Consider the following 67,200-nt stretch of genomic DNA (forward strand, 5'->3'; position numbering starts at 1 on the left):
TGGGTTCACAAGACCCCAGACAGGTGATCGTCCAACCTCCTCTTGAATTTGCCCAAGGTAGGGGCAAGGACCACTTCCCTCGGAAGTTGGTTCCCGATTTTGGCCACCCTAACTGTAAAATATTGCCTTCTGATCTCTAACCTAAACCTATTCTCCATCAGCTTATGACCATTGTTCCTTATCACCCCAGGTGGTGCTGGGGAGAAAAGGGCTCTCCCTATTTGTTGTTGATCTCCCCTGATGAGTTTGTAGGCAGCCATCAGGTCCCCCCTCAGCCTCCTCTTGCTGAGGCTGAACAGATTCAGGTCCCTCAGTCTCTCCTTGTCCTGCTGCCCTCTCACCAAGCAGGTGGCCCTCCTCTGGACCCTCTCCAGGCTGGCCACATCCCTTTTGAAGTGCAGCACCCAGTACTGAATGCAGTACTCCAACTGTGGTCTGACCAAAGTCGCATAGAGGGGGAGTATCACCTCTCTGGATAGGCTTGAGAGGCATCTTTGGATGCATGACAAGGTATGGCTGGCCTTGCTGGCTACGGTCTGGCATTGGCAGCTCATGTTCATCTTGGAGTCAATAATGACTCCACAATCCCTTTCTGCCTCTGTGCTTTCAAGAAGGGAACTCCCCAGCCTGTATGTACGCTATGGATTCTTCTCCCAAGGAGCAGCACCCTGCATTTGTCTATGTTGAACCTCATCCTATTCTCATCTGCCCACTTTTGTAGTCTGTCTAAATCTATTTGCAGCCTCTCTCTCCCTTCAAGTGTGTCCACCTCGCCCCACATCTTAGTGTCATCAGCAAACTTGGACAGCGTGCTTTCCACCCCCTCATCCAAGTTGCTGATGAAGATGTTAAACAGTGCGGGCCTGAGGACCGAGCCCTGGGGTACCCCACTGCTCATATCTCGCCAGGTTGAGTACAACCCGTCCACCACTACTCTCTGGGTGTGCCCCATCAGCCAATTTTTTACCCATCCAACTGTGCAGGCATCAATGCCACAGTCACTTAATTTATTGATGAGGATGGGGTGAGAGACAGTGTCAAAGGCCTTCTTAAAGTCTAGAAAGACTATGTCCACGGCGACACCATCATCCAAGGATTTAGTTACTTGGTCATAAAAGAAAACAAGGCTGGCAATTTCATAGTTCCAAGTCGGGCAATCAGGTTGGTCTGGCAGGACCTGCCTTTGGTGAACCCATGCTGATAGCCCCTGAGCATGATCTCCCCTGCAGGCCCCCCACATATGTGCTCCTTGATGATTCTCTCCAAGATCTTCCCGAGCATCAAGGTGAGGCTTACGGGCCTATAGTTACTTGGATCTTCCTTCCTCCCTTTCTTGAAAATTGGGACCACATTAGCCAGTTTCCAATCCCCCAGCACCTGGCCAGCTGACAGTGAATGCTCATACAGCCAGGCCAAAGGCTCTGCGATGACCCTGTCAGCTCCCTCAATGGCCTTGGGTTGAGGGCATCTGGACCTGCAGATTTAAAAATGTCTAGCCCTTCCAGAAGATCCCTAACTACATCTGCGCTGACTGAAGGCCTGATACAGCTAGCCCCAAGATTGTCCCTACCTTTGGCAGGTGGGATATCCCAGTCCCTGTTCAAGAAAACAGAGGCAAAGAAACTGTTAAAAATATCAGCTTTCTTGTCTGGCATAGCCACAAGATTACCATTTGCGTCTTGCAGGGGCCCTATATTGCCTGGCGCCCTCTTCTTGCTCCCAATGTACTTGAAAAAGTACAATTAATCATTGTCCCCTTTATAAAAATCTCTTGCCTACTGGAAAATGTATTGTGTCCTTTAACAGGGAGAAAGGGGTTGCTGGGGATGGGGGCAGCAGGATACAGGGTTCCACGTGCCCCCATGGTGAGGGAAGGAGTGGGGCCGGTGTGGGGCTGAGGCTGGGGGCTCTGCCTAGCTGGGGCGGTGCCTGGTGCCAGGGTGGGAATGCATGGCTACAGGGCCCAGCTGGGGAAGCAGGACAGAACCACAGGTGGCTCATCCTGGGGGGAGGGGGGGCGCCAGCTTCCCACCACTGCACACACACCCGGGGAAGGGAGTGTGGGGGCGCATGTCCTCCCCACAGATTTGTGTATGGGGCGAGGGAGGATGTGGGCTGCCCTCCTCCTCCCAGGGGCCTCCAGAGCCCAGCAAGCAAGACTCAGCATGGGAGGGTGAAGAGGCTTCGTACTGCCACTACTGGCACCGCCACCAGGAGCCCTGTGTTAGCCACACCATCATGGTAAGGTGTCCCCTGCCTGCCCAGGGACCACCACTCCCACTGCTGATGGGTGGGCAGGGGATGCTTCACCATGGCAGCACAGCTGGTGCGGGGATCCCGGCAATGGCGATAGCAGTACCAAACCTCTCCATCCATCCACACTGGGTCCCTTCTGCTGGGCTGTGGAGGCCCCAAGGGAGAAGACAGGAGGGTGGGATCCCCAAGCCCTTAGCAGGCAGCCCAGATGCTCCCCATCCCCCCTGCCCACCATCTGCACCCTGGTCCCATAGTCCTGGCAGCTGGGGCCCCCTCCAGCAGGGCTGGAGGAGCCAGGGGGCTGTGGGCTGAGAGTGAGGGGCACCGGCAGGGACAGGAGGCTACAGATCGAGAATGAGGGACATCAGCAAGGCTGGGGAGACTAGCTTGGGAGTGAGATGCAACAGCATGGGCAGGGGCAGGGTACCAGCATATCAGAGTGGCTCAGTACCACAAAGCAGCTGGACCCACATCCTGGTGAGTGCAGGGAATAGGGGGAGCTCTGATTTTCTGTGATAAAAAACCAAAAATCAAACACCAAATTATATAGGTTTTTAGAATTTATTTTATTATAATGATTGAGGCACAGGCAGGCTTCTAAAGTGCTTTAAAATTGTAAATATATCCATAAAACATTGTGTTCAACTGATATATATATATATAGTGGCATTTCACTTTAATCATGGAAAAGTGCAGTTTTGGAGGGTTTAAATCAGAGAATTTGGGATTTTTTATCAGCGAATGTGGGGTTTTTAAACAGAAAAAAACCCTGGCAATAAGCAGCCAGAGGCAGCTGACTAGTGACTACAGAGGAGCTAGCTGTATGGCAGTAGGACAGTAGGGCAAAAACCCTGGGCTAGTAGTAGAGAAGCTAATGTAGCCCAGCTAAGCAAGCAACAGCAGACAAAAGCAGACAGCCCAGGAAGCCAAGGAGGCACACCTGTGGCAGATCAGGAAGGCACCTGACCAAGGAGGAGTGGAGCCCAGGGGTAAAAACCCTGGCTCCCAATGCAGCAATAGCAGAAGGGTTCAGAGTTTGGGGGAGAGAAGAGTGTTTGCTTCTGTGCTGTGAGGAAAAAGAAAACGTAGGCTGAGGTCTCCTAAAGGCTGCGAGGTGGCTAGAACATTGGGATAAAACTTTTGTAGTCACTTAAGGGCTGAGACTGATGGTTTAGGCATTTTTAGTTGACAGTAGTTTACTGATGTTTGTGTCTAATCTAATTGGATGATGGGATAGTGGCTACAGGGATGTTTTAGAGGCTACACAATAGGGTGCCTGGAGCACTTTGTGTTTTGAGTCTTGCACGGAAAGGCTGAAGCCTTGGAGGAGCTGACACCTAGGAGGGGCTAGGGGCCCAGAAATAGACTAGGGCTGAGAGGGCCAAAAGTTTGAGTAGGGGCTGAGACTGAGGAGCTGAGGTCTGAGATGGGGTGGGTGGGGCAGAGGTATCTACACATGTGCTTTAATGCACAGTAGCCTATTTTGCTGTGCATTAAAGCATCATGTAAAAAAACATGTAAGTACACTAATGCACAGTAAAATAGGCTACTGCATATTAAGCATTACTTTAAAAACGTGTGCACACTTGTTACTGCACATTAAGGCAGCCTAATATGCATTTCTTAAGTACCTCATATTGCAGGTGTGCGGGCCAGGCCCCGATCCCGCCGCCAAGTGTGAGTCAGGAGGGGCGATCCGTGGCCCGCCTTTGCGCACGCGGGCTGTGGCCAGCAGCCTGGGCACGCGGGGTCGGAGAAAACCGGTGGCGAGCTAGAATTAGTCACAAACGCGTAGTGGTTGATTGAAAAGATTGTTTACTTACACCCAAAGATGGTAGTGGTGTAGGCTGGACAGGTTTCCAGGCGCAGCTCCGCTTAAATCCTCGCTAGAGGACTACGACAAATTCGGTTGCTCCCACGGAGTTGTTTAGGCTCCGTGGGTTCGGAAATTGGGTTTACAGGAAAGGGATACGTCTTGGATTGCGATTGGTGACGGGGAGAGGCTAGAAACGAAAGCTCCGCGGGTTTGGTTATTAAGCTTAAGAGAGGCGCGTTGGGTCCGCAAGGGTCCGCAGCGCTTGGAGATCTTCACACAGCACGAAGTCTCCTCCTCCTGGCGAGTTCTGTCTCTCTCCAGTTCCCGTTCCCGTTCCCGTTCCCGTTCTCGTTCTCGTTCTCGTTCTCGTTCTCGTTCTCGTTCTCCAACTTGGGCGGAAACTACCCAAGCCTTTTGTACGGCTAGCAAGCCAATAGCTAGCTTCCACGTGTGCCTACATTTGGAACTGGCCAATAATGTGGCGCGAATCCAAATACAAATGGCAGGAACTCCTTTGCAACGTGCATCACTAGTATACAAAGAAATGCACCCTGCAAAGAAGCTGTAATTTGGCGGGAAATCCCCCGTTGCACCAGAGTTCTCTCCTGCAGCAGAGAACTCTTTCGTGCAAAGAAAGCTACAATCGGCGGGAAAATAATTTAGCAGTGCCAAAGCGCACACAAACAAAAAAACCCACAACTTTGGGTTGTGACAGCAGGTACTAAATTTAATGTATTTATGCATGGAGGTTTGCTGTGCAATGAATGAGCCCATACAGGGGCCCAAAATTCTGCAACTGAATAGCACAGTGTGAGGGCAGATGAACATAACATGAAGGCATTGGGACCTCAAGTGGAGCCTGCAGATTTGGCAAGTAGGTTATTCCTTGTTTTGATTTTTTTTAAAGTGGTCTTCTGGAGATGTGATTTATAAGTTAAAGTCCAGTCAAGGCTGACTCCAAGATGATAAAACTGGGTGGGTTTTGAATTTGAGAGGCTGACTGTTTAAGGTGATGGTGAGATCACGATTACCACTGGCACTATGCAGATGGAAAACACTAGAGAAAGTCTGAGGTATTTGGTTTAAGGCACCATTTTAGGCAGTACTCTGACATCAGTCTCGTGGCGCTGTCAAGTGTTAGTTCCATATTTGAAAAGGCATGGGCTTGGGTAGCAAAGGCAATGTCATCAGCATAAACAAATTTTTGTGAGCTGGTCATAGGCAGGTCATTAATGTATAGGTTGAAATGAAGAGGTGCCAGTACTGGTCCCTGAGGGAGGCCATTGGTTTGAAGTCTCCAAGAGCTAGTTTGGGCCGCTCATCTAGTCAAACTATTACTACATGGCCAACCGATGTGGCAGAATTCCTGATATTTTCACCAGAAGACTGGTATGCCAGACAGTATTGTATGCTGCTGTTAAATTAAGGAATGTAACACTAGTTTACAGGCTTTTCTGAAAGCCATTTTCAATTAAGGTGGCTAAGGCTAGAACTTGATTGCAAGTGCTCTGGCCACAGCAGAATCCAGCTTGGCCTGGGTGGAGGGCAGAATCAATTAATGGAGAAATAAATATATTGCAAAACTCTGGAGTAAACCTACCCTGGGCAGGCATCTACACATGTGGGGATTTGGAAGCACATTTGCTGCTCCTGGCAGCAGTCTGCTCCCACCCTCTCTGGCCATGCACCCACCCCCTGCAGCAGTCAGGGGGAGCTGGAGCTTGTGGCTGCAGCTGCCTGCAGCCAGCAGCCAACTTGAAAAGGCAGCCCTACTCCCTGCTCCATGGTCACCTGCCTTCCCAGCCCAGAGCAGCCTGCAGAGCACTATGCCTGCACACTGCAGTTCTGTTGAGGAACCTCTGCCCACCATGCCATGGCTGCTCCACCCCCAGGAGCAACGTTCAGTGCCCTGGGCTCTGGCTGGACACCCTGGTTGCCCTGTTTTGCCGCTGCAACAATTGCTACCTGGCCCAGGTCAGTCTTAGCCCTGGTAGTCCCCCTATGCAGTGCAGCCTCCTGGCCTAGCATCTCCAGCCCTGTGGCACCATGCTGCTGCCGCCTGGGCCCCATGTTGCCACATGGATGCCGGCAGGGATGCTGATCACGTGTACCTGGACACCACCACCAGTGCCATCCAAGCACTTATGGGGCTCAAGCTCTGCCACTTGTGCGCCTGCCCAGTTGGTACAGTACACTGCACTACATCTCATCATCACTGGCTACTACAGGTACGTTCTACCTGTCATCTCCTTTTTACACTGGCTTCCCCTCAAACTGAGTCGATGCTCAGTAGCTTGGTGGTGCCATCCCAATGCTCAGTAGCTTGGGGGCAGCATAATGAAAAAGTTGTTGTCAGCTCTGGGCTGAAGACTGAGGTAGATAATTCTGCTCCTCTGGTACAACAAAACCTTCTGGTTTAAGCAAAAGGTGCAGGAGATGGTTTCATAGTTTCATAGTAGCTAGGGTCAGGAGGGACCTGAACAGATCATCTAGCCTGACCCCCTGCCACAGGCAGGAAAGAATGCTGGGTTCACAAGACCCCAGACAGGTGATTGTCCAACCTCCTCTTGAATTTGCCCAAGGTAGGGGCGAGGACCACTTCCCTGGGAAGTTGGTTCCAGATGTTGGCCACACTAACTATAAAATATTGCCTTCTGATCTCTAACCTAAACCTAAATGGTGTTTTCTCAAGGCTCAGCCCAACATAAACTTAAGACTACCACAGTCCTCATTGCTGTCTGCTCCATGTTGGAGGTGCTCAGACTGCTTTCTCCAACATAAAAATGCTGTGGGACCTACCTGTGACCTCCCGCCCCCTCTCACACCATATCCCCACAAGGGACACTGGACTGCAGACACAATTCTCCCCTTTGGGAAGGCATGAGATGAAATGAAGCACACAGGGCAGGGCTGCCATTAGTCTTGTCACTTCATGCTGTTGGAAAGTATTTGAAGACCATGGAGGTGCCCTCCCTTGTAAATTAATCCAAGAATCTGCAGAGAACTAAACAGCACAGTCATAGTGTTTGTACAGCACATTGCCTGATTCAAACCCATAGTTTCCATATGAACTTAAAATGCATACTCTTTCTTCATCCACAGCATCTCAGAATGGTAATAAGGAGCTGTAGACCCTTTCTGTATGTGCAGCCAGTGTGGAGTAACTTTTAATTCTTCTGATCATTGAAACAAGAGAATGAATAGGCCTCATCACAGTCTCAGACCCTTGTGATTTTTCCTGCAAACAGCCATGAAGACACACCTGAAACCTAGAAATCTTGTCTACAGTGTCCATAACACATCTACAGGGATGCTTGCTTTGCTGGGACAGAGTAGTAGTTAGGAACCAACAAAGCATTTAAAATTAATTATCCAGCACAATCCATATCCAATCCAAACCAAACCTATGCTGGAATTTGTGCATGTCCATTTCAACAACAGCTGCCTGTGAGCAGGAGAAGACATGGAAGTCCCCTAGCACAAGAATCATACAATCATAGAAGTCGGGTCGGAAGGGACCTTGTAGATCTTCAGGTCCGACCCCCTGACTGGGCAAGAGGAAAACTGGGCTCAAATGACCCCAGCCAGGTAGGCATCAATCCTCTTCTTAAAGACCCCCAGGGTAGGAGCCAGCACCACTTCCCTTGGAAGTTGGTTCCAGATCCTAGCCACTCTAACTGTGAAGTAGTTCTTATGGATGTCTAATCTAAACCTACTCTCCAACAACTTGTGGTCGTTATTCCTTGTTATCCCGGGAGGTGCTAGGGGAAACAAGGTCTCCCCCAAACCTTTCTGGTCCCCCCTAGTGAGTTTATAGACAGTCACCAGGTCCCCCCTCAGCCTTCTCTTGTGAAGGCTGAAGAGGTTCAGGTCCCGTAGCCTCTCACTGTAGGGTCTGCCCTGCTGTCCCCTGATCATGCGGGTGGCCCTCCTCTGGACCCTCTCAATGTTGTCCACATCCCTCTTGAAGTGGGGTGCCCAGAACTGGACACAGTACTCCAGCTGTGGCCTGACCAGTGTTGCATAGAGGGGGAGGATCACCTCCTTGGCCCTACTTGAGATGCACCTGTGGATGCACAATAAGGTCCGGTTAGCCCTGTTGACTGTGACCTCGCATTGTCGGCCCATGTTCATCTTGGAGTCAGTGATGACTCCAAGATCCCGTTCTGCATCCGTGCTCTCAAGAAGGGAGTTTCCCATCTTATAAGTGTGCTGCTGGTTACTACTGCCCAAGTGCAGCCCCCTGCACTTGTCAGTATTGAAACGCATCCTGTTTTTGTTAGCCCACCCCTGCAACCTATCCAGGTCTTGCTGCAGTCTTTCCCTCCCTACTAGTGTGCCCATCTCACCCCAAATTTTGGTATCATCAGCAAATTTAAACAGGTTGCTTTTCACCCTGTCGTCCAAATCGCTGATAAAGAAATTGAACAGTGCAGGTCCAAGGACGGAGCCCTGGGGGACTCCGTTGCCCGCTACCCACTGCCCAAGAAGAAAGTCTGTTCTTGGAGTCATATCTGCTTCCATCTCCAGCAAGACACTGAGTCAGACCCTATTCATCCTGGCACTTCAATGTCTCTTCCACCCAGCTCAAGTATCTGAAAATCACTAAGGTGCCTACTCATGTAAGGCACATTCATGTTAGCTGTAAGACAAAAAATAGTGAGGAGGACCCACCCACTTTTTGTGCTAATGGGGTTTCAGGGACTCAAATAAGGTGGATTAAAGTCCTTAGATGTCCAAGTATAACTTTGATGCCTAATAGCTGGAATAGGATCTCATCAGTAGGCATCTTAATTTTACTTAGATATCAAAAAATGTAGTAGAAACTGGCCCATGATGTATTTCTTATGTAGAGTGGACCAGATTTGCAATTTACTTTTAGTACCAACTGGTTCATGCAGTTGGGAACTAATCCAGATCCCTTGGGTACTTATTACATGTGAACCAAACCACCAGTCCTCTTTAGGCTCATCTGTCAATAACCACTTCAGTAGATAAACTTGCAGTAGACAGTTAACAAAGGGTATTGACTTGTTGTAACAATCCTTTTATTTAAGCTAAATAGATCGACACATGTAACATTCATTGAAGCATGTTTCTCAGATGATCTGAGAGCAGGAATAATAAGATACTCACCTTGCTAGCAAGGGATTAGACATAAGCAGTATATATTTAATTAGACTTTAAAGAGCTTATTTCAATGTTTGGAGTGGGGGGAGTTCTGTTTCTGGTGCTCAATATCATCTTTTCAGCCAGAAGGATACATCTTCACTGACTGTCAAGAAAAAGCACAGGGGATTTAAATATCCTAGGACTTCACTTTTGTTACCCCATCAAGATAAGGGAGGAGAAAATGGACTTGCAGCTTTAGCGCAAGTTATCTAATCTGTTTGCTTGAGAAAATCTGTCCTCCCACGGACTCACCTTCAATGCTCTTAAGGAATACTTTCTTGATGACAATCACTCTGCTCACCGTTGGCTCACTCCTGGCCATCCCAGAAGCAGCGCTTTAGAGCACCAGATTGCATAGTATGAATCTTTAGGGACCGTATCAACGGAAGAACAATCCTTGGACAGAGCATTCCTGGGATATCACATAGCACGGGACCTAAGAGGGACATCCACCATGAGTCTGAGCGAGGATGAGGTGGAGAAGTTTCTTGATAGTAACCCTAGTTTTGCCCAGCAGTACTTTGATAAAAACATGAAAACAAGTGAAAATGAAAGTGATATCCTGTTTGAATTAATCCAAGACATGCAGGAAAGCATCAACATGGAGAAGGTGGTTTTCAAGACCCTGAGAAGAATCAGCTCTCTCATCCATGCAGACCGCTGCAGTCTTTTTATGTACAGGCAGAGAAATGGCATAGCAGAGTTGGCTACCAGGCTTTTTAATGTACAAGAAGGAAGCACACTGGAGGAATGCTTCGTGACTCCAGACTGTGAAATTGTCTATCCTTTGGACATAGGTGTGGTGGGGCATGTGGCTCAAACCAAGAAAACAGTGAACCTCAAGAGTATGCATGAGGTAGGTTTTCCATTGGTTTGCTCAGTTAAAGGAAGATTCTATGAATGTTTGTAGAGTTGAGGAAAATGATAAACAGGTGTAAACCGTACAAATCTCATTTACTCTAATGACTTTATGGCAGAAACCAAAGAAATGTTTGTCATTCTTAGTTAAAATACCAAGAACCTATTTATACTATTGCATTGAAATATTTCACTAATATACACTAAAGATGTGTATTAATTATGCCAGACTGTTAAAACAATGTTTTGTAGTTCAGTTTATTGCATCAAAATGGGAAAAAAGAAAAGGTTACTTCTCCTTATGTAGTAGTCTGGCATAACAAAAAAGAGCAGGTGCTGCATTCAATCCTGCCTCAATATACATGGACTAATTGGCAGAGAAACCAGAAGCCCTTACATTAAAAAAAGTGCAGAAATAGTCTTCTACCAGGGGATGGTTTTCTATTTCTGCAACTGGAGCAAGCAGAAGCAGTCCCATTCAAAGGTATTTTCATGAGTCAAAAAGAAAAGGTACCCTTGGTGTGTGAGTGTAAACATATATAGATAGTTTGACAGTTTCCTTCGCATATTCACACACCTCCATCTAAAACAGAAATATGAACCATGTCCAAATATTCACCACAAAAATTATGCACTGTATTGTTGAATAGAAACTTCTGTTACCAAGGAGTTTTAATTGTATAGCCTTTTATAGTCCTGAATGTATTCAGCAACTGTGCGCGCTAGTTGACTCACCCCTACTAAATCTAAACTACAGCAATTACAATCCGCTTGCTCTAATCTGAGTTATAAATCTAAAATCCATGTGACCCAAATATGATATCTGGGATTATTTCATCTATAGTTCTCTTGAAAAAAGTGAGACCATCTGTCTATTCGTTCATTCTATCCTCAGCACCGCAGTAACCAGGTGCCTAAACAAAACTTCCCTACTTTACAGGGTCCATGTTAAATGTTGGTTTTGTTTTGTAATCATTATTGTGCAAAAGCTTCATCAGAAGCAGGTTATATTTTGCAAGTCACATTTTGTCATCACTCACAGTCTAGCAAATAAGTTTCAAAGTAGTGATCCTGATATGAAGAAAGCTCCTGGTTCTAGCTTTTCCAGTTGTTACTGTTATCTGGGGTCATTCCTTGCAAGCAGTAAGTATTCATGATAGGTCCTGGTCACAGATGGTGAAGAAGAGCCCTTCTGGTCACTAAGTATCATTGAGAACTTGAAAGATCCAGGTTCCCATATCTCATTTGATGTAGTGTCGCATAGAAAGTCAGTGGTGAGCTTGATGTGCTGCAGTAGTACATTTGTGAATCACAACTGGTTTAGATGCAGCATATTGAACTAGTCAGAGCTTGACAGCTCCTGTTTTTGGTCCCAGGTACACTGCATTGCAGTTTATGGGCTCACCTATCAAGGAAAGGGGGATTTTAGGTCAGCCAAAGGGTATGGCAGTTTCCAAAAGGCAGAAAGGTCATCTGGGTATGCAGTAGAAAAGGTGAGACCAGGAGGGGATTATTTAGATGATATGCTCTCAAGCAGCTCTTTTGAATCCTTTCTCTTCTCTGTCTCGTTTTATTTAGGATCTAGGAAGCAATAGCATCCTCAAAGGGTATTACCAGGCCTCTCTCTTTTACTTCAAATGCCCAGGATCCTTTGGTTGCTCTAGCAGTCAAGCACAGGGAACGCACAGCTGCCCTGGAAGGGCAAAAGAAGATACCCCTAGTGTAGTAGAAACCCTGGGTGGTCCCTCACCAGCTCAGTGTTACCCTTTCCTAGCAACCCTACTAACCAACAAGAGAGGGAGCAGATGTGTCATTGGTAGAGGTTGGCAAAGAGCTCTAGAGATCCCTGGCTGTCTGTACAAACACAAGTCTTGGCATACATAGTCTTGCCCCACAGTAATATAGTTTAGTCCCAGGACCAAAACCACAATTCCTCTTCCTGGTTCCCAGAGGTACTAATTCAAGCCTGCCTTAGAACAGTGACAGATTATTTCCCCTTCTACATAAGTTCAGTTTTTCCAGCTAGTACACTGTAGAGAGAAACATGGTTCAGTTCATCCCCCACCCATGCACCTCAGCTTTCAGTGATAAGAGCATAGTACCTCAAATCCCCTCTGTTCCTAAACCCTAAGTCCAAAGTTTCCCACACAAGGATGCAGAGGGCCTGCCTCAGGAACATATCTCAACGTCAGTCTAACTCACGGGGAACTCCATGGGAGTTGTAGTGCATGACAGAGAAGAGAATATTGAAGTCAAAGGACCTTACAGTGATTGCATCTTAGAAGGATATTCTTGGATATTCTTGGAAAGGTGTTACAGGTTCCAGCAGCCTTTACCTTTGTCATATGTCAGGAATCTCTCTCACACTGGTGAGATCATTAGAAACAACAGAGAGAAGTGGAGGGAAATGCATATTAGTGCATTCCAGATGATTCCATGTTTCACCATGTTTTGCTTTCTTCATAGACCAATATTATTTCCTTAGCTCATCCAAAAGTATGTGGTCAGCAGTTTTTCTTGCCTCGTTTTCTTGCTTGCTAATAATTTGAATGGTGCTTCATTTGGAAATTCTTTTTTGAACAGTGTGCGCAATTCAGTACATTTGTTGATGAACTCACAGAATTTACTACAAAGTGCATCCTTGCAACACCCATCATGAATGGCAAAGATGTAGTTGCTGTGATCATGGCTGTCAATAAAACAGATGACACAAACTTCTCTGATGCTGATGAAGCAGTAAGTGTAAAAAGACTAAGTGTGGTCAGTTTCTGTAATGCACTTGCCTCTAACTACATACTGTAGACTTCTCTACACTGGGGATATTTGCACTTGTGTACGCACGTTAGTGCCATTTGCCCACTAGGAAACATTGCCCTGTTGCAAAACAGGCTTATCTGAGTCAAACTTCAAGGCAAGTCACAGTGGCATCAGCCTCATCTTACCCCAGTGGAAGGCAACATATCATATTTTGTTGCATACAACATTCCCTGGAATAAAATACACACCAACTTTTTGAAAGTCAGAATAAAGAAAAAGATTTTTCCAGAGTTATGGTTGTGTAGAACAGGGACAGAGCCTAATCTTTACATGACTCTCTCTCCCTTTCCTGCTTAACTAAAATCTGAAACCCTCACTGCTGCTGAAGACTAGTCTCCATTGGTGGATCTGTGATTTTGAAAAGAGCTAAAGAAACTCCAGGGCTGTGAAAATAGAAGAGAGACCAGAAGCAGCTAGCAGACAGCAAAATTGCCTTAAGAAAGGTTAGCTTGATTAGTGGAACATCAATACCATTAAAAGGGAGAGACAACTCTTAACACCTGTGGAGTGAATAACAATGAGCCATTAAATTAATTCACTCCCTCAGCTGCCTGTGATGCCACTGCTGCTGCACTGTGGATCAAGATTCAAAAAATACTTCTATTCAGGGCAAAAATTAGTTTCTCTACTTAAAACACACCCCCCAATTTTGGGGGCTGATTTTTTGGGAAAAGATTGGTGTGGGATGTGAGCAAATACAGTATTTACACTAGTTGTATACTGGATTGTAGCTGCCTGGGGTGCTAGAAAAAAATCTCTCACACACACATGGCCATAGACATGTTTAACACAATGCTTATGGTTTACTTTTGCAGCTTTTCCTGAAGTATCTGAATTTTGCCTCCCTAAACCTGAAAATTTATCATTTGAGTTACCTTCACAATTGTGAGACACGAAGAGGCCAGGTAAGAAAACAGGACAAAGTCCAATAATTGCTTCCTCTTCCCATTTCAGGGCTGCATCTCCCACAGGTTTGCAGTTTAGATTCTTAGCCAGTCTATTTTAGTGACATGTATCTGTGACATATGCCTTCCACTTCTAGTATTCTGGTACTTGGTGAATAACTGTTCCCAGTTAATTTTGGCCACATCTTTCATGATCTTATAGACCTCTGTCACGTGCCCTCTCTGCCTCTTCCTTTCCAGTCTGGAGAGTTCCAGACTTTTCAGTCTTTTCTGGTATAAAAGCTGCTCCATACTCCTGATAATCTTTCTTGTCCTTTTGTATTTCTTTTTTAAATCCATTACAGCCTTTTTGAGACATGGAGACCAAAATTGCTGGAGCAGAGTTCAGCCGTGTTTGTTTTGTTGGGTTTGGTCTGGTGGTTTAGCGGTCAAGCATGAAATGCCTCTTGGGGCAGCCTACCAATAGAAATGGGACCAAAAAACCCTACCCAAAGGCATCTACACACACTGTTAGGGTGCATGAATGAATTCCAGAGCTTATTGCGCTGGAGTTTATTGCTCCCAGGTGCCGCATCAGCACATGCACCCAGGAGTGCAGCACATTGAGCTGGGTGGCAGCAGCCCCAGTTGGCAGAGGGCCCAGGGGATCAGCCTGCCACCCCAGGTCTGCTCCTCCTGGCTCAACATGCTGTGGAGGGGCTAGCTGGGGCATAAGGGTGCTTCAGCACAGGGCCAGCTAGCAGGCAGCCCCTGCACTGAAGCACTCTCGCGTTCCAGTCAGCCAGGGCAGCGTCTACATGTGCGCTGCTAAGGAGGTTTCACTCAGCAGCAGGATAGTACTTGTATTTACAGGAACTATCCTGCTGTGGAGTAAATGAATCTACTCTGGCCTAGTAGGGGAGTACGTGTATGCATGTGATCTTTACTGTACAGCTAATTAGTCAACTGCACAATAAATGTCTCATATATATGCACCCCTCACTTCTAACACAGAGCTCAATAGGTTTATGTAAGGGATTATGCAACGTGTTCCCTGCCATAGTAAGAGTCGGGACACAGGAGATCTCTTTTATACTTCTGCCTACATGCTTTGGAGTTGCAGCCTCTGCACAGCTGTGACTACACCGCTTCCAAGAGCCAGGCTAGTGGGAGAGTGAAGTGTAGACACACCCCTAATGCCAGAAGGACAACTTGTGTGCTTCAAGTTAAGTACCTTAATCTTGGCTATACTGGTGTGTTTTAGATGCTGATCCCTCATTCCCTTCATTAATGTAAGATAGACAGCTGACTAGAACTGCTGGAGCATTTTTCCTCAAAGTGTCTTCTTGTTGGAATGCCGTGGTTCAATGAAACCACACTTTTTTGCAGGAAAGTATGAACTAGCTTTGACAAAGGTAGAGCTTCCACTCAAGAGCAGAAAGCAATGAATCCATCCTCATCTAGGGCCAAGGTTCAAGCCCCTGCTATGTCCCATTCAGAGAAAGGATTTGAATCTCATTCTCTTGTATTCCAGACAAGTGCCCTAACTACAGGACTACCAGCATTCAGTTATTCTGGGGTTAAAATCTTCCTGATCATAGAATCATAGGGACCTTGTAGATCTTCAAGTCTGACCCCTGCCTGGGCAGGAGGAAAACTGGGCTCAAATGACCCCAGCCAGGTAGGCATCAAGCCTCTTCTTAAAGACCCCCAGGGTAGGAGCCAGCACCACTTCCCTTGGAAGTCGGTTCCAGATCCTAGCCGCCCTAACTGTGAAGTAGTTCTTACAGATATCTGATCTAAACCTACTCTCCAACAACTTGTGGCCGTTATTCCTTGTTATCATGGGGGGTGCGAGGGGAAACATGGGCTCCCCCAAACCCTTCTGGTCCCCCCTAGTGAGTTTATAGATGGTCACCAGGTACCCTGATGTTCTTTTAACTTTTTTTTAATGAGATATGTCACTGCAAGTTACTTACAGAACAGATGCTTGCTCTCCTCAGCTTAATTTTAACCAGGTAACTTCTGTGTTTAAGATTATAGAACTATTGCATTATGCAGTGTAAGGAGGGATTTTACAAAGTACTTAGAGCTGGTCTGGCTCTGCTCCTAATGAGGTCAGTGAAATATTCTGCCCTGGTAATAGAGCTTAAGTCAGCAACGTTTTCAGGCTCTTTGGACAAGTAAACCCTTTTATTTCAAAGTTGGTGATATCAGAGTATTATTTACTTATTTTTCCAAGTACAGTGAGTTTCCCAGGGAACACTATCTTCAGGTTTCATTTTTATTCTGTAGGTGCTGTTGTGGTCAGCTAACAAGGTGTTTGAGGAACTGACAGATATTGAGAGACAGTTCCACAAAGCCTTTTACACAGTGAGAGCCTATTTGAACTGTGACAGATACTCTGTGGGCCTCCTGGATATGACCAAAAAGAAGGTAAGCATTCACATGTTATATTAATACAGTCGGTTTCTCTGGGCTGCTGCTGAACAGAGGTGGGGCAATCTCTGGGACTAAGTTTGCCTTAGTAGTAGTGATACAAATCAGTTCTGCATAGAGGTATAACTAGGGAATTTGGTGCCCTGGGCTAGAAGGGGCAGAAGGGAGCCTTTCAAGTGCTTACCTCTTTGCACAGGGGCTGCTGCAGGTGCTTGGCAGTGCAGACTGCTCCTGTTGCAGCACAGGCTTCCCAGAGGCTGCCACTCTAGTGCCCCTTTTAAATTGGCATCTGAGCTGATGCCCTGCTCACCTAGTTAGGTTACCAACTAGGGAAGCAACAGGATTATTAGTCCTGTTTGCATGAAGCCAAAAAAACAAAATGCGAAAGGCATGCTAAGAACATGGGGAGAGAGAAAGAAGAGAAACTTGTACTGGGTTCTAGTGAAGGGGTAGGGATCCAAGAGAGCAGGGACTGGAACTGGCTGGGCAAGGAGAATGTTTTTGTAACATAGTTTACATTTAACTTAAAGAGCACCGAAGAGGTGGAAGACCAATGGAAAATCATTGGGTGTTTGGTGGTCTGATGCAGGGAACACTCTTTTTCCTGCACTAAAATTGTTATTTTTTAATAAACAGGAATTTTTCGATTTGTGGCCAGTTCTATTAGGTGAAGTTCCAGCTTATACAGGACCCCGGACTCCTGATGGCAGAGTAAGTAGTTGACTAGAAACCCACTCCCCGCTGATTGTTTATTCTCTCTTTAGGAACTTTAACCACTATTTTTTTCATTTATAGGAAATAATATTTTACAAGGTCATTGATTATATCTTACATGGAAAGGAAGACATCAAAGTTATCCCGTGAGTAGATTAAACTTTGGTATGCTGTACCTATGGCTATTTCTATCACTTCTGTATTCTGACCAATTTTTACTTGACAGAACAAGTGTCCACTGAATAGCAGGGCTGAGCATGTGTCAGTATTTAGATTAGAAGCACTTTGGGACATGGTCCATCTTTTTGTCCTGTTCTTGCACAGCATCTGACACAAAAAGATCCTCACAGGGAGCATCTACACGTCATTAATGCACAGCAATAAACTGCAGAGCTTATTGCTTATTGCTCTGCAGTTTATTGCTCTGGGGAAGCTCCTGAGCATGTAGTTTACACATGTGCCTGTATGGCAGCACATTGAGCCAGGTTGCAGCAGCTGGCAGAGGCTCTGGGGGTCAGCCTGCCAGCCCAGGGATGCTCCAACTGGGTTCAGTGTGCTGTGGAGGGGCTGGCTGGGGCACAAGGGTGCTTCAGCACAGGGTTAGCCGGCAGGTAACCCCCTCACTGAAGCACCCTTGTGTCCCAGCCAGCCCCTCCACAGCTGTCTCTATGTACTCTGCTGCACACAAAAGAACTTTGCAGCAGAGTAATACTTGTATTTACAAGTATTACCCTATTGCAGAGTTTATTAGTTTTGTGCACCCTAATAGGGACACGTATGTAGACGCTGAGATGTTTACTGCCCAGTTAATTAGGCAACTGCACAGTAAACATCTCGTGTAGATGTGCCCACCTATCACTAGGGCTCTTTTAATCCATTTATTTAATCCATTTTTATCCCATTTATGACCATGTTTTGTAAAGCAGCATGCAAAGCCTAGCCTGAGCAAGGCATGCAGACTTAGGTCTATCATGTTTGCCTTCTTGCTCTTTTATCTGTGTATACTTAAGTTGAGAGACACCAGCCACATTCCCAGTCCAGTGTCATATGTCATTATGCTTTTTTACATAAAACAGAATAATTAGAAATTGCAATATTCTATGAATTGTCCTTTATGGAATCCTTGGTTTGAATCTTCTAGTTCATCTATTGCCATGTTTGTTGGTAGTGAAAGGCTAATCTGGTAAGCTTTTGGTTGCGTGAGTCAGTCCTTGCTCACATAAAGAAAGACTTGGAAAACAACAGAACTAACTGCATGTCTAAAAATTAGCCATGCCAGTGTCTGCTGCATGATTAGTTAGATACATTTCACCTCCACAAAAATTTCTGCAACCTATACATAAATGTACATTCAGAATCTTCCTTCCACCTTTTTGTTTCATGCAGAAGTCCCACAGCAGATCACTGGGCTCTTGTTACTGGACTCCCAACATATGTAGCTGAAAGTGGTTATGTAAGTATTTAACTCAAATTACATAAACAGTTTCAGAAGTGAAGCTGAGTTAATGCTTGCTTTGTAGAATTGAAGCTTTAACTGCTTGAACTAAACCACCAAGCAGAACAGGTTAATTATTTTAACTCAAGTTTGAAAATGTTTTTGTCATCTTCTAGATCTGCAACATTATGAATGCTGCTGCGGATGAAATGTTTAAATTTCAGGTACTGTAAAATCTCTCATACTTATTAAGAATTCCTCAGTGCTTCCAAACATATAATTGAAATTCAGTATTATACATGCAATGCCCTTTGATTTGTAACAATAGTGAATGTGCTTTAAAATAAAAAAAAGATTTTATGCATTAAAAATACAATTTGTGTGTTCAACATTTTTCTGCTTGCTGTTGCTTCAAGGAAGGTCCTCTAGATGAATCGGGATGGACTATCAAAAATGTTCTATCCATGCCAATAGTTAACAAAAAAGAAGAAATTGTTGGTGTTGTCACATTTTACAACAGAAAAGATGGGAAGCCATTTGATGAACAAGATGAAACTCTCATGGAGGTATAATTATTCTCTGACATTGAAAGCAATTTATGCCCAATGGTCATTGCCTAAATGACAATTAACTATTGTTGAAAGCATGCACAGTAGCATGTGTGGCCTATGACATTTTGCAACTGTGTAGTATTTTGTAGGTATGTGTTAGTTAGATGTGAAAATTCAAAGAATCATTTTCTTAGGTCCAAGTGGATCTATGTAATCTCGGCTTTAAGGGCACCTATACACATGCCAGATGTCTGCTCTAACATGGGCTAATTAGCATCCCTGCATTTCAGAATGAGCTCCTCAAATGAGCTTTAGGTAAAGTGCCCCTGCCACCATTTTGAAGCGTGGAACGGTGTTGAAGCCTCTCTAATTAAAGTGCCACCCTCCCCTCCCCCACCTCCGGAGCATGTATAAAGATGCCCTAATAGTCTATTTTGCTTCTAAAAACATTGGCACCACCATCTAGCTCCTGTACACTCAAACATTTTAGTGAAGTCATTTGGAACCTTACTATCTAACCCATCCCAGTAACAGAAACAATTTTCAGAAAATAAAATTGGACAGACATTCCAGAATACATTGACACTATTGTAAGAATATGTGTTTCATGCCCAGCTATTAGGCATGAGGTGTTTATAGCATCTAATTCTGGCATTCTTCTGTCCAGCAGCAAACACTCAGGTGCCATTTCCACTATGTGAGTGAGAGTAAAAGAGTAAGAATGAAGTTGTAGGGGGTTGGAGGATACTTCAAGTATGATTCATAAAATGGCCTAAATTCAGACCTAGCAAAAACAAAACTGCTGAAGTCAGCAACTGAACCTTCCTACAACAGTGGAAAGCCCACAGGTTGAACACCACTGACCTAAAGCATTGGCGCTAAGAAATATCAGAGAACATTAAAGACTCATTGGCTCCAAATGCTAAAAATAAAATTAGTTTTACTAGAATAAGGACCGCTGGAGAGGAGGTAGGGACCAGATTCTATTCCGCTTATGGGGCATTTAAAGTCAATTTAGGCACTTAAGTGAGTTTCTATTCCACCCTCCTCAAGTTCCTGAAAACTGATTAATACATCTACTTTTGTAATCCATTATCAGCTAAACTTCAAGATTGAATCACAAAAAAACCAATAAGGATGAAGAGGACCCTCTGGTACTTGGGGAGGGTGGTATAGAATTTCATAACTTTCTGTGACTATTGCAACTTTGTTGACCCTGCATACCCAGCTCATTTGAAAAGGCTGGAAGCACACTGAGGACAGATCTTGTTTTTACACTCACCATTACAGGTTTTTGTAACATATAAATAAGAGAAATGTTATGGTTCTCAAGTATGTTCTCCTTAGCCCCTGGAAGATGCTACATTTATCACACAGTTAACATGTTAATCATGCAATAAATGGTAAAATACCACAAGTTCAACCAATTTATTTTGCCATAAAATGGCAAAACCGCTACAAAGATGTTCTACATTTAATGTCTGGGCTTCCTGGCATATGGGTTTAGGAGTTCTACCCATTCCAACAAGGTGAAGCACTGTGCCAGCATTTGTGTGATTGGGATTTGACAAATTTTATCCCTGATCCCAAAAACTTAATGTTCTACCATGTGCATGTGGGATCAGATCCCATAGTGCCATTACATTAGTATCTAACTGTTGCCTAGAAATATGGCAGTAGCAGTAATTGAGATGTCCAATAGCATAACAATGGCGGTGGGGAGAGGCAGAGCCCCTGGTGCAGAGAATAGGGATCAGCAATACAAAAATAGAAGAGTCTGCATTTCTGGACCAGCTACTGGGTGCACTGCCACGCCTGTGTGTCACTGTCACCCAGGGAGTTTAGCCATCATGTTACATCTCTGGAGATATCTTTATGCTTTTGAGGGCAGTGGGAGGGAAGGAAGAAGTTCAGCTACTTCATTGTTTCCTTTTTTCTCTCCTTTTTAAGTCCTTGACGCAGTTCCTGGGCTGGTCTGTACTTAACACTGACACATATGACAAGATGAACAAGCTGGAGAACCGAAAAGACATTGCTCAAGACATGGTGCTCTACCATGTGAAATGCAGCAAGGATGAAATTCAGGAAATCTTGGTATTGAAGCTAAGCTTAATGGTTTACTGTTGAAGTCTAAACTTATCCCAGTCCAACAGTATATCCCATCCGCAAAAACTGCTCCACATAGCTCTTTTCATCCCAGGAATGTTTTATTTTACCACATGCATTTCTAAAGCACCCACCAAATCTGAGCTTGCATTCTGAAGTAACTTAACAGTCTTCCTTGGAATGGGCCATATTCCCTTCTGCCTTGAGGTGCATGGCTTTCAAGAGGGGGCAAACTCCAGTAACTTTTCCCTGAGAGCTTTCAGGACTTCTGCACAGAGAGAAGGGTCTTGCTGTGTAGCAGTTATTGCCTGCACATAGTTTTCCCTTTGACACTATGTTGCAAACAGCTCCAAGGAGGGAAGGCAGCTGTCAAGGGTGTAGAAAGGTGAGAATGTAAACCAAAACTTTGTTAATGCTTAATGTTAGTCACTTGCATTTCAGTGTTAGACTATCTAGAGATTCATCCTAGGTTTGGAGTGTTAAACTGGGTTCTTTCCATTCTGTGTATCATCAAAAAGATCCCTTCAGGGCTAATACAGTCCTTAAAACACTGCTGCAGCCCATTAGTAACAGAAGAGTTTACAGAGATATTACCAAGAAAATAATCTAATGACAATGGGGTGGTTATAAGTTTTAGTTTATCCTGCCAAACCCCTGTGGCTTGGGATGACACGTGGGAGAGAGAACCCAGCTTGGTCAGGGTGAGTGTGGAAGACTAACAGTCTTTCCATTTGCAAACTATGCAAAATTACATGTGGAGGTGATAAAAAAAGACAGTAAGTATAGGCATCAATGCCACTTTTGGAGCTATTTTATAATGGAGAATTGCCCTTTAAAGACAGTAATGGAAGCAAGGCTCAGAAAAGAAAATGGATTTGGAAGTTAAAAGCTGCTCACAACTGAATTTCCTAATGCCATGTAGCCTTCACAGCGATTAGAGTCAACAGTGAGAATAACATATATGTCATCTTTGTAGCCAACACAAGAGATACTTGGGAAAGAACCAAATGAGTGTGAAGAAGAAGAACTGGCAGAAATACTGGTAAGAGTCATACATTGTTGACTAGACAACAAAGGTAGATAAGTATTTGCTGGACAGAAGTGGGAAAGAGTTGTCATCTTGTACTGGGGCCCATCAGTGAAGCATCTCAACATCTCCTAAGAGTAGGAACAACATCCCTCTCTCCTTCCCCTGCCACACAGACACCTGGAGTATCATATCTTAGAATAGTATGTTGTGGCATGGTATGACCCATCTTCCAGAGGCAGTGCCTCCAGAACTTCTGGAGAGGGGCTGCTTTGCATTCCCCCAAGTACCAGGAAACACTTAAAGTTTTGTGCCTCTGCAGAGAAGCAGCTGTGGTCCACTTGGATCCTCCACACAGTTTGCTACCCCAAGCAAATACAGAGCAAGATCTAGAGCCAACTGGCTTTGTAAGACCCTGGAGCCAAGTTTGATCCTTGAAGGCTGGTGTGTCAGATCTACCAGGATACTGTTTAAACAACAAAAGAGCAAGCAAAATATATGACAGCTTGTGTATATGGTGACCTGTAACACCAATCAACCCAAGTCTCATTATGCTAAGGGGGCAGGTCTAAAGCAGCAATATGATAGTGGGAATGCTGAGAGGGAGAGCTATGCTGCTTGCAACTATGTCTGTGAATGGCACAAGGAACACAAAAACTAGCCCATCTATTCCTTTTCCAGCGTGATCAACTCCCAGACCCTGGTGAATCTGAAATCTACGAGTTCAGGTTCTCTGATTTTGAGTGCTCTGAGCTTGACCTCGTGCGGTGTGGAGTTCAGATGTACTATGAGCTTGGAGTGGTGAAAAAATTCCAGATTCCACAAGAGGTAGGTGACAGTTGTTGGCAAGCTGTTACAGAGAATTGTCTGTGGACTTCCACCTCAACTTGGTAGCTCTGGACGGTAGACCCAGAGCCCAGCGCCCAGAAACCTAACAGGCATAGTCACAGGTTATGCTGATGTTAGCGGCATCATCACAAAGGCACAGTAGCTCTCTGTGCTGCACTCAGGAGGTCTGACAGAAGCATGTAAAGCTTTAACTCTAGCTGGCATGGATGCCATCACCCACAAAGCAAAAGCTGTGTGCTCCAGTGGTGATGGTATATGCCCACCAAAAATACCGAGTGCTTACTTCTGTTGCTAGCCTATTATGAAGCCTGTCCCCTTGAAGCCTGGTTGCTATTGACAGTCAATCCAACTAGATTAAAGCTAGTAGCTAGACAATGCTAAATACCAAGGTAAACTACATTAAAGCTCCCTGGAAAATGCCTACATAGGCTGCGCTCAGTTTCCCAATGGAAGTGCAGACAGACTCACAGGCAGAATTTTTTAGTCACCAGTGAAGTCTGTTGCCACCTACTGGAAGCTGGATGTACACACACAGTAAGTGAAAGCAAAGCAAGCCCACTATAAAGCAAAAAAAGGGAGGAAGGAGGACCCAGGAAACTATAGGCCAGTTAGTCTTACCTTGATCCTGGGTAAGCTTTTTGAGAGAATTATCCTGGCACATGTCTGCGAGGGACCAGCAGGGGAGGTTATGCTTAGGGGCAACCAACATGGGTTCATTAGAAGCAGGTCCTGTCAGACCAACCTGGTGGCCTTCTATGACCAGGTCACAAAATCCTTAGACACAGATGTAGTATTTCTGGACTTTAGGAAGGCCTTTGACACTGTTTCTCATCCCATTCTCATTAAAAAACTAGGGGACTGTGGCGTTAACACCTACACAGTCAGACTGGTCACTACCTGGCTGGAGGGCCGCACCCAGAGGGTGGTGGTGGACAGGTCATATTCGACCTGGAGGGATGTGGGCAGTGGGGTTCCACAGGGCTTGGTCCTTGGGCCTGCACTATTCAACAACTTCATCAGCAACTTGGACGAGGGGGTAAAAAGCACCCTGTTCAAATTCGCAAATGACACTAAGATGTGGGGGGAAGTGGGCACACTAGAAGGGAGGAAAAGGCTACAATCGGACCTAGACAGGTTCCAGGGGTAGGTGGATGAGAACAGGATGGGTTTCAACACTGACAAGTGCAAGGTAATGCACCTGAGGATGAAGAACCAGCAGCATACCTACAGGCTGGACAACTCCCTTCTCATCAGTGCAGAGGCAGAAAAGGATCTTGGAGTCATTATTGATGCCAAAATGAACATGGGTCGACAGTGTGGGGATGCGGTCAGGAAGGCCAACCGTACTTTGTCATGCATCCACAGATGCATCTCAAGCAGGTCCAAGGAGGTGATCCTCCCCCTCTATGCGACACTGGTCAGGCCGCAGTTGGAGTACTGCATTCAGTTCTGGACGCCGCACTTCAGGAGGGATGTGGACAACATGGAGAGGACCCAGAGGAGGGCCACTCGCATGATCAGGGGGCAGCAGGGCAGACCCTACGAGGAGAGGCTATGGGACCTGAACCTGTTCAGCCTCCACAAGAGAAGGCTATTAGGCATCAAAGTTATACTTAGACATCTAAGGACTTTAATCCACAACTTAATATTGTGGGACTTTAATCCACTACTTAATATTTTGGCCCCCTACTTACCGGCACAGAGCCTGGGTTCAGCTCCTTGCAGCAGTAAGCAGGTACTGCCCAAATCACCAAATTTTCCTCCAAATTTTTTCCAAATTGATTTGGAGGCTTCAAATCAATTTGGACCTTTTTATTGATTTCTTGATTCAATTTGGAGATTCGGCCGCTGAATTGGGCTGAATCTCCTCCGAATCGACTCAGCACTTGAAGCTTCACACAGGCCAAAGCACAATTTGAGTTGCAGCTAGCAACGGAGGTGAAGGGTATTAAGAAGGGTTTCTACAAATATGTCAGCAACAAGAGGAAGATCAGGGAAAATGTGGGTCCTTTACTAAACGGGGGAGGCAACCTAGTGACAGATGAGGTGGAAAAGGCTGAAGTACTCATTGCCTTTTTCAACTCAGTCTTCACAGGCAAGGTCAGTTCCCAGACTACTGCACACCTAGCAGCACAGTTTGGGAAAGAGGTGAGCAGCCAACAGTAGCAAAAGAATGGGTTAGGGACTATTTAGAAAAGCTGGACATATAAAAGTCCTTGGTGCCTGATGTGATATACTCAAGGATGCTGAGGGAGTTGGCTGATATGATTGCAGAGCCACTGGCCATCATCTTTAAAAACTCATGGCAATCGGGAGAGATCCTGGATGATTGGAAAAAGGCAAATATAGTGCCCATCTTTAAGAAAGGGAAGAAGGAGGATCCAGGGAACTACAGACTGGTCAGCCTCACCTCAGCCTCTGGAAAAAGCATGGAGCCAGGTCCTCAAGCAATCCATTTCTAAGTACTTGGAAGAGGAAAAGGTGATTAGGAACAGTTAGCCTGGATTCCCCAAGGGCAAGTTATGCCTGACCAACCTGACTGCCTTCTATGATAAAATAACTGACTGTGGATGTGGGGAGAACAGTGGACATGATACACCTTGACTTTAGCAGGGATTTTGATATGGTCTCCCACAATATTCTCTCTAGCAAGCTAAGGAAGTCTGGGTTGGATAAATGGGCTGTAAGGTGGATAGAAAACTGGATGGATCAATGGGCTTAGAGGGTAGAAGTCAATAGCGAAATGTCTAGTTGGCAGCCAGTGTCAAGTGGAGTGCCTCAGGCATTGGTCCTGGGGCCAGTTTTGTTCAATATCTTTATCAATAACCTGAAAGATGGGATGGAGTGTACCCTCGGCAAGTATGCAGATGACACCAAACTGTGGGGAGTAGTGGATATGCTGGAGGGTAGGACTAGATTCAGAGAGACCCAGACAAATTGGAGGATTGGGCCAAAAGAAATCTCATGAGGTTCAATAAGGACAAGTGCAAAGTCCTACACTTAGTGTGGAACAGTCCCATACAGCGGTACAGGCTGGGGACCAATTGGCTAAACAGCAGCTTTGCAGAAAAGGACCTGGGGGTTACAATGGACAGTAAGATGAATATGTGCCAACAGTGTGCCCTTGTTGTCAAGAAGGCTAATGGCATACTGGGCTGCATTAGGAGGAGCATTGCCAGCAGATCAAGGGAAGTGATTCTTCCCCTCTATTCGGCACTCATGTGGTCACATCTGGAGTCCCATGTCCAGTTTTTGGCCCCCCCACTACAGAAAGGATGTGGACAAATTGGAGAGGGTGCAGTGGAAGGCAGTGAAAATGGTTAGGGGACTGAGGCACATGACTTCTGAGGAGAGGCTGAGGAAACTCAGCTTATTCAGTCTGGAGAAGAGAAGACTGGGGGAAAATTTAATAGCAGTCTTCAACTACATGAAGGGTGGTTCCAAAGAGGATGAAACTAGACTTTTCTCAGTGGTGGCAAATAACAAGAGCAAGAAGCAATGGGCTCAAGCTGAAGCAAGGGAAATTTAGGCTAGATATTAGGAAGAACTTTCCTACTAGGAGGGTAGTAAAGCACTGGAACAGGCTACCCAGAGAGGTGGTGGAATCTCCATCCTTGGAGGGTTTTAAGACCCAGCTAGACAAAACTTTGGCTGGGATGCTGCTGCTGTGAGCAGGGAGTTGGACTAGATGATTTCATGAGGTTCCTTGCAACTCTCATTTTCTATGATTCTATTGTACTTGAGGCTCCTTCCTAACGCAGTGAGAACTTGCTCAGTTATAGGCTATAAAAAGAATATAAATAACTCAATAGTATTAACTGATTTTTATTTTTCAACAGCTGTATTTTCAACCACTTGTTCCCAGCATTAAAAGAATTTGTTTCCATTGGAGATGTACTAATACCCTTTTCCAACTTTCCAATTTGCAGGTACTGGTAAGATTTGTGTACTCTGTCAGCAAGGGTTACAGGAAGATTACTTACCACAACTGGCGCCATGGCTTCAATGTTGCACAAACCATGTTCACGCTTTTAATGGTATTCTACTACTGCTCCTATGTTTTTCTCTTAGTTTTATGGTATCATTTTGTTTACACTGTGTCTTATGTAATTAATAGAAGTATCTCTTAGATGTCCATAAAAATATCTACAAGCATTCCTTTGTCTTTGTAAAAGCCTTATTCCAGTAATAGTATAAAACATATCCATCTCTAGTACAGTTAATGCTAAGGAAGTGAATCTTGGTCTCCACTGAGGCACTGGAGGGGAGCAAAACTGTTCTCTCTTAGCAGGTCCTAGGGATGGAACTACTCCAAAGACAAATGGAAAAGCAGGACCAACACACATTGGTTGGTCCCAGGCAAAGCACTTGCTCCTGAGGCAGCAGAGCTGGCCCCCTCCTTAGGCATGATACAGAAAAGATTATGAATCATGCTTCTCCCTTGGGGTGACAAAGCTTCATATGGACCCATGCCCAAAGAAACTTGGAGCATCTTTGCCTGAGTTTTGTGCTCTGACTCTAATTAAATCCTTGTCTTCTTGTTCTGAAGTAATGTTAACAAGATAGCCCGATGCTATCTTAGGCTAAGTAACTTTAGAAGACCTACAAAGGAGGATGCATGAGATACATGTAGTACCCACACACACCTGCTCTAATTTTGAAACACCTGTTCTGGTTTCCCCTGTACCTTTTCCAAGTTCTTGCTAACTCCAGTGCACTGTATATTTGGCTTCATTAAAATGTCACATTTTAGTTCTTCATGTTTAATATAATACATTTCAAACAGAGCAACCACACTCTGATGTATTTTTCCTTTGGTGATACTAACAAAACTCTGCAATTCTCTTCTTCTAGACTGGCAAATTGAAGCGTTACTATACAGACCTTGAAGCCCTTGCTATGGTAACTGCAGGTTTATGCCATGACATTGATCACAGAGGAACCAACAACCTTTATCAGATGAAGTAGGCACTTTTCTATTGTTTTCAATAATTATATCCAATGTTTGCATGCAGGGTGGGGGGTGGTTGCAGAGGGATCAAAGTAGGTTCAGAACAGCTCCTGATTCAGGGTGAAGGCAGAGAACAGCATCCATTGTAAGCTGTCACAGTCTGATGTGATTTAAATGGTGAGGAAAGCTGTAGTTCTCTTGTGCTCTTTAGGCTACTGGAGGCCACCAGTAATAGGAGTTTGGCTCAAGCTGTCTGTCAAGACAGATCTTTGAGCCATGGAGACATTCTCCCAAAATGCATGGTCCCAAGCACAAGAGCACATTTCTGCCCACTAAGTTGGCCCACATGATATGACATCACTGGTTAGCCAGGCCTCTTTTAAATGATTAATGTACTCTCAGGTCAGGACACCTGCTCTCAGCTGCTTGCTGGTTGTGCTACCCAGCTGTTCTCATATACCCAAGAGATCTCGGTGGTTAATGAAACAGCATGTGGATGCTGCTTGGGGAGCTGGTGGTTGTTTTTTTCCCCTCATACACATGCACACACCTTTTGTACAACAGCAAAGACTCTCTTAGGATTTAGCTGCCTTAGGATGTGAATGACAGATCTTAACACTAGGACTGCACAGATGTTCAGTTACAGCCTAGGAAAATGGGCAAGAGCTGATGCTTTTTTGACACATCTTTTTGAAATCACTTAAGTGAAAAATAAAACCAAAAGACCCTAACTGTGCTGTGTTATAAGGGTTCGCTTGTAAATGAGTTTATAAGTAGTTAATAAAAATGTTAAAAGATAAGCCTGTTCATTATTAGAAAAAATTAAGATTGTTATTAAAACATTACTCATTCCACCTCTACAAACTAAGCTGAACCTGAATACAAAGTGCAACTTACCTAAATAAGACACTGCTGCAACACTTCCTTGCTCTTTAGTGTTGTACTAATTATGTTTTTCACTTATATAACCAGATCTCAACATCCTTTAGCAAAACTTCATGGATCATCAATTCTGGAGAGACACCACTTGGAATTTGGAAAGTTCTTGCTGGCGGAAGAGGTTTGTAACACATACGAACATAGGGATCCATCCAATTTGCTCTCAATTCCATTTGAAGCAAGATAATATTGAGCTGCAGGGGCTTGGCCCAGTATTTTTCTTTGGTTTGGATTTTGTGGGTGGGAGAGATTTCACTCACATCATAGTTTTCTCAGCTTTCGATTTAAATGAACCCAAAAGTCAAAGTAAGGTTTGGTTAAAATGGCAGAGTTTCTTTTGCCTGTGTGCTGAAGCCAAGTAGAAATAAAAATTACATCTGCTTGCCTTATAAAGAACTGTCCTATATTCGATGCCTTTTCAGTGCCCAGTACAGTGAATCCTTTTCATGTTCTACAATAATCTGCAGCAAAGTGGCCCTGACTTGCAATGATTTCTTTATGAGTCTTCTCCATCAACCTAGCCCAACACTCATGTAGTTTATCTGCCTACTACTTTCCATCATTAGAAAAACTTTCTATGTACATGGCATTCTCATAATCCCACTGTGACCCTTCAGGCAGGCACATAGTCCCATTGTGAGGCAGCCAATTGCAGTTCCAGTTACTCAGTTTGTGCATGGAGGACGGTGTGGGGGAAGAAGTGGAGAAGTTACATGACTTGCCCAAAATGTAAGGGGGGGTCTGACAAAATGAATGAAGAACTCTGGTAGCCAAAATTTTCTCAGAACCGATGGATCTCACTGATCAGATTTAATCTTAAAGCCATCCTTCCCCCTGCTGTAGGCAAAATTCTGACAAATTTACTCTATTAATCTTTTACTTCAGATAAACTCCTATTAGTGCTAGTAGGTACCCAAGTTGATTTCAGGTAGTATAGACAACTCAATGCCCTCTGTAAGAAATGGTGATCTTCCACAGACTTACTAGACATTGGACTGAGCTCTTTTCCCTTCCCTATACAACATCACCTGAAATTGTTGAACAGAAACACACATTCTGAGAAATGTAATGTCCAGTAGCATGCAGCAAAGCATCACTGATTTTTGTGAGCTTTATTTTCTTTTAGTCGCTGAATATTTACCAGAATCTCAACAGGAGACAGTATGAGCATGTGCTTAACTTGATGGATATCGCTATCATAGCAACTGACTTGGCACTGTACTTCAAGTAAGTGAGTCCAAATATGAATATGACAGGAACCTTGTCTTAGTATAAAGTGTTATAATGTTCTGCTGCTCCTCAGTATGCAAGACTCCTCTCAAGGGATTCTATGTCTTCTGGAGACCCATGCAGACCATCAAATGACTATCTGAAAGCAGGTGGATAAAACTTTCTTAAGTAATGAATTTTAAATAATTCCTACTGTTCATATTTATATGGTGCTGAGCTGGGTTTTCTATAATGCTAACAAGCTGGTTTCACCATTTCCTTCATGTTGACAGGGTGAGATTACTTGGACGTTTTACTACTGAGATATTTCAAGCTAATCTATATATATTTATTAATGATTATGATCAATCCAGGGCTTTATTAATATTCTTGAGACAAACAGCACAACTTCAAAACAAGATAAGAATAAGCAAATAGTTTATAGTAGCTTAACCACCAATATTCTTCATATATTTAAATTTCCATCAGTAAAAAGTTGACCATTTTTTGCAGTAAGTGAGATTTGTACTTCTAAGTCACTGAGGTACTTGTGGTAAATACTGTCATTAACTTACGTTTCTAATTTTCTAAAAACGGCCTGCATAGCAAAATGTTCACAATACATTGATGAATATGCAGGAAGACTAAGTCATTTTCTTGTCATCACTGAAACAAGTTCCTTTAGAAACAATGGTTTTATACTGGTAAAATATAAAATACAGTTTTAGTTGTGGCTAAAAGTATTTATGCAAATACTAGGGCACATGAGTAGGACACTGAAATGAGGCTGTTTGCGTAAGTGAACATACGTATTTGTGTAAGCAACTGAAGGGTTAGAGCCAATATTTTGGAGTTTTGCCTTTGGCATTTTGGTAGAATTCAATTGCATTTCTAATTTCTAATTTAGTTCACAATAAATCTTAATCTGACATTGCATTTCTTTGTTGAGCCAAAGTACAAGTTTGCAAGTTAGAATCACTGGAGTGTTACACTGATTTAAATAGTATTTAAAAATTCCAAGGGTTTATGTTAAAAGATTCTAGAGTTTAATGGCCAAACCCTGAGTATGCCAAATATGCAGCTCCCTGGGAGTGGCATAACCTGGTTTGCTCAACCAGCAGAGCAGCAGCTGCTCTGTGAGCAACAGAAGACTTCTCCTGCTGCCCTTCACCGCTCCCCTTCCCCCCGTCCAACCAATAGTTGACAGAAAGCACATATAGATACACCTATGCTTTTAGCTTTGACCTGGAGCTCCTTTAGCAGCTGGAGCATCCCAAGGAGGACTGCACCCAGGCTGGCAGACCTGCCATTATGGAGCTATGTGGGGTGGTTAGATGGAGCCGTGTGGAGGGGTAGGCAAAATATGGCCCATGCGCCAGATCCAGCCCACCAAGGGATTTTGTTTGGCCCGCACCAGGTCCCTCAGCCCCGCATGGACCAGGCATGGGGGCAGCTTGGGCCTTGGCACGTGCAGCCAGTAGGGCTTTGAGAAGCTTCAGTCGCTGATTCAATTCAGTGGAGATTCGACGGCTGAATCTCCGAATCTGAATCAAATCAGGAGACCCTTTAATCTCTGAATCGAATCGGAACCCTCTGAATCAATTCGGAGAGATTCAATGATTCAAAAATAGACACAGCTTTAAATGTTTTTTCTACATACCTCAAGGTACCAGGCGGCTTGTGAACGCTGAGATGCTGGGATGGATGGAGCATCCCACGGGAGCACAGGGGGGTCCCTAGCGCACTTGGTGGCAGACCCAGAAGTGGACCAGAAGCACTTCTGGTTCACTTCTGGGTCCACCGGGGAGTGTGTGGGAGAGCCCCCGGCTCAGCAACTGGTGCCTCCTGGGTCTGGAGGGGGGCACCTGGGGTCCCCCCCATGGCCAATCACTGAGCCAGGGGGCTCCCCTGTGTGCTTGGTGGCAGGCCCAGAAGTGACCCAGAAGTATTTCCGGTCTACTGCCAACCATGCAGGCCCCCCCCGATGCTCCGAATCAGCATTGAATCTTCAGATTTGGATTCGGCTGAATTGAATTGGGACAGTGATCTGAATCAAAGAATTGAATCACTGTCCCCAATTTGGACTCAATCCGAATCCTAAGCGAATACGGCCCATTTTGCACACCCCTAGCAGCCAGTCCCATCACCCTCAGGCATGCAGCAGGACTGGAGTGGGGCAAAGGCCAGACTCACTTCCTGGCAGCCCTGGCAGTGGCAGCTCCTTGCAACTGTTGCTGCCAGTCTCCATTGCCACTGCCAGATCTGGCCCTGCTGCCCAGGCACTGTGGCCCAGGCTGTGGTACCAGACAGAGTGGGTGGACAGGGTCTCTACAGAGCCCATCTGGGACCCACACAGGCAGAGTCCTCAGCTGGGCAGATGGAACTGAGCTGTGGGCCGGCAGGGAGCAGCATCTGGTAGCGGAATGGGTGGGACCAGGGCTGGAATTGGGATCCTGGGGCAGTGACAGCATGGGGCCAGGGCTCAGGGCAGAGCCATGATCCGCTTCCTGCATGTCCCTGCAACAGGCTCTGGTTCTGCAGGCAGGGGCATGCAGGGAGCAGATTGCAGCTCTGCCTCAGGCCCCGGCCTTGCACTGTCATGGCCCCTGTGATCCCGATCCCAGTCCTGCCCTATCCTGTCCATCCCACTCCTGGACGCCGCTCCCTGTCCACCCACAGCCCCATCCCATCTGCCTGGTCAAGTCCCTGTTTGCACAGGTCCCTGCCAGTCTCCGTGGAGACCCCGAGACCTCTGGGCAGTGACAGCATGGGGCCAGGGCCTGAGAGAGAGCTGCAATCCGCTCCCTACACACCCCTTCTGGCAGAACCGGCACCTGTCACAGGGGCATGCGGAGAGCAGATTGCAGCTCTGCCCCAAGCCCTGGTCCCACACCATCATTGCCCAGCAATTTGGATCCTAACCCTGGCCCCAGCCCTGCCCACCTGTCCCACTCCCAGATCCTAGTTCCTGCCCCTATATAGCCCCATCCCATCCATCCATCCGGCTGAGCACAGGGCAGGGCCACTTAGGGAGTTTTGGTGAGCTGTTGCAGGTGGTTGGGGGGGGGGGGGGCACATAATTGCCCACCCATGGGTTAGAAGCTGCTAGAATCTAGAAGCTGGGTGTGGCTGCGTGGGATGGGGGGGAGGCAGGTGACACGAAGCCCTTGGGATATGTACATGCAGTGGAGCTGCCTTTGGTGAACCAAACACAGTGACCACAGCTGTTCAACCAAGGGTCTGTCCTGTGAAATGTTTTTGAAGGATCTTCAAATGAGATCTGTTGATTCCCTATTTAACACACCATTTCCCTGTTATTTTTTAAGAAAGAGAACAATGTTTCAGAAGATTGTTGATGAGTCGGAGAAATATGAGGACAAAAAGGCATGGACTGATTATTTGTCTCTGGAGACTACCAAAAAAGAGGTTGTCATGTAAGTAAAGACAGCCCCTCCTTGATGGGTAAATGGTACAAAAGTGGCCACTATATGTAACAAACAAGCTCCTAAGGGGATCAGACAGGAAGACATAATACACAATACATGTTACCTAGTGAGGTATATTAAGCTCACATTTCACTTATTAATGGATCTGGGAGCCAGATTGCAGTGGCTTTGTATTCCAGAAAGCTGTTTGAATGGGTATTAAAATGAAATTCCAGCTATCTGTTTAAGATGTGTACATCAGCAAGTAATTAAATAAAAATATGCCAGTATCCAGCTTTTAAATGAAGCAAATAAGATAAAAGTCACTATAGAAAAATTTCATATAAATGTCATGTCTGTGTGCTGCCATTGCACCTCAGAGCATTTGCCATACATCAGAACCCAAATAGCTCTAAGGCAGTGGTGCTCACCCTTCTGGCCTCATGGGCCAGATAAGTGGTGTGGGACGAGTCTGTGGGCCAGATCCAGTATGAGGAACCCTGGTGTGCAGGGCTGATCCACAGGTGCAATCTGGCACACCAGCCTAGTCCTGCTTACTAGATCTGGCTGCAGAGCAACCTTGTACACCAGCCCAACCCCACAAGCCAGATTTAGCTGCAGAATAACCCCATGGGCCAGAGCAATCCACCATGTGGGGCCCTGTCATCCAGCCTGCGGGGTTCCCCCACAGGTCCAGAAATGTTGGTGGCAGAGGAGTGGTGGCAGTGTTCATTGACCCAGCTCTAGAAGCCACAACAATTAATGCTGCAACCACTCCCCTACTGCCAAATTTCTGGACCCGTGGAGAGCCCCATGGGCCAGATGACAGCTCCATGAGCTGAATTTGGCCCACGGGCAGAGACTGAGCACTACTGCACTTAGGAGACAAGCAAATACAGGACAAAAAGAGGCTTCCTATCTCAGACACCTCATAATCTAAATAGAAAAGAAGAGAAAATGTGTGGGGGGAATACGGAGAGAAGATACAGATGAGAACACAAAGATACAATGCAAGGTCTCATGGTAGACCATGGTTATTATTCCACTGCAAGCTTCAGTCTAATTGAGTTTTTGTAAACATTACAACAAATGGGACAGTTTTATGTGGAGTAGCTTGCCAGAAGGAGCGCCAGTATGGCAAGGTTTGTATGGCAGTTCCATGTTACTGTGAGTGCCATTCTGTGCTGGCATTTAAGGCATCTTTTTTAACCCAATCCATGGGATTTGAAACAGACTTTTCACTAAAAAATGGAAAAACAGAGGTTACTACAAACCCTGAAAAGAAAACCAGAAAGCCCAGAGAGTACTAGAAAGGAAAGAGAGAGAACACCAAGTTTATTTTTAAATGCTGTTATTTTACATCAACATGCCCACAAGTGGCTTTTACATAAAACTTTTACTAATTTTTAGATTAAAATTGTTTTAGGGCTATAATGCCCCTGCTTAAAATTCCACTATTATAAAAGCCTTCGTCTGTCTGTCTGTAACGCTTTATTCACACTCTGATTGGTTGTCTGAAACAACCGATCAGAGTGTGAGTGCTTGGACAGGAGCTGGTGGCCGCACCGGCCCCTGAGCCACTGGGGGACTTAGTGCTCTCTCCTTCCTTAATGTTTCACTATAGTCTCTGCTGTGTAATTTATGCTCAAAAGTGGCTCAAGTGTCCTAGGACTAGCAAGAATGAAAAAGCTGTATGCAAACCAGTTTCATCATAGGAAATTATACAGGTTGCAAACCTGGAGCAGAAGCTGGCAGTACACTCAGATGAATTGTATTAAGCCAGTCTGGCTCTCCTTCATTTTTAACATGAGGCAGGGGGGAAGGATATAAAGCAGGAGGTAGCAAAAAGCTGTAGACTGAACACTGATTCCTTTCTGGCTCCATTCTCCAGGGCCATGATGATGACCGCCTGTGATTTGTCTGCTATCACTAAACCCTGGGAAGTCCAGAGTCAGGTCAGTGACCACAAAAATTGCTTGCTCCATATAGATGTAATACACTTCAGTGGGTGCATCTACATAAGATGCTACATCACCATAGCTTGTTGCTACAGCGACATAATGCTGCCGGGCATGAACCATGATGTCGACTTTTCTGCACAGTAGCAACAAGCTATTGCGCAGTAGCTCATTGCTACTGCAAAGTTTCTTCTAAAAACAGCTGTGCGGCATCAAGACTGCGCAGTAAGTCTGCTTAAGTAAGTATTAAATGACTGTGCAGTAACAACTGTGAAGTCCACCGCTCATGTAGAAGCAGCCAGTATATTACAACTTGCTGCATTGCCAGCAGTCAGCACTAAGATTTTTCCCTGTCACAATTTCCAGCAATACTGGTAGATAATTATTTGCAGATTGACAAACTACTGGTAAATCCTTCTGGCTGTAATATATTTTCACAAGTTGTGGCGTTGTCAAATCCACAACCCTATGTTACAACGTAAGAGAATGTATTTTTTAAAAGATTTTGATGTCTAAGACTTCAGTAACCAGCTGGATGCTTATTTGCACTTAACACTATAATTTATTTGCAGTGATGGCTGCTTTGCTTGGTTTGGTCAGTTATTTGATTTTTTTCTTAAAGTGTATGTACCTGACTGAGTCCTAAGAAGTACACAACCTAGTCAAAATTTAAAGTAAAGTGTGTAAGAACAAATGAAAGGGGAGACTGCATCCCAGTGCTCTTGCTCCCTAGAACATATTCAGTGCTATGAATGGGAAGCAAGTAAAAAAGTGTTGCCAACTGGCCTAGTTTCACTGGGAAACATCTACACATGCAATTTAATGTCCAGTAGCCTATTTTACTGTGCATTAAAGCATTGTGTAAAAAAACCTGTGCAATTACACTATTGTGCAGTAAAATAGGCTACTGTGCATTAAGCCTCACTTAAAAACCATGCATGTTTGTTACTGAGCATTAAGGCAGCCTAATGCACAGTTCTTTAGTACCTCATATTGGAGGCACTAAATTTAGTGTGCATTAGAAAAAGTACCTTAATGCACATATAGATGCACCCACTGGGCACGTCTACACAAGACGCTTTACTTGAAATTGGAACAAATTGCTGTGCAGTAAGCATCACCGTCTACACATGCAGATGCTTACTATGCAGTAATTTGCTCAAATTGTCAGTAAATTTGCTATCTGTAAATACAAGTAGCAAATTTATTCACGATTGGTTCTGCCCCATATGGCACATATAGATGTCCAACAGGGAGAAAACTTGCTCCTGTTCAGCTGGGCAGCAGGGGGCAAGAGATTGCTCTCCTACCCCCGAGAGCTGCCTGCTGCTGGGGCAGGTTCTGCCACTGGAGCCAAGGTGGGGACAATGTCCTTGTGCCCTGGCAGCAGGGAGCTCACAGCCCCTGCTCCCCGATTGCAGAGCTAGGGATGGGAGCTTATTCCCAGCCCCTGCTCCACAATTGCAGGCTGTGGGCTGGGAACAGTTTCCCAGCCTGTTCCCTGCCCCTGCTCTGCAATTGCAGAGCTGGGGATGGAAACAAGCTCCCCATCCCCCACCCCACCATCGTGAAGCAGGGCCTGGGAACAAGCTTCTCAGCCCCAGCCCCGTGATCACAATTATGATCGCAGAGTGGGGGCTGGGAGCTCCCTGCATGGGGAGAACTCCCTACCCAGCCTGGAGCTGGATGGGACCTACCCCTGACTTGGACAGTTCCTGGCCAGCTCTGGGCTGTGTGGTGAAGTCTGCGTGTGCAGCGTGGAGGTGGCTGGGACTGTACTATTTCCCCTCCCCTGCAGCTCTTTCCAGGCCCCCTGCCCTCAGTCAGGGAGCCAGGGCCAGGAGCTATACAACTGTGAGATGCTTGGCTTTCACTTTAGAAAGTTTCTAGTGGTCATGCTTATAGGTCAATTTTAACTTACAAATTCTCAAGGTTCTGAAACCGTAAGATGAATAAAACCCAACATTCGTATTTTAAAACTTCAGTTTTGAAGGGGCAGGGTATTAGGACAATTCTCAAGAGCTTCAGGGTGGCAAAGGGCAAGTATTTCTATGGAGAAGACCAAAGGAATAACTATTGCCTTAATTTTGCCTTATATAAAGAGCCCTAATAAGAAGCAAGTTCCTGCAGAGAAACGCAGCCAGCACTTGAATGACTGACAGGGGAGTGCACCAATGAGCTATCTTGCCAGAGATAGACTTCAACTCTCCATTTTGTTATAGCAGAGCAACTCCATCCATTTCACCAGTGCTGTCCGGTGGATATTTGGTAAAAGAGCAGAGAATTAAAGGCAAATTGAAAAAAAGTATTAGACTGGACAAGATTATGAGGAAAGGAGCAGAGAGGCACTCTTTCTGCTGGTGAAGACATGAGCTGTTTTGTATTTTAAAGCCTGAAGACTAACAGTGGCTGTTCTTTTTTTAATGCAGGTAGCTTTGCTAGTAGCAGCTGAGTTTTGGGAACAAGGAGACCTGGAAATAAGTGTACTTCAGCAACAACCTATTGTAAGTATCCCACAAGAAGCAGGAAACTTGGTCACACCTCTTAACAGAGAGCATGCTGTGAGAGCAGGAGAGCCCTCCTTAATCACATATTATTCAAATAAGAGGGAATTTTTGGCTCTGCAGTAGCTGCCTTTGCGGCAGGCACTGGGAAAAAAAGAGAAACTATTACGGATGATGCCATAGAACTTTTAGGCCAAGAATGATGCCATAATGAGTTGTGGAGTGGAAACATGGGGCTTTTATGACTTGTTCTCCAAAGGAATCCATGTTCTTTTCCAGCCCATGATGGACAGAAGAAAGGCTGCTGAGCTACCAAAGCTTCAAGTTGGTTTCATTGACTTTGTGTGCACATTTGTATATAAGGTAAGCAATTAGCACTGTGAAGAACAATCAGTATCTTCCAAACTCAGCAATAATGTGGTTTTTAAAAATATATATTTACCCTGCAACAACCTTCCTCCTGATCCAGGAGATACAGTGAGTGCTTACAATGTTTTTATCATGGCCTTGGCTATGGGATGCAATAACTTGAAAACCAGGATAAGCATAGAATGTTTGCAGGGAACTGGCATACAAGGTTCCTTGGGTGAATCTGATATCTTTTATTAGACCAACCCAAGTAGTTGGAGAATAGTTATTAAGCAAGCTTTTGGGTTCAAAAACCCTTCGTTAGGCTAAGGAAGTGCAGGGAACTGGCACACTTTACAGTACCAGCATGCAACAGATATGTCTGATCCAGCATTACCCACAGACTACATATCACTGCTGATCAGCTATTAAATTAAGCTTATGTTTTGAAATGCAGGACCTCATCCTCAGCCCTGTTCTCACAACCTTTCACCACCCATCAGTGCAAAGCAGCTTAAAACCCATCTTAAATGACACCGAACACCCCAAGTCTGCCATGCCCAGTGTTTTTCATCTGCTGAAACAGCCCTTTGGGCAGCTGGTGTAACCCAGAACAGTCCCTTGAATTGATTGATCAGTTGTATGGAAATCCATTTGTATCTCTATGCCAGTGGTTCTCAAACTCTTTAAACTCAAGGCACCCCTTCAGAACTTTTCAAAATGCACTACATTAAAAAAATAAAATATATCAGGGATATTATAACATAAACACTATAATCCTACTATTAATGAATGTGTTAGAAATATGATATATGATATATTTCACCCCACAGCCACCACTGCTGAGTCTAGGTGCCATGCGCCTCCATGCCACATGCCTCCTGTACAGTCAGAGTGGGAAGCAGCTGTAGCAGGAGCATGTGCTTTTAGAATCATAGAATCATAGAAAATTAGGGTTGGAAAGGACCTCAGGAGGTCAGCTAGTCCAACCCCCTGATCAAAGCAGGACCATCTCCAACTATATCATCCCAGCCAAGGCTTTGTCTAGCCGGGTCTTAAAAACCTCCAAGGATGGAGAGTCCACCACCTCTCTGGGTAACCTGTTGCTTTACTACCCTCCTGGTGAGAACGTTTTTTCTGATATCTAACCTACAATTCTTGCTACAGCCCTTCCTGTTCCAACTTTGCAAGGTGCCCCCCAGAAACGGGGGCAGATGTCACTGTCCCACTAGCTATTTTCAGGAGGCACGTTGAGGCTGAACTGGGAAGAGTTGCAGCAGAAGCAGTGCACCTGCCTGCATAATGTAATGCAGGCAAGCCGCTTGTCAGTGTGTCTCCAAGGTGCCTCTTGAATAGAGAGGTATGTGGGGCAATTTCACCGCATGGTATGGAACCTCTAGCAGGCTCTTGCAGCACCCTGGGGTGCAGTTGAGAACCACTGCTCTATACTAGTTGTGAACTGCACCAGGTCCAGAATAACCAGACCCTCAGCTTCAACCTATACAGCGGAATGACCTATGTAGCAGAATAAGTAATGGGATGCTACTGAAGTCTAACACTGTAGAAATACTATAACCCTGAAAGTGAGTCCAGGTTTATCCAAAAACAAAACCCAGAGAACCCAGGTTAATGACCTGAAGTATAAATTTGTGTCAAAAGAAACGAGTAAAGCTCAAGGCTGTGGAATGAACTTCTATGAGGAGCAAGAAGTATCGAACATCACAATCTCTTGCACTAATGGCAAAATGGCAAGGCACGTTTCATTGGTGCCTCTCTTCACACACACGTTAAATAAAAAACTTTGTAGAGCAAGTTATGCTCCAATCTCCTCCTGGCAAGAGAAAGTGAGCACCAAGGACAGTTACTCATGTTGCTTACTGTATTACTATTAGGTGCTCAGATACCACTGTAATGAATTTAGTATGGGAACCTGTATAGCATCATAGGATGACACCAGAATATCTAGATTAAGTTACTAAATAATGAATTTGCCTTAAGAATACAACAGTTCTGACACCTGCTCACAATCAATAAGGGCTTCACACTTGTATTACTTTGCCTTTTGTGAAATAGAGAATATGGTGATGATTTGAGGGCAAGGGCAGAAATCTCACCAATGTTGGAGGGGCATATCAGCTTCTTCCCTCCAATCCTCATCTCACTGGAACCCTGGGCACAGCTGGGGAAAAGAACTGGAAGCCCTCACTCTTTCCACAAATTCGCAAATCGCAAATATTGTCACTTGTTTGGACACAGTTGGCTCCTGACCTCGCTCCTGGCCAAGAGTGCTCTTTCCCTCCACCACTCTTCCAATATTACCCACTTCTTGATTTATAAAATAAGAAAGGGATGTTCCCAGAGAGGAGCAAGGTTTTGACTGGGGGGGATTGGAGAAAGAGAAGCTGAAGTCTCTTTTCCTTTCCCCTTCCTGTCCCATTCTAATCACTACCACCATCACTTTTCAGCTCAAACACCATTCCTTGAAACCCCCTCTATTTCATTCTGCAACTCCAGCGCATTCTCAAGGACTCTTCAGTTCACACATCTTCCCCCTCCTCCTGCCCATTATTCTGTACTACCCCTATCCCAATATCTCTTTACAGGATGTACATCAGTCATAGACTTTGCCTGGGCCATTTGCCTTTCTGGCTCCTACTACTCTCTTTGAAGCAAAACAGTATTAGGATTACCTGACATGAGGTCTTAGAGTTTTGTGGTATTTGGGGCTTCTTCCTTGGGGAACCAACCCATCCTTCAGCACAGGATGCAGCTGCAGCAGTAGTGCTGTGCTGCACCCTGGAAGGTAGAAAATGGAAATACATCCAAGCACATGGGGTTCTCATCAGAGTTTCCCACAACTTGGAGTTGGCAGGTCTGCAAAGAAACAAAACCCTCCTCCAACCTGGTCAGACTATTTCTTCTTTTTTCTAATCTGTTTTGAACCCAAGTGTAAACGTTCCTTCTAAGTAACTTCCTACCCAGGCAGTGGTAAGATATCTGGCTGCTTCCCTAATCACACATGCTTAAACTTGCATAAAATGATATAACGTTCATGTATGAGCAGACAGGGCTAAGTACACATTGAATTATTTTGTGCATATGTTTGGTCCAGGAATTTTCTCGTTTCCACCCGGAAATCCAGCCAATGCTGGATGGGTTGCTGAACAACAGAAAGGAATGGAAGAGCCGTGCTGATGAGTATGATGCAAAAATGAAAGCAATTGAAGAAGAGAAGAAAAAGGCAGCAGAAAAAGCAGCTGAAAAGAAAGGTGAGAAATTTTGTGATATTCTCATATCTTGGTTAAATCTACTTGCAAACATATTTTTTTTCCAGATAAAACCCTGGGTAAATCACCTTTCACCTATTTGTAATTCTGAACCAGTTGCATCTGTAAAAAGCTGCATAATAGGCCAAGCTAAAGGAAATGCAATTTACTCCCTAAAATAAGAATTGCAATGTAGTAGTTTCTTTCATGCCAAGACTTTGCTGAAAATAAGACAATTTCATATGTGTGCAGTTTAGTTTGTTTTAATCTGTGCTTCTTTCTGGACCCAGTCCAGCTCCCTGCAACCTTTCCATTGGCTTCAACAGGAGCCTAACCAGAGCCTTAGTAAATTTTGGGGGTTTATAGGACTGGAAGCATAGACGCATCATCTTCTCCAGCTGCCTCTCTCCAGAAGTCAGACTGAGAATTAGGAAAACCTCAAAGTGGTTAGTTCATGGAAAATCCCACCATTTCAAAATGTCTTTTTTGCCCCAAACTAGAAACAAAAAAATAAATATCCCCAGAGAGAAATTAAAAAAAAAAGTTCTGTAAATAAGACTGATCTTATCTAAACATTTAATTCCTACTTTTTTATAAATCAGAATAAAACAAATACTTTGATAAGCTTTATTTTCCTATGGGAAATGGATACGTTTTGTCAAATCGGCATTTTTTAACAAAAACTACATCAGAAAGTTTTCACTGGACCTCAGAGAAGTATTCAAAAGCATTTTGGAGCACAGACTATTTTGTATAACAAATATCTAGACTATCTAGGAATTCATAACATGTTTGTCACTATCTTAAACTTTTAAAAGTAAAATGACTTTCCATTGATAAGTATTTCAAATTACAGTGGTGTTGGAACATTTGTGGATGCATATCTAAATACTTGTCTTTTTTCTCACAGGAGCGGCATTAGCTTGCAATGGAGGAACAGCTCCCACATCTAAAACCTGCTGTATAATTTAAAGCTCAGAAAGATGGTGTTTGAATGACCCAAACTGAGAAACATCTTGTAAAACAAAATCATGGTGTACCAATATAAATTCTGGTTTTACCATTCTACTACCTAAATTAGACGTATCAGCAGCCATGGAAGGGCCAAATCTTGTTTGCCTTACTCATATGAGTACTCTTACTGAAGGTAAAGAGCCAAATTCTGCCCTGTCTCACTCCACACAATGCCATTCAAGTCACTGGGGTTACACAGAGGTTAAGTCAGGGCAGCATTTGGCGGTCTGAATCTACTTGCATGACTAATGGAAGTAGGATATGACCTGAAGTCTGAACATGCCCCTTACATGCACACACTTACCTGGAAAAATGTTGAAATGATCATGTGCCCAATTCAACCCTAGTTGTGTGGTGGGTAAACTGTGGTAGAGTCAACTCCTATGCATCTCACAGGACCAGGTGTAAAAGCCAGCAATATGCAAACAGGAAACGCAAAGACTGACCCCTCAGGTTGCTTGGCTTCTCAGAGTGATAAAAATAGACTTTATCCAACAACTGATGCCTAGATTCTGATCTCAGGAATGCTAGAATAGACATGGAGATGGGATGACACCCTGGTAACTGAATTCAGAACCTGAATTCAGAATCTGGACTTTAATGAGTACCAGCATTGGGGAAATTAAAGTACAGGCATTAGCTGTAGAACTAATATATTGTTTTTATTTTGCTGATATTAGTAAACCTTATTTTGTGGAGAAACTGGGCCAAATTCAGGACTGTTCTAAAAGATTGCAACTCCACTGAAGCCAAAGAAATGCACAATGACAATAATACTGTATTCAGTAGAGTTAGATGGGTGTGCTGTAAATACATGGACCATGCATTTGAGGGTAAGGATAAACCTATAGCTGCTCATTCTGTGAGCAATATGTACTATCAGGGGTCCTGAAGAAACAAACATATAAATACTATATTATAAAGGTGCCAAATTAAGGTTGTCCTTGCAACCTTAATTGTGGCATTTCCTAGCTATAGTTTGTAACATTAATGTCCTTTCAGCGTAGTTTGAGTACTAGAGAGTTTGCATGACCAAAGAGTAAGCCATTTTTGACCAGTGATGAGAGATGAGTATTGTGAGTTTTGTATGGATACTACAATTGGACACTTCTTTTGTTTCAAATTACATTTCTTAATACCATTGATGTGCTAGATTGGGATTTGTTTAATACACAACAAAAAGTTTCACAAATGCCTACTTACAGGAATGCTCAGAGAAACTAGGGTGGGTACAGGGAGATCTTTCTCCACTCTCTTATTTTAGGGTCTTTTTCACCTCTAAGCCACAGTTTTATAAGTGTTTTGGTATATGCTTGAGTTTTATATTAAAAAAATTATGTTGATATTCCTGCCACCTCCAGTGTTTTTTCCCTTGAGCATATTACTTTAATATTGTTTCTAATACATGTGAGAGAAGAGTTAGGTTCATAAGTTGATTCTGTCAGGTATGCTACAGTGATGATTAATATAACAGAAAATCTGGAGAGTGACAAAACATGCTTGTTAAGAGCATAGCACATTTTGAGGAAATGTGGTTTTCAGTACTTTCTGCCTGCTCACTTGCTGCAGTTTTCTTAGCTATGCTCAGAAGAACCAGCTATTTCAAATCAGAGGCCTCAGAGTGACCACAGATGTGCTACACAGCAAATAAGTATGGGATTCAAAGGCTGTATCTTCAGAAGACACTAACTAGATTTTTACCATTTAAGAATGACATTCTTGACAACTTCCATAGGAAGACAAAGTCCTAGATGCTGGAACCTATACATATATCCCACAAGCTCAAATTTCATATTGTAGGTAAGTGGATTCATGAAAACTGTTGGCTTAATTATATGCAATTTACTTTGCTATCTAATGGTGGAACAGATTATCATGGTCTCACGCTGTTTGAAACAGAATATCACTATTTTGCGTGCAAATAGTGTTAGCTAGTCAGTAACAGTGGTTATACAAAGAGCTATAAAAAAGCATTGGATTGTATGGTTACTGGAGCAGAGATTGTTGTGATTGGGCTTAGACAGAGTACTGGGCCAAATATGGTCTGTGGCTATATTAATATTGCCATCTAAACAACACAAAATCCAGGAAACCAATTTTAGTTGTGACATACAAAATATGTCAATGTATGTCTAGCCATGAGGTAGAAGATACTGGTGCTGCTGAGTGTGTGCACATAAAGTTCAATACCTCAAACTTAATGTTTTAACCTTGTATAACAAAGAAAGAGGTCAGGTCACCTGAAATTTTGTCCTATAATACATGTTATTTAAAAGTACTAACCAAAAAAAAATTAACGGACTTTGTTAAATTATGCTTAGGGTGTAAGGTTAAAGTTTGAAATCCTTTATTCCCAACTTAGGTATCTAAGCCTGCCCCAAAACAGATTGATGTCTATTCTGTTGACTTCAGTTAGCTCTGGGTCACACCTTAGGTGAAAGAGAGATATTTAGTTTAGCAGGGAGAGCAGTGACTGATTGAGCTGTATAGGTGCTTTTGCAGTTTTTGAAAATCAGAATAATAGAAAATCTTAGAACTGTGCCTCCAGACATGCTGCACTTCATTTGCTTTGAACTTTATGGTGACATTTAAAAATACAGTATATAATGCAACAAATTCATCTACAGCAGTCCAAATTATGTGCAGAATTGAGAAGAGTAGGTTTTGAAATACTGACCAATATTTTCTTGGAGAAAAATGCTGACTATAAAAAGGTACTCGCTTTAGCAAAAATTACTAAGCAGGGTTGTACAAATATATACTAGCACTTTTTATGTGAAATTTAACTGTCTTAAGAATTTGTATTGGACCACACGCGCTGAAAAACAACAAATATTCTGTAGTTGTGTATTGTACAACTGCACATGTAAGGCTCATTCTAAAATAAACCATTTAAAACTTGTTTTGCTGTCCTTGAAATAATCACTTTTAGTTTACATATTTAGTAGGACTCCTCTGATTTATATTTTCCAACAGTGCTTCATTTATGTTGAAAATATATTTAGTGGCTACACTAATTTATTAAGTATTGAAAATACAATGTTGGACAGTCAATGTGTAGTGGGGGTGTCTAAGCTTTGGATTGTTAAAAATCTCAGTTTGAAACAATATCAGAAAAAGCTGACTCTCCTTTTAATAGTTTATTCTTTAGTATTGAAAAAAAAATCAGTAGGCCATTTATTCCTGCTTGCAGTACTTTCTTGTTTACAAAGGTTCAGGGGTACTCGGCAAGATATGCACCATTGTCATCCACCAAAATAAGCATTCCTGATATAAGAAGGTAAGATCCTGGACCTCAGTTGCAAGCATAAGAAGAAAGCACAGCACATCCCATAATGCAGTTTATTATAAGGTTAATTTACTGCCAGCTCCAACAGGAGTAAGAATCCCCCAGAAATTCAGTTACTTCATACTAAAGACATATGACATGGTACCAAGGCTGTTTTTAGCAATAGGTTGCACACTTGGCATCCTTGGGTACCATGAGGTCTTTTGAAAGGTGTTACAAGGTATGAGAAGCCAGTACAAGGAGAAAAGTGTGTAGGCTCACATTCATTCCTGCCTGGTCATTGCCCTGCCCCCACTGCAAGGAGGTAAGCAGTGTAATAAATTTTTTGAAATATGATGCTGCTCAATTCACAAAAGTTATGGAGGCATGCCTCAGGTCAAAGGATGGGTGCCCCAAATCTAAAAAGGTTGAGAAATCACTGCTTTAGTTTGAATGCCATCAAGTCCTGGTGGTTTATTAGTTTAATTTATCTGTCAACAAGTGTGATGTATCTATATCTCTTTTCCCAGGCCACTGCTGGCTTCCTTGTTACTCGCCTGCCATAGAATCATAGAATAGAAAGACCAGAAGGGACTTGTAAGATCATCAGATCCGGTCCCCTCCATGGGCAGGAGGTAATTGGGTTCAAGTGAGCTCAACGAGGTACTTGTCCAACCACCTCCTCCAGGGATGGTGACTGCACCACCTCTCCTGGGAGTGTGTTCCAGATTCTAGATACCCTTATGGAAAAGTTTTTCCTTGTGTCTAGCCTAAATTTTTCCACAACTAGCTTGTGCCCATTGGTCCTCATCCTCCCAAGGGGTACCTTTCTGAAGAGTTGCTCCCCTAGATCTTGGTGTTTGTCCCTAACATACTTGTAAATGGCTATCAAGTCACCTCTCAGTCTTCTCTTACTCAGACTGAACACACCCAGTTCCTGGAGTCTCTCCTAGTAGGGCCTATCCTCTAGACCCCTGATCATATGGGTGGCCCTTCTCTGTACCCTTTCAAACTTATACACATTCCTTCTTGAAGTGTGGTGTTCAGAACTGGACACAGTACTCCAGCTGTGGTCTCACCAATGCCAAATAGGGGGGAAGGAGCACCTCTCTGGATCTATTGGCAACACGTTGGCTGATGCAGGCCAGAGTTCTGTTTGCCCTGCTGGTGACTTCATTGCACTGATGGCTCATATTCATCTTCTGGTCAATTGTCACCTCCAAGTCCCATTCAGGTGAAGTGCCAGTCAGTGGACCACCACCCATCGTATGGTTATGGTGAAGGTTCTTCCTACCCAGATGAAGGACCCGGCACTTGTCCCTACTGAACCTCATCTGATTGTGTTCAGCCCATAGGACTAGCAAATATAATCACTTCGCTTTCCACTCCCTCATCCAAGTAATTGATAAAGATGTTAAAGAGCATGGACCCAAGCACTGATCGCTGGGGGACACCACTGGAGATGGCCCTCCCATTGATTACAACTCACTGGGATTGGCCTCTGAGCCAGTTGCCAACCCACCTCACTGTAGACTGGTCTAGGCCAGTACGCTCCAACTTAATTGAGAGAATTTCATGGAGAACAGAATCAAAGGCCTTGCTGAAGTCTAGGTAGATGATGTCAACCTCATGTCCCATGTCCAGCTGATTAGTTACCTGGTCATAAAAGGATGCCAGGTTTGTTAGGCATGACCTCCCTTCAACAAACCAGTTATGAGCTTGTGGTGAATGGCCTCCTTGACAATCTTTTCAAAGATTTTTCCCAGGACTGAAGTCAGACTGACCAGTCTATAGTTTGCAGGGTCATCCCTCTTTCCTTTCTTAAAGATGGGTAACAAGTTAGTCTTCTTCCAATTGTTTAAGACCACTCCTGAGTTCCATGACTCTTCGAACAGCCTCGCCAGAGGCCCCACTATGAGCTCAGCCAGTTCTTTCAGGACTCTCAGAAGCAGGTCCAACAGACTTGAAAAAGTCCAAATGTTCTAAGAGTACCTTCACCTGTTCAGGACTGATTTCATGTGGACTCCTGTCTTCTCCATATTCTTTGGGCCCCTGGACAGGTGACTGGTTCCCATCTGATTTCAAGACTACTGATGTGAAAATAAGCATTTAGGAGCTCTGCCTTTTTGCAGGGATCAACTGTGGGCTGCCCTTCCGTATTTAGTAGGGGTTCCACAGTCAAGCTTGATTTTTTTCTTCCTCCTTATGTACCTCTAGAAGGACTTTTTTTTGTCTTTTATTTTGGTTGCTAGTTTGATCTCCATGCATGCCTTTTCTTTCCTTCTCATACCTGCAGACCCTGGCCATATGAGTGTACTCCTCTCTGGATGCTGAACCATTTTTCCATTGCATGTATGCTTTTTTCTTTTTCAGAAGTTCCCTAATGTCTCTGTTGAGCCAAGCGGGTCCCTTAGCCCCTTTCCCTCTTTTTGACCACGTGGGGATGGCCTCTTTTTGAGCAGTGAGAATTGCCTCCCTAAGGAAGCACCACCTGAACTCCCAAATCATCCAATCGCTGGTTGTGAAGGGCCTTTCTGACTAGATTCCTGAGTTTACCAAAGTCTGCCCTTCTAAAGTCTAGGGCTTCTGTTCTGCTGGCAGAATAGCCAGCCTTCCAGTGGATGGTGAATCTAATCAGATTGTGATCCCTGTTGCCCAGAGTACCTCCAATCTTCAGGTTGCCTACCATGTCTTCCCCTTTGGTCAGCACCAAGTCCAGAGTGGCTTTACCCCTAGTTGGTCCCTCCACAGCCTATGTCAAGAACAGGTCATCTATAGCTGCCAAGGAGTTGGTTGACCTGCTGAAGCCGGCTGAATGGTCTTCCCAACAGATGTCAGGGGACTTGAAGTCACCCATGAAAATCAAGTCTTTAGTACTGGCTGCCTTGATCAGTTCCCTGGAGGATGCTTGGTTGCTCTCCTCTTCTTGGTAGGGAGGTCTATAGTAGACTCCCACCATCAGGTCCCCTTCTGAGCCCCCTTGTATCCTGACCCAGAGGGTCTCAAGGGGACCTCCCTGTGCAATCAAAAGTGACCTGCGGGGAGGCGTACTGCTCTTTCATAAAGAGGGCCACCCCTCCACCTTTCTTCCTAACTCAATCCTTCCTATAGAGCCTATAGCCACCCTCAATATCCACTGCCCAATCATATGTATCGTCCCACCAGGTCTCCGTCAACCCAATGAGGTCAAATTCCTTGTCTGCCGGAAGGAGTGCTAGTTCATCCTATTTATTGCCCATGCTTCTGGCATTCTTATAAAGACACTTGAGTTCACCCCTAGCCTCAGGTTTTGCAAGTGTCTCAGGGTGTTGTACTCATTTGAATGCCCCCCTATGTGAATACCCTCCCCTGTGTCATCTTGGCCAGAGGATTTATGCCCAGCAGTGGAATCTACCCTCACTCCCCCGGACATGCCTAGTTTAAAGCCCTCCTCAGCAAGTCAGTGATTTCTTATAGAGAAGAGCTTCTTCCCTCTGTCCATGAGGTGAATACCATCTTTTGCATGCATACCAGTGCCGTTGAACTGCATACCAAGGTTGAGGAATCCAAAACCAACATGGTGACACTGTCTCCGAAGCCTTTGGTTGACTTTGATGCATTTCTCCCTTTATGACCACAGCTTCTAACTGGGAGGATTGAGAAGAAGACCACTTGTGCTCCTAGTTCTTTGAGCTTTGCCCACATGGTCTTGTAGTCACTCATGATTCTCCTGGAGTTGTTTTTCGCCATGTCATTGGTGCCCATGTGGACAAGGAGCATGGGGTAGTGGTCAGTAGGGTGGACCAGTTTAGGGATCCTTGCTGTAACATCTCTAATCCTGGCTCCTGGAAGGATAAGGATGCCTCATCTGTCGATGGTGTTAGGGCTGTTTAGTTGTTGTGCAGGGCTATTGGTGGAGTAGCTGGTGCATGTTGTGGCTTTGGGCCTGATATGACCAATTTCCACTCTCCACTGGTAGGGGCATCTTGCTGAAACTTGCTCTTCTGCCTAGTCTTTGTGGCATCCTTGTCCAGGTACAGGGCCTGGCAGTAAGCATCAATGTCCTCCTCGTGTTCCCTGATGGTTCGCAGTTTGCTGACCTCCTTCTGGAGCTCCCTCACCCGGCTCTCCATAGTCTCCACCGGTGAGCACATCCCACAAGAGGGAGTGTCTGTACCCCTGAACCCAGCCTCCAGCAGATGTGCCAGTCAGCCTCTGCAGCCTGGAATCAAGGGCTCCATCTGTGTGGAGGCTGGGACCATGGGCTCTGTCTGGGTAAAGACCCCTGAAGTACCAGGTAGGGGTGGTCCATCCAGATCAGGGAGTCTTGGAGTGTGGCACGTGCCCATCACCATATTGCTGGGTGGGCCCTGTTCACATGGCTCCTTAGGTGCTTGTTTCAGTAAGAGACCAGGTGGCATGATTACCCCAACGTGGCCCTCTCCAGCAGCTGATGCTGTTGCTGCAGCCTGGCAGACAGGCTCAAGTAGCTGCCTGCAGGGGGATCCCTTGGCTTCCTGGCTTCCCATGCCTTGATGGGAACAAAATAAAGGGAAGCTGACTGGTGAAACAAAATGGGAACAACGTTTTCTCAGCAAAGGAGATGCATCCTGTTCACAGGGTTCCACCTCCTACATCCTGTCCTTACCATACATGTCAGGTGGACTTACGGTCTTCCAATGATGTCTGAGCCACTTGACTGGTGGCTTGACTAGTTGTACAACCCTGCCACAGACCTTTCCCACCTTGCGCTCTTCAGGATACAATCAATCTTTACTCACATCTCTTATTTTCTATGTAATCTATCTTTCATGGAATCTGTCCATTTTCTTGTCTATATCTACCTCAGCCATATCTTATCCACAGCTTCCAGGGCAGTATTCTCCCAGCCGGCATCAGCATTACTGGTTTGTCCGCCCCAGGGACAGATTCCCCAGAAAAACCTTCATAGCTGTTGCCCACACACAGTTGTACCTCATGTCCTGCATCTGACTTCGGTGGGTTGCAAGTTTGGTTCTCTTGCACTGGCTATCTTTCACCAGCTTGCTTCCATCCTGGAGTTCACCCTGGGCTGAGACCCAGGTTCAAGCTGCTGCAAATCACTTTCTCTGTGCCTCCACACAGACAGGCACTGCTCCCTTCTTGGAGACAATGCACTTGTTCCCCTCTCCAGGGGTCTAGGAGCCTTGGCCCTTTTACTTTTAAATCTGCTGGGCCTCCTGGCATCCAATCATCTCCTGCTCCCTTGTCACATGGTTGCTGGAAGCTGGGGCTTGCTGGCACTCCTGGGTTCCCTCCCGGCCATGCTGTTAATGGCAGTGGAAACCCGGCATGACCCTCAAGCTGGTTTGGATGGAAATCTAGCTGCTCTCAGAAGCCTGCTTGTTCCTGGTAAAGGGACCAGCTCCGTGCTGCGTCTGGGTGAGTCTGCTGGTGATGGCAGTTTTGGTGCAGCTCTGCGATAAGAGGAACAGCAAGTCCAGCCATGTCCAGGATCCTGCTCATAACAGGGGCCAGGTGTTGGCTCCCTGTTACAGTGTCCATCTCCTTTAGTTTATCCATCACCTTATCTACTGATACCTCCATTTGTGTCAGTTCTACTGACTTGTTCTCCCAGGAGACTAGCTCCGGTGAGGAAATCTCCCCATCTTCTGTAGTAAAAACAGATGTAAGACCTAATTTATTTTCTCACCAATGACTTAGTCCCCTTCTAGCATTCTTTTTAAACCCTGATCATCCAGTGGCCCAAACGATTCTTAGGCAGGGTTTCTGTTTCTAATGCAATTGAAGAAATAGTTAATGTTATGTTTTATGTCTCTAGCATGTTTCTTCTCAAATTCTGTTTTTAGCTTATCTTATTGTAGGTTATATTTGACTCGCTAAAGTTTGTGCTCACTTTTATTTTCCTCATTTGGTTTGAAGCCTGTTTTTCTTTTGCAGTCACTCTTCACCATTTAACCATGCTGTTTGCTTTCCTTTTTTGTTTGTTTGTTTTTCAGTATGCATTTACTCTGCCTCCAGTGCAGTGCTCTTAAGCTGTTCCCATGCTGCTTCCAAGTTTTTAACATTCTTTGATGCCCTAGCCTTTTTTAATCTTCCTTGGTTTTCTATAGTTCCCCTTTTTAAAGTCAAAAGCTACTGCAGTAGATTATTTTGTCTCCTCTCCTTCAAGAATATCAAACCCAATTACACTATGGTGACTATTACAGAGCAGCCCAGCAATTGTTACTCTTTGTACCAAATCTTCTGCATTATTTAGGATTAAAACAAGAATGACCTTTCCTCTTGAAGGTTCCAGGACTAATTGCAGAATGCCGTCATTGATGGCAGGGGTGTCAAATTTACAGCCTATGAACTGGATCCAGCCTACAGTGCCCTATCTAGTTCAGCGGTTCTCAACCTTTTGCACCTTATGTCCCACCTACATAAGGTCAAAAAATCCTGGTCCCACTGGTTGACCAGCGGGGGGACTCCCCCACAGGTTAGGCGAAAAGTGAGGGGGGGGTCCTCCAGTGACTGATCAAAGTGTGCAAAAGTGAAACTGGAAGTCCCACCGTGGCACTTCCGGTTTCGCTGCCGTGACCCGAGTCCCACCTAGAGGACTGAGAAACTGATCTAGTCCACTGTGCTACTGGAAACTGGGGGTTGGGCCATCAGGGGGAACGACCTGCGGCACAATTCAGAGCCGCCAGACCATACTGGACATAGCTGTCAGTGGCAGGGGGCCCAACAAGTGCTAGATACAACCCTGTTTGTCCTGATGCTGCTACCATTGCAGGCACTGGCTGTGCAGATCTGGCCCAGGAGAAGCTGCTGCAAGACGGATCTGGTTTGGGGCCTGGGATGAGTGACATCACTGATTTATCCCATCTCTAAACCTATTCTTTGCCACCTGTGCTAGGGTAGGATTTATCCAGTCTATATGTTTAACTGAAGTTGCCCATTATTGCATTCTCTACTTTTGCAACTTGGATTTTTTTGGCTGATACCAATGACTGATTAAGGGATCCTGGTTTTCTCTGATAAAAAGATCAGAACATTTCTGACAAAGAATCACAAATTCTGACAAAACCCCCAAAATCTGTTATTAAAATTAAAAGCCCCCTGCAGCCCCCCCCAGCCCTGCTGGTGCCCCTCACTCACCCCCAAAGCCATCCCAACCCTACTGGTACCCCTCATTGCTCCCACAAGAGTTCCCCACCCTACTCATGCCTCTTGCCCCTACCCACAGACCCTGCTCACTGTCCATGCTGGAGGGGGCCCCCAGCTGCCAGGGCTATGGGGCCAGGGACCCAAGTTTGCAGCTCCCTGCCCCCAACAGCAAGCAGCTGCAGCAGAAGCAGCATGGAGCCAGCTCCCCCATTGCTCTGCCTGCTTGGGTGGGGGTGGGGGCAGGGCCAGCTCCTGGCCTCCCCCAGCCCTGCCGGTGCCTCCCAGCTGTGACCCACAACCCCCCAGCCCTGCCAGAGGGGCCCCCAGCTCCCTGCAAGCCCCACTTACCTCAGGCTCCAGGAGTGAAGCTAAGCTAAGCAGAGCTGTGGCTAACTGAGAGCCTCCCCCACTCCCTCTCCCGCCCTGTTTGCAAACGGCTCTTGCAGGCTGGAGCTCAACCAGCCTGTAGAGCTGTTAGCAAAAGTAGGGAATCTGTGGGTTTCTCAGCTAAAAGGAGAAATCTGCATTTTCTCTGATAAAAAAGTGAAATCTGTGGTTTTCTCTGTTTTTTGGTGGGAAACGGAAAATGAGGATCCCTGCTGATTATTAACCAGCCATATCAGCTGATACCGATCTAATTGCCAATATGCAGACCAGTAGCTTGGAAAGCAGCATTCAGCTGGCAAATCCATGGGAGGGAAGGGGCATGGATGGGGGGAGATCAAGACCTCTGTGGTGAGGGAGGGAGTGGGGCTGGGCCAGGGGCAGGCGCTCCCTAGGGAGGGCAGGATGGAATCATCCGGGGGGGTAGCTCCCACCACTGTGTGCACCCCCAGGGGGGAGTATGTGCTCCCCAGATCTGTGCATGGGGGTGAAGGCAGGCTGCCTGTTGTTGGCTCAGGGGCTGTGCTGGCCTTTTCTCAGTGGGCGGCTGGGCCGGGACTGTGCTTGGGGTGGGCAGGGGTTGAGTGAGGAGAGCAGTGGTGGCACTGGGAAGGGATCTGATGGGGGGGCTGCAGCCACCCCACAATTTGCCGTAACACCCCTATAGGCTCCCCTCTCCGTTGCTGCCACCTGCCTGAAGTGCAGCCCTGGCTCAGCCCCCCACTGGGAAGAGGTTGGTGCAGCACCTGGCCTGAGCCTGCAGCCTGCCCAAGCTCTGCACACACATCTTGGGGGCACATGCTACCTATGCCTCCCCCAGGGGTGCGCACAGAGGCGGAAGCCACCCACCTCCCAGACAAGCCACCTGCAGCTTCATCCCCCACCCCAGCTGGGCGCACCTGCCCTAGCCCCATCCCCCACTCCCTCCCTCACCATGGGGGCCTCAATCTGCCCTCCCATACCCTTTCCTTCCCCCATGTCCTTCTCCCCACCCCACAGACTTCCTGGCCAGACGCTACTCTCCAAGCTGCCCAGCTGCATTCCTTGCCATATGCATGCTGTGGCTGCACTTACGCACATAGTATTTATTGGTGACATTATCAGTTACATGGGTCAAAAAAAGTCAATTGCCAATAATATCAATCTTCCTTTTATCAGTGCCGAAATGATATGGAACGATATATCCACGCACCTCTACTTGTGGCCTCTCTTAATTCCCCTAGCATTTTTCTAGCTCCCTGTTATCCTGGATCAGTGGTCAAAATGTCTCCTGGGTGCATCAATATGTGCTATTAATATGATTTATCCTTACCGTATAGTAAAATAAGGTGCAGTAAGCCTTCCCCATGGACTTGTCTACACGTGTCCTGTTGGATGCAGATTTGCTCTTTACAGCAGGTAGATCCAGGCTTGCTCCTGCTCCACTTTCCCCCCTGCAGCAGACAGGGGGAACTGCTGGCTCCAGCCACAGCTGCCCAGGTGCCAGGGAGCTCTGGGGGCAGGCTCAGCCTGGCAGGGGGCTTGGGGGGCCAGCCTTTAAGTGCTGTAGTGCCACCCAGATCACTTGTGCCTACTCTCCCGCATGCAGGCTTCCATGGCCTCGTAGATGTGAGCATTTACCCAGGTGCCCTGGCCAAACTGCTGGTGCACATCTACCTAGGGTTACTATACATCTGAGTTTTCCCAGACATGTCCTCTCTTTAGGTCCTCCTATCTCCATCCAGGCAGTTTTTTAAAATATCCACAAATGTCCAGGATTTTGCTCTGCCTCTGCTTTCCCAGCTTGCCCCAGCAAAGAGGTGCTTGGGGCTGGGGAGAATGGGGGAAGGTAAGTGGAGGCCAGAGCATCACATGTCTCTGCACATGCCCCAGTAGCTGCAGGCAAGTGTGTGTATGTGAATGCCTGTGTATGGCACTGGGGCTGCAGCAGGGTAGGGAGGCAGGGGAAGGGGCTGGGGGGGTGCTCTTCAGGGGCAGCAGGGATGGCAGGCAGGTGCTACAGGTCAGAAGTGAGGGGCACTGGCAGGGGGGCACCAACAGGGCTGGGGGGGCTGTGGCTTAGGAGTGAGGGGCACCAGAGGTGATAAGGGGGCTGTGGTCAAGAGCATAGGCAGGGGGCAGTGAGTCTGGAGTGAGGGATAGCAGCAGGGATGGGGGACTGAGGGCTGGACATAAGGGGCAGCAGCAGGACTGTGGGGGCTGTAGCTTGGAAGTGATGGGCACAGGTAGGGAATATCACTGCCACCCCCTCCTCCCACACCACAAGCATATACTCCCTCCCCTCACACAGCTGTCCTTTTTTTTAAATGGGAAATATGGTAACTCTACATCTGCCTCACCCCAGACTGCTATGAGGTCATTGGTCTCTTGCTCTATCTAGTTAGGGCCCCAGGCTGATTGATGTCTGTAGCATTAGAGATGCTGCCATGTCAAGTGCTGCCACGGGCCTCAGACAGGTACTCCAGGTGCCATTGGGGCTTGCCACATGCCTGCAGCAGAGGGGCATGGTGCCTGGTGGCCAGGCAGCTGTAGGCACAGGGCCCAAGGGTCAGGCTAGGGGGTCTGAAGGCATCCCTGTCCCATGGCTGAAAGAACTCTCAGCTACATGCCTCTGGTCCAGCTAGGAAGCTAGTCCCCTGCTGGTGACTGACCGAGAGCAAATTTTGTTCCCAGTCAGCATCTACACATGCCCTACTGCAGTTAAACCAGTATCTATATCTACAGGTACTAGCTAACCACACAGTAGACTAATTTACTGCATGGTAAACACCTTTCCACATGTAGACAGCAATGCTTTACTACACCAATTAGTGTACTGTGAAGTAAAGCAACTCATATAAACATAGAAATTCCCTGTTTATATGGGAAGAATATACTACCCACAGATTCTACGATACCTTAACTGATAAAAGGTATCTACTTGTTTGACTTCCTGTAGTTTTTAATATGGAATGGCACTGGCTTAGAGGTGCACCAATACATCAGTCTGATATTGGATCAGTGTCGATAGCCAGTTTTCTTTGCGTCGGATATTGAGCCAACGGGTTCGATAAATGCCTGTGCTGCACGCAGGTGCAGTGCAGCATTCAAGTAGTGTGGAGAGCTGCCTTCAGCCGGTAAGTCCAGTGTGGTAGAAGGGGAGAGGGAAGGGAAAGCACCTGGTAGTTTTTCCCACTTTTAGTATACATGGTACCTTGAATAAGAGGATCTATCCTTCTTAACTCTCCTCAGCCCTTCTTCATTTCACCTCTTTCCCTTGTACATGTTCCCCCATCCCCATAGCACATGCAAAGTATAAAACTCACATAGAACAAGAAACTAGGCTAGGTTTAGAAATTAAGTCAGTCACATTACACCCTAGAATCTGTTTAAGAGCTCATGCTTTACTTGCAGAATGATACCATCTGATCACATTGAACAGGCTGTAAATACCAAGTCTGATCTGTAGAAAGTTCAATGTACTTTTACTGAAAACCAAAAAAAAAACAAAAAACATTTACAGCAAGAACAAGTAACCTGCCTCACAGGTGGATGTAAATAAAATAAGGTGTTAACCATGAGAACCAAGTTAAATAGCATATAGCTACTATGATCTAGTATGGAAAAAGCAGAAACTTGCAAGTCACACACTTGCTTATACAGACCAGAACACACAGGGACATAACTCATATTAGTAATGCCAGTATTCATTCAGTCATTTTCCAGAAGTGTTTGGTTTTGCAACACTGGATAGCAAACCCAAATGTAAAGGTAACACTTGTCCAAACACCAAAGTAGTAATTAATGTCATCCTACTTCAGTTTGAGAGAGAAAGAGTGGACCCATGAACCATAAAAGTTAGCTGCTCTACTGAACACTTACTAGAATGTACAGTGAACCAGTGCTTTAAGCTCTTTCATCTCTATCTTTTTGTTAGGCATCATAACTATCTGCACGTTAACTTTTTTTCAATCGATTTTCAGGTTTTGAGGTGTCCACTTCAAGATACAGGTAAATGTTACACTGATAGATACTAAATTATAAAAAAAACAACAACAAAAAACAAACACACCTTACAAGACTTGAGACACTGAAAATTTAGTCAGCTTGATGTTCTGAAACATGTTAGATGCTAGGCTATCCAAGTACTAAGTCAGCTCCTCTACTAGAGAAAGTTGAGCTAAAGGGTTTTTATTGTTATAACTGTTTGCATCAATTCCCAAACTATAAACAACATGCAGAATAAGAGAGTCAAGGTTGTCAAGTATTCCCAATTTCAAGAACATATATTTGTCCTATTTGCCAATTTAAAAATAACTCTTCAGACAAGTTTTAGAAATACCAGTCACTTGAAAGGAACAGACCCTCACAAACAGAGTATCACCTAAAGGATGGGAAAAAAAAGTTTGTAATTTTAACACTTTGCCAAGTATATACAATCAATCACTCTTGAACCCAGGATGCATTACCAAGATGAAATGTGCCCTTGGCTATAAAACTTAGTTTAGATAACCAGCTCTATAGTATAGTTTTAGCTTTCCTAACCAGTTTCTCCACTACTAGCCCTATCCAGTATCTCTATGTTCACAGTCCACCTTTCCTGATCACAAAAACCTTTATGCAAATTAGTCTACAGAAGAGACTGAGAGGATACTTCATAGCAGCCTTCAACTACCTTGTGGGGGATTCAAAAGAGGAAGTAGCTAGACTGTTCTCAGTGGTGGCAGATGACAGAACAAGGAACAATAATTTCAAATTGCAGCAACGGAAAGTTTAAATTAGATATTAGGAAGATTTCTCTCACCAAGAGGGTAGTAAAACACTGGAACAGGTTACCCAGAGAGGGTAGTAAAACACTGGACCCAGGTTACTCTTCATCCTTGGAGGTTTTCAAGACCTGGCTAGACAAAGCTTTGGCAGGATGATCTAGTTGGGATGGTCCTGCTTTGAGCAGGGGGTTGGACTAGATGACTTCCTGAGGTCCCTTCCAGCCCTAACTTTCTATGATTCTATATACACACCTGAAAATTGGCATTTGACCCCCAGAAGATCATCCCCATGAAATACAGCCATGACTTCTTATACACATTTCTTTTTACATTTGTACAAATACCCTGTTACTTGTACTTTGCATAGCTTATGCAAAAAACATAGCAAATGAGAAATGTTTACAAATTTTTATTGGTGGAAGTAGCAAATAAAGTTCATTAGCCACTAAACAACTAATTCAAGGCTTTGCCATGTTAGTGAAGATGAAGAGGAAGAGGTCCAACCTGCTTTGTTCATTTCAATATAGTATCTTCACTTGCTAAAAGAAAAGAAAAACAAGTCAGTTTAGGTTGCTGCTTGAAGGCCTTGGTATGTTAAATAAAGAAACATTTGGTTGTTTTTTTTGAACCATCAGTTCCTTTTACCAACTTTGACAAGTTGTTTTTCAGTTATTTGGTTATGTTGTTTCAGTGATGCAGTCTTTCCAGAGCTTATTCACAGGAGTATGTACAAGTAAACCATAGTAATTTTTAAGCCAAGGATTCAAGGTAACAAAATACATCACAGATATTTCATTATTCTGTGTATAGCTAGCAGATGCTGGTTCAGTAATATCCGGTAATTAAAAATCCAGTTACGAAGAGGTTATTACTACTTCACTTCCCTTCTATGAAATACAAGTTTATATAGCTGATAAGAGGTAACTGTCCACTGTGCTACACTGGTTTGTAAGAGCACATGAAAATAATTTTCACCCATTATGTGCTTGTACACATCACTCAGTGTCTGCTATAAAAAAAAGTAGCAGCACACATTCTGAAACCATATTTAGTGTAAGATAGGTAATGTCAATGTTTGAGAGAATACCTTCTGCTAGTTCTTTTGCAATCCGTTCCAGCTCTTCACGCTTCTTTTTCTCTTCAGCTTCTAGTCTCCTTTCCTCCTCAGCAATAGGCTTTAGATAGTCTGTTATTTCAATTAATGGAAATTATGTGTTATTTATTTATTCAGTTTTATTATCTGCCTATTTGCTAAAAGGCAGTTTGCTATCAGGCCTTGGTTATATGCCAACTCCAATTTGAAGCTAACTACTTAAAGACGAATTGGGTGTTCTTTATCCTCAAATTACTAAAGAATTAAAGGTTAGTCTTTCCTAAAAGTAAATGCCTTTTGGAAGATAGGCAACAGAATTATTGTTCTCCCACAGGTACTACATGCTAGCATAAGATTTGAAGAGCTCCATTATCCATACTGTTAAAGGTATGTTGATGTGTTCTACCAGTGAACCTTGCACTGTTATTGTACATGAACAGAAATGCATGCTACATGTAAGTGGGGAGGGAGAAACGAGCTTTAAATACAGGTGGTGTTTGGAAGTTATAGTTCCTCCAGTTTAAAACTAGACTTGGTTAAGTAGTGCAACATCCTATTATGGAGCCAGTTATCAGTATACAAATGTACCGAAAGCAACCATAAGCAGCGTAACAGTCCTTATAGGCGTGCTGCATCGCTTTGCCACATCATTACAGAGAAGTTGTAAGGACAAAGCCCTAAACTTGCCTTTGCTGAAGAATCCAACCTGCAAAACTAATGCCATAAGCGGCTAATGCTGGCATGCTAGAATTAATACAGAGGCGCAGGCAAGCAGTAAGCACTCCTAACGGCATGCAATTCTGTGCTCAGTCTGCGTGTTATGGCGCAGCACACAGAAAAAGTGTTACGGTCTACAGAGCCACACCAAGGTGAATAAAAAGCATCATCAGTACTTTGTCCTGCCAAAACCTTCGCGGAAGCATCTGGCTGCGCGAAGCGGCACCCTAAGTCACACCAGGGTTACCACCAGGCCCCGGCATGGCAGCAGCCCCCTTTCCACAGGCGCGCTGACCGGCTTCGGTAGTTACAACGGCCCCGCCTGCCCCCGCCCCCGCCGGGCTTCGTTACCGACGCACGCCGGCGCCGGCCCGATGCACAGCCCCGCGGCAGTCGCTGCCCGGGCCCAAGCACAACACTTACCGCAGCGCGTCTTGCCATAGAGCAGGCCGAGCAGCAGCAGCGAGTAACGGCTCACCTGCCCGGGGCGAGAGAGAAACGGCTTACGGACGGCCCTAGGCCTACCGCCCGCCCTCCCGCGGGGTCACCTTGCCCCGGGCGCCGCCGCACCGCATCCTGCCGGGCCCGAGCGCGTTACCTTGATGAGCGGCGAGACCTGCACCGGGGGAACCATCTTGGCAAGCGCGGGAGACGCTGGCAGCGGGGGGGAAGGTACAGGGCGCCGGCAAGAGGCCGGGGCAACGCCACAGAGGCTGTTGGGAACCGGAGCTGTAGCGACTAGCGTGAGCTGCGTAACTTCCGGAAGGGGCGGGGCGAGGCGAGGTCACGTCCTTTATCCGCGTCCCTCAGAGACAGGGCGCGCCAGCGCTTCTGCGCATGCTCACAGTGAGGCCCGCCCCCGCGCAGATGCCGTCAGCGTCTGGTCACGTGTCCTCCCCTCCCCTCTCCTCCTGCCCGGAGAACCCTGACACTAGAGCAGAGGCAGGCAATTATGGCAAGCGGTAGCTCCGCCCCCTGGCTGGCGCTCCGCCGCCTGGGCTCCGTGTTGGGACCGGAAGTCCCGCCCCTGGCCTTTGGCACGGGAAGTTGCCCCCTTGCACCCTGCGGTACTGCTTTCAGTTTGGGGGTTTGCCATGTCTAAATCAGAACGATACCAAAGTGTATTCTAAAAACCAAACATGGACTACGTCCTTCATTAATTTTATTTCAACTAATATTTTTGTCCTGATTAACGTGTTTGTGTAGTGTATGTAGAGGGGGTTGCACCAGAGCTTCTATATTGTGGACAGTGTGTGTGGGTGGGTATAGGTTTGTATGTATGTGGGGTGGGGTGGGGGAGCATGGAGTTGTGTGTGTGGCTATGTGGTGTGTGTGTGTGTTGAGGGAGGATGGCCTGGGAGGCTTGTGGCATGTGTGCAGGGGGAGGGTTTGCCCACAGCCCGCGCCCTGTGGCAGGCACAGCCCCCTGCAGTGCTCCTCCAAGCTTGGGCTGCCTGCTCCTGCTGTTCCTGGCCCCGGTGTACCGGCGTGGCCCTGTGCTCCCACTTGCAGCCACTTCTCCCTGTCTGCCGCTGCTGCCCTTCTGCTGCTTCCACCTCTTCCGCAGCTCACTGCTCTGGCACCACATCCCAGCTGCACGGCCAAGATCACAAGATGCAGCAGGAGCCGGACCAGCCCATCCAGCACTGCATGGAGCCTGCTGAGAATTGCAGGGCCTGGGCCGGGTCCTGCTGCATCCTGTGGTCCAGCGTTGCAGCTGGAAACCATGTGGTGCTGGAGCAACCAGCAGGGGGTGGAGGGCAGCGGTGGCAGCGCCAGGAAAATGGCTACAGCAAGTGGGGGGAGGGGGCAGTGAGCAGGTGTGTGGAGCACAGTGACAGCTAGGCAGGAGTATGGGGCCAGTGCTGACAGGGTGGCCAGCGGAGCGGTGGAAGTGTGGGGTGCAGGCCAGCAGGGCTCTATGGGCCAGGCTGGGCTGCACCAGCAGGGAGAGGGGGCGCCGGCCTGGCTCCAGACCCCTGCCAGCTGAGCCTCGTGCTCCTGCCATTCTGTTCGGGGCCACTGTAGGCCTTGGTCCCGGTGCACCAGTGTGGGCTGCGCTCCCACCCAGCTGTCGCTGAGCTCCACATACCCGCTCACTTCATAGATTTCATAGACATTAGGGCTGGAAGGGACCTCGGAAGATCACTGAGTCCAGCCCCCTGCCCAAAGGGCAGGAAGTCAGCTGGGGTCATAGGATCCCATCAAGATAAGCATCCAGTTTGCTCTTGAAGGTGTTCAATGTAGTTGCTTGAACCACCTCCGGTGGCAGGCTGTTCCAGACCTTGCGGGCTCGGACAGTAAAGAAATTCTTCCTTATGTCCAGCCCTTACGTCCTTCCCTGCCCTGCCTGCTGCCATTTTCAGCGCTTCTCTGCCTGTGGCTGTCGATATTCCTCTCCACCCCTGCCCCTTGGCCCCTGCCAGCCATTTTGGCACCTTGTGGCTGCTGGCTGCAGCGCTGGGTCTGCAGCTGCCAGCCTGGTCCAGCCCTGAGGACTCTGGTGATCTCCCGCAGTCCTCCCCTGCCTATCCCCACTTCCTTATCTGAATTTTCCTCCAGCACAGGGAGGCAGGAACAGCCCCAGGGGCCCGGTCCAGAAGCCTCTGCTCTGCATGGGGCTTCTGGCTGAGGGCGCTGGGCCTTGCTTTTGCAGCCACTTGATCCTCTTGGTGGCTTCCCCTGGGTCCTACTGCCCCTGACTTCTGTCAACTTTGACAGGCAGTCAGGAGCAGATAAATATTAATTTTCTAAATTTTTTAGGGGCCCCAGTGACTGGATAGAATGGTTTGGCAGGGCGGATTCAGCCTGTGGGCTGTATTTTGTCCACCCCTGCACTAGAGCCTTGATCGCTGGGGGAACAGGACATCACAAAGGAATGATGTCAACCATGGTGCCCCTTCAGGGACGTGTTTTGCCCACTGACAGATGGGTGACTCGGAGGGGTCCTGTTGGACTGATGCCACCCTCACAGAGCTAGGCCGCACAGCCCAGAGTTAACCCTCCCCTGAAGTTGTATAACTTTGAGACACTGGGGGGGGTTGGGTAACAGACAGAGCCCATTGCAGGGCTGAGACTTCACTTACATATCATATTTAGTCAGCTTTAAGACAAGGTTTTATTCCATATTTAATGTAGGGAGAAAAAGTCCCTCATCCTAGAATTGAGCATGGGAGTGGAGGGGGATGCGAGACTGCTCTGGCTCAGGCTCCAGCCCCTACCCAGGGTTCAGGCCATTGCTGCAGATGCTGCCTGCTCCCCAACTACCTGTGCATCCTGTCGCTTCACCCTTGCAGCCTTTTCTCCCCATCTCTCCCCACCACTCAGCCTCTGATTCCCCATCTGCCCCTCTCCCTTCCCCCACTTACCTTTTCTCCACACCCGCAGGTTCTGTCCACTCTGCAACGTGGGGCACTAACACGGTCCCAGCTCAGTCCCTAACAGTGGCCATGTATAGGCATATTAACACATATGGGGCCCTGGCCCAGGGACCCCAGATGCCTGGGTTCCCCCAGGAAACAGCGGGTTTTCCCTTGCAGGCGGGCAGCATTAGAGCCGGCAAGGGGTCCTGCTTGGGGTTGTCAGGAACATGATGCAGGGGGCACCACAGGCATGTGCAGGGCCAGGAATGTAGCCAGGCAGCATGGAGAGCAACTCCCTGCAGATAGGTCTTTGGGGGAGAAGGGGCATTGGGGGGCAGATCGAAGCCCCACAGTGAAGGAGGGATTGGGGCTGGGGTTGGGGGTGCTGCCCAGCCAGGGTAGTGTGTGGGGCGTGGAGCGGAACGGAGTCATGGGCAGCTTGTTCAAGGTGGAAGGAGGGGCATCTCCTTCTGTTGTGCGCACCACTGGGGGTGGGGGCAGGGGCGGGGAGGCACGTGCCTTCCCAGATTTGTGTCGGGGCAGATGCAGGCTCAGGGCTCTCCACCCTGCTGCCCTCTCACCTGGGAACCCCGCACTGGCCATGCGCCCCCTGCCCTCCCAGCAGCAGTGGAGGTGGCGAGTTGTGCCTCCTGCTTCTGAGTGGGCAGGGAATGCACAGCTGGACCCCGGGCAAAGGCAGCAGAGTGGAGAGCCCTGAGCCCACAGCGGGCAGCCTGCATCCACCCTCCCCTGCTCAGCTCCACTCTGGCCATGGCGGGGGAAGACAGCATGTTCCACCCCATCCCCAGCCCAGCCAGGTCTACTCAGCATCCCGTGCAAGGCATGGAGACCTGCCTGGCCACCCGTGGCAGCAGCAGCACCGGAAGGGGAAGTGGCCTCTCCCTCTGCTGAAATCCCTGCTGGGGTTATGGGGGACCTCCAATTTTCTGCTTGCCTAGGGCTCCAGTAAATCTTAATCTGCCACTGTAGCCAGGCAGCCTGCGCAGCTGGCACAGAACAAGGGGGAGTAGGGGAGAAGGAAGCTGAGGCTGCAGGGAGGCAGGCAGAGAGCAGAGGTAGCAGGGGGCAGGAACAAGTTGGGGACAAGCTGCTTGACCTTCCTACACCACCTGCCCCCACTGCCTGCCCCCCTGCAGCAGTGGGAGAGATGAATTAAAGGGAGCTACCCAATAATTAGATGCTATTAATGTAAAATAAGTTTTCCATGCATAGAATCTAATTATTGGGGTGGGGGGTCACCTTAGACTTGAGTAAATGTGGTATGATAGATAGCATGAGTCAGTCATGTTTGGATTATGGCAAAATTCTTAGTCAATACAGTGTGATCTGACCCTAATACAGAAAAATCTATCAGAGAAAGTATGTTTCATATAGTAGGATACTTGTTATCTGTTCAGGATCCTAGTTCTCCTTTCCCATTCCCTGGGCTTGCAGCTGTCACTATGGAAAAAGCTGTCTCTTCTTTCATTTCTTGTGCCTACAGCTGAAAGGCTAGTAACATTTGCTGTTTATGCTGTATTCTGATATTCCCTCTGGACCCAGATAACACTGTTGTGAATTTAGCTTTTGGTTCTGGTATTATACTCTTCCTGCTGATCCATGTGAAACAAGTCTTTCAAAATCACTTCACTATATATATATATAGTTCCTTGTACAATTCCATTATAATGTATGCTATTTAAAAACAGATGGAAATAAAATGCCTGGCATTAACTTTGATTGATTTCTACTTGATTTTCTTAAAAAAGCTTTATCCTGTAATCCTAGCTGAAATGCTCACATAGCTACACAAAAAGTATGCAAACACCCTGCAAGTTTATATCTACAAACTAATTCCCCTTCATTTCAAAATATTCTAATATGTGCTGTAATTGCATTATGCATTATATTTTAAATTGTACTTAGACATTTTTGTTTGCCTTCTTTAGATTACTGATAGAGTCATGTTTTAGAGGTGCACTGATACATAGGTCCAATATTGAATTAGCACCAATATAAAGAAAATTAAGTGTATCGGAAATCAGCCTGATGTGGCTGATAATTTGGATGATAAATGCCTGTGCATGAGTGCAGCCGCAGCACATAGGCAGCAAGGGGCACAGTCCAGCAGCTTGGAGAGCAACGTGCAGCTGGTAAGTCTGTTGTGGTAGAAGGGGAGGGGGGAGGGAAGGGGTGTAGGGGAGCAGATCAAGGCCCCCATGGTGAGGGAGGGAGTGGGGCAGGGGCTGAGGCAGGTGCTGCCTGGGCTGGGTGGGGCAGGGGACAGAGCCACAGCTCATTCAAGGGGTGCAGGGGATGGGCTGCTCTTGCCACTGCATGCACCCCAGGAGACCACGGGGTGGGGTGTGCCCCTGGGTCTGTGCGGGGTGCAGGCGGGGTGGGCTGCCACTGTGGGCTGGGGCTGCACCAGGCTCTTCCTGGCACATGGGGGAAAGGAGGGACTTGGGCTGGGCCTGTACTCAGGGCAGGTGGTGGCGGCGCTGGAATGGGGGGCTATGGCAAATTTTGGGGTGGCTGCAGCCCCACCCTCCCAGTCCCTTCCCAGAGGTGCTGCTGCCCACACCAAGTGAAGTGGGCTGCAGCCCTAGCCCGCAGCTGCAGCCCACTTCACCTCGTGCAGATCCTGGGGCAGATGCCCCATCCCCCCCTGCACTCCTGGGGTGCATGCAGTGGTGAGAGTCATGCTCCCCGGATGAGCTGTGGCTCCATCCCATGCCCTGCCCTGCCCTGGCTGGGCAGCTCCTGCCCCAGCCCCTACCCCAGCCCCAGCCCCACTCCTCCCTCCCCACAGGGGCCTTGATCCCCCACCATGCCCCTTCCCTCCTCCCTCCCCTTCCACCACAACAGACTTACCAGCTGCACGCAGCTCTCCATACTGTATCAGAAATCAGACTGGTACTGGCTGATATGCCTCCTTAAAAATCAGCTCTCAGTATCAGCGCCCAAAATTTCTATTGGTGCACTCCTATCATTTTTGTATCTTTTGTGCAAGGTATAGGAAGTCAATAAAACTAATTATTCCTTCTCACCAGTATTAGCAAAGTCCTGTCAATTAGAATTTTCTATATCTTTCAGCAAAGTGTACAGAACCCAAAGCTTCTTTCTCTAGGTAACCTTGAATCTGTACCTCACTAAAGGTCAAATGGTCACTCTAAAATTTACAAATATTTGTTTAAACTAATATGGGAGGTAACAACAAAGGCCTCCCTCACATCGGATTCTTGAATAAGGACATTTTGTAACTAGTGTGTGCTCATTTATGTGTATTGGTAGTATAAAGTATGCAGTAGATCCAGTTAAGTACTTGGGTGAATTTGAGACGCCCAAGTCCAAAACTAAGCCCCACCCCCACCACCAAAAGCCACACAGCTACCACCTGTTTGGAGGTAGTTTTCTAAGCACCTAGAGCTCTATTTCAGATCATTCACATAACTGAGTAGCTTAGCACCAACCTATCCCCTGAAACCCAACTGGGATCCAGAAGCTAAGGGCCCTGGCACCTGTCACATTTATGGTGTGATTAACATATCACTTGTGGCTATTAACATGCTATATCAAATGGGAAAACAGCCATAAAGATATTCTGCACATAGATTGGAACATTTTTATGGCTGGTTTGTTCGCCTTGAACTGAACAGTGGCATACGTTCACACCTTGGGGCTGTCTGGTGCCAGTACTTGACAATAGACTGGATCTAAAACTGGGTGCAGGGCTGCCCTGCAGGCTCTTGGCAGGGGTTGCTAAGAGGCTCACCACCACCAAGCAATTTAAAATTCCACACCTCCTCTGTACCCAGCAGTCCCACCAGCCCAGATGTAGGATTTAAATGCTGTGGCTTCTCTTTCCTGGGAGCCTTTGATCCCCTGTGCCCAGGAGCATCACCAAGTCTGATAGCAGTTGAATGATTGGGATCTGTCCCCAGTTCTAAAAATTGTGC

At 46.1% G+C, this 67,200-nt stretch overlaps 2 protein-coding genes across 2 annotated transcripts; one reads left to right on the plus strand and one right to left on the minus strand.

Annotated features, from left to right (window-relative positions):
* Nucleotides 1-9,297: 9,297 nt before the first annotated feature.
* On the plus strand, nt 9,298-45,440 carry PDE6B (phosphodiesterase 6B). The gene is made up of 22 exons (XM_006259253.4): nt 9,298-10,100; nt 12,686-12,838; nt 13,735-13,824; nt 16,099-16,239; nt 16,879-16,953; nt 17,038-17,102; nt 18,343-18,409; nt 18,568-18,615; nt 18,808-18,957; nt 20,893-21,036; nt 22,025-22,090; nt 22,757-22,903; nt 26,854-26,961; nt 27,779-27,888; nt 28,848-28,935; nt 29,941-30,041; nt 33,350-33,457; nt 35,340-35,403; nt 37,836-37,910; nt 38,190-38,273; nt 41,371-41,527; nt 42,435-45,440. The coding sequence occupies exons 1-22, from the start codon at nt 9,699-9,701 to the stop codon at nt 42,494-42,496; spliced, it is 2,505 nt and encodes an 834-aa protein (XP_006259315.2). The 5' UTR covers nt 9,298-9,698; the 3' UTR covers nt 42,497-45,440.
* A 13,022-nt stretch (nt 45,441-58,462) lies between these two features.
* Nucleotides 58,463-60,653, minus strand: ATP5ME (ATP synthase membrane subunit e). The gene is made up of 4 exons (XM_014596142.3): nt 60,478-60,653; nt 60,303-60,357; nt 59,157-59,255; nt 58,463-58,608 (listed from the first exon to the last, which is right to left on the minus strand). The coding sequence occupies exons 1-4, from the start codon at nt 60,511-60,513 to the stop codon at nt 58,583-58,585; spliced, it is 216 nt and encodes a 71-aa protein (XP_014451628.1). The 5' UTR covers nt 60,514-60,653; the 3' UTR covers nt 58,463-58,582.
* Between the last annotated feature and the right edge of the window lie 6,547 nt (nt 60,654-67,200).

The sequence above is a fragment of the Alligator mississippiensis genome, chromosome 3 (assembly GCF_030867095.1).
Source record: "Alligator mississippiensis isolate rAllMis1 chromosome 3, rAllMis1, whole genome shotgun sequence".
In the NCBI taxonomy this organism is placed as follows: domain Eukaryota; kingdom Metazoa; phylum Chordata; order Crocodylia; family Alligatoridae; genus Alligator; species Alligator mississippiensis.

Bases quoted from the DNA above. Each gene is read 5' to 3' on its own strand.
- ATP5ME (XM_014596142.3), bottom strand. From the start codon at position 60,513: ATGGTTCCCCCGGTGCAGGTCTCGCCGCTCATCAAG. The intron at 59,256-60,302 runs GTAAGTGTTGTG...TTGAAATAACAG, and splicing joins CTATGGCAAGACGCGCTGCG to ACTATCTAAAGCCTATTGCT. The intron at 58,609-59,156 runs GTATTCTCTCAA...CTTTTCTTTTAG, and splicing joins TGCAAAAGAACTAGCAGAAG to CAAGTGAAGATACTATATTG.
- PDE6B (XM_006259253.4), top strand. From the start codon at position 9,699: ATGAGTCTGAGCGAGGATGAGGTGGAGAAGTTTCTTGATAGTAACCCT. The intron at 18,958-20,892 runs GTATAATTATTC...CTCCTTTTTAAG, and splicing joins AAGATGAAACTCTCATGGAG to TCCTTGACGCAGTTCCTGGG. The intron at 37,911-38,189 runs GTAAGTATCCCA...GTTCTTTTCCAG, and splicing joins TACTTCAGCAACAACCTATT to CCCATGATGGACAGAAGAAA.